This window comes from Cyprinus carpio, chromosome A2, assembly GCF_018340385.1.
Source record: "Cyprinus carpio isolate SPL01 chromosome A2, ASM1834038v1, whole genome shotgun sequence".
Lineage (NCBI taxonomy): Eukaryota > Metazoa > Chordata > Actinopteri > Cypriniformes > Cyprinidae > Cyprinus > Cyprinus carpio.
The window spans coordinates 18,104,424-18,160,944 of NC_056573.1; the positions used below are offsets into that span (position 1 = coordinate 18,104,424).

The following is a 56,521-nucleotide window of genomic DNA, read 5'->3' on the forward strand; positions in this document are numbered from 1 at the left end:
TTGAAAGGCATTGTGTTAAAGATCCATATTTGTTTACTCATTGAAATATCCAATGATTTTTTATGTTACAATCACGCTTTATGACAAAAGAATAAGAGTCATTGTTTGAATTTCAATTCATGTTCTGTTCAATCTGCAAGCTTATCGTAAATCATGGGAGACGGCTGCGTATGAACTCCCGGAAAGAAGCATGGAGATTCAGGTAGTTTGTTGCCAGATTTTTTTTTTCACTTCACAGTTTTTTGTACGGTGTTTTATGTGTTTCCTGCCGAGCCCACATTGGATGTGCACATGATCTGCATGATATGAGAATAAAATGAAAAAAAAAAAAAAAATGATGAATGTGGACACAATATACTGTTTAAACTGAATTCTGTAATGCCAGAGCTTTGGCGACAGGCCTTTGCAAATTTATGTTTTTTTTTTTTTTCAATATTGAAAAAAATGTTTTCCTTCAAAAAACAACACACACACACACACACACACACACACACACACACACACACACACTGTATAAGATAAAAATATAACACACATATATAAAATATATTATGTTATATATTATAATGTATTCAAATATTGAATAAAACTGACCATAAATCTTTTTAAATCTTTAAGCATATTGTCAAAGTGAAGGTAAACCAATGCTATTAGAAAGTTTTAAGGACACATGTATGATTTTAATTATATTATTGTCATACAGGACACTTACCATTAAATGATAAGGACTTCCCATAGAGGTTTTTGTACAGTGTTCTTGTGTTTCCTGTCACTGTGGGCTCCAGAGCACAGTAGTACAGAGCTGAATCTGTGACTGCAACAGAGGAGATCTCCAGATAAACCCGCTTCCCCTCCTTGTTCACGCTGGCATTCAGTCTTGGGAAAGGGGGTTCTGCATGTAGTACGCTGTTTGATTCATAAACAAGAAGCAGAAATTCAGGTCTGGATCCAGGATATTGTCGATACCACTGTAAATTACGTGCTTGGCTATCATATTTGCATGAAAGAATGACTGTCTCTCTCTCAGTGGCACGTTCTGTGGTCTGCAATGGTTCTATTGACTGGGCAAAAGATTTACCTGCAAATAGAGCATAAAAAATGCATAGAATGTTCAGCCATTGTCTACAGTAAAAAGTTATGAAAAAATTAAATTTTTTATAAAGTAATTTACATAAATACTATTTTTTTGTAGATGTATTTATTTAAGAATTTAAATTAAATTAAATGAAACCTACTTACCCTGTATGGCTAAAATTACAAGCAAGTAAAAAAGAGAAGTCATTTTTGCTTTGCTGAAGAACTGATTGAAGTCATATAAGAGATGTATGCCAACCCAGTATCTTGAAGCCCCACCCACATTATCTCTCTGTGATTTTGTTTACATAAAAAAAAGGTGCACATTAGAACCTTGAAGGTACATATTAGTGCCTAAGGTATACATATAAAAACTTTTAAAAGTATACTGACCCAGTAAGGACTTTTGTACCTTTTTTTTCTTCCGGAGAGTGTACATGTGAAAACCCATCTTGATTATTAATATGTAGTTTTTCATATGAGAAAAGGTAGAGGCTGGTAGATTTATCATCATAACATTTGGCATCATATCAAAATGGCAACTTTTGACAACAAACTTAAGGAGGTAAAGTACAAGTGATTAGATCACAGATTAGTTCATGCTTTAGTAATTAATGGTTTATCAATATTTTTTTTTTCATTCCAATCTCTGAAATGCATCTTTCATACTCATTTCACCTTCCAGTCTAGGAATAGGGGGATCTGCATATACTACATTTTACTTGGGTGACTCAACGACAAGGAGCAGAAATTCCAGTCCTGATCCACTCTTTATATAATTAAAAGACATGCAATATACTGCAATAAAAATAAATGTAAAAAAAAAAAAAAAAAAAAACAGACTTTTAAAAAAAAAAAAAAAAAAAAAAACTGCACATGCAAAAATTAGTCTTCACCTACAGTATAATTCTAAAGAGCTATGCACTAAAGTCATTGGTGACTAAATTCTGCAGATTTAAATAAGATATTAATTCAACAAAAAAAAAAAAATAAAATCTTTTCCTTGTCAAATTGAAATCAAAGTAACAAAATCAAAAACCCCAAAAATGAAATCTCACAGGAAAACCTCGTAATTTTGTATAATCTCTTCTTATGTATATGAATTTCATTGTCAGATTTATTTACCCGTTAACCTTTACTCACCCTTTTCACAGGGAGAGAAATAAACAATGATTTTTTTTTTAAGAACATAATTTTACTCTCTTTAATAATAATACATCGTCTTCTAAAAAATTATTCTCTACCTCATTTTAATCTAATAAAATAATGGCAGTTCATTTACTTTGATTGGTTAGCCATACAGTAGTTTCAACACTAAATAATGAATACAGTACATTAATAATAATAATAATGTCCTGAACAGTATAATTACTGTGTGAATCAGAATAGATGTGAAACTTGTAGATTCAATACAATGCATCTTTTTTATTTATTAAATATATCATTAATTAATTTAACTTTCTTACACAAGACATAATTAATTTTATGTACGGTGCTGCTGGGTTTCACTGTGGGCTTCAATGCACTGTAGTAAACTGCCAAATCTGTTACTTTTGCAGGGGAGATCTGCAGATCCACAGAGGTTTTCTTTTCATTTAATTTTATGGACATTCCAGGCTGCATGGTTTCAGACTCCCCGCTGTTTTATCAGAACAAGGGAATCTGGAACTGATCTTGGATCAGTATTTGTACTGGTATTGATGATACCAGTACAAAGAAAGGGCTGGGGAGTAGTTACAAGACAGTGTTATTTTATCCCCACTCTTCTCATGCACCTCAGTTTGGACAGGAGTGATGACATCTCCACAGCGGCCAGCTGAAAAAGAGAAATTAGTATTTGTAAGTGTAATATTTTTTGTTATGGTTTTGTATTTTGGTTGACCTCCGGCTTAGATGGTTTCAGAACACTGAAGCCCCTCCTACTGACCCCAAACAAATGTTTTAGGTCTAGAGTTGGGGGTCCAGTTTTCAAAAAAAAAAAAAAAAAAAAAAAAAAAAGCCTCTAAATTATTTACAGAACATATCAACATAAGAAATATTAAATTGAATATTATATTTTATTATACAACAGAATCAGACTTATCTCAAAACCCATCACCAAAACTAGAATAAAATTCACATAATGTAGCTAAATTTGGTGACAGATTCTAAATATTTGAAAGTATGGTTTTAATATCTAATGCTAATAACAATTATTTTAACCATTTTAACTGTTTGGATTTATGTTATATAAATGTATATATACATTTATAGTAAATGTATCTTTCTGAGTAATTACATGGATTTTTTTATGTATATTGGGGTTAATAATCCAGATATTATACAGCAATATCTGTATATATACATGTTCTGCATTTCAACACTTCTGTGTACACTTCACAATGCTGCTTTGTTAAATCTATGAATCTCTTGGTTTTGGCTGCTGTATCAGTTGCAGGTGTTCCCACATACAGTAATGGTTTTGGCAGATAATTTGATGATTTTGAGTTGAAAGTATGTGTGTTTTTGTAAAGCTTCTCAGAAACTTTGTATCACTGGGTCTTCTAAAAGAGCACAGTAATATAGAGCTGAATCTTTCAGAGTAGCTGCTTTAATAATCAGTTCAGTGGATGTTCTGCTTGTAGAAGATTCAAAATGAGGATCTGGTATATTACTCCCACTATTTTGTCGTGCACTTTTCCACAGTATGTACTGTGGCTCACTGTTAGGATACTGTCTATACCAATGAAGATCAACATATTCACTGCTTGTTTCATACGAGCAACTCAGTGTCACCCGGTCAGTTTCATCTCTAATAATAACAGCTTGATCTGGTTGAATGCGATCACCAAGAGCAACTGGAAAGGAAGTAAAAAGTGGTATGTGAAGACTTACATAAATATAGAATCTGTTTTTTAAATTTAGATATTATACATTCATATAAAAAATTTATATAAATTTACAAAAATAGCCTACCTGATGCAGCTATGAGAATTAATAACACTGATCTCCTCATCCTGAATTTACTGATCAGCTATGCCTCTGTTCACACTCCTTTAACATAAGGTGTTGCTATTTTTCTGAGCAGTCTAGTACCACTTGTCACATGTCAACATATGTGCATGCTTGTGATGTTGTTGAGTGTGGTAAAAAAAAGTGCTGCCTCCTTGTGGCATGTGTGCAGACTCTTTGGTCCCATAGTTTGATTTAAACCATTTTCTTCTCCGTTTAGCTCTGAGAAGGTTTTTGTATGGTGTACATGCATTTCCTCCTGCTAAAGTTGAAAAGCATCTAAACGATAGCATAGGGTTAGCATCAGATATGCACCGTTAATGTGTAAAGAAAGGAAATTCATCTATAGAACTGAAATTTTACCAATGAATGTCATTAAAACTAGTAGCAAACAGAAGCCCATTGTTTAAAATGATGTTTTCCTCACTGAGCTTTTGCAGAACTATCATAACAGCCTCTGTACAGACAACTGAAGCTCCCAGCCAGTGTTTTCAACAGCCAATCACAATGCAGTGATGTCTCTGGCAGGTGTCACAGATGCTATAGACTTCGAGGGGCTGTTACAAACTCATAAACTGATGTTCTTGTGATCTACAATAGTCTAAATAAATGTTATGTAAATTAATGCAGCTCACTGACTAAAAAATCCACTGTATGTACTGTATGTTTACCAGCTTGAGAACATTTTATAGTTTAAAGTGCTGTCTATACAGCAAAACAAAACATCAAAATCAACTGCAACGGTTTGTATTGTGTCACTGGCCTCTGTTCTTTTAGGTTAGGATCATTTCAAAAAGGTAAGACAAAAGACAGAAATTTTAATCTATGACAAAGTTTTAATTTTAATTTTCAGTTTAAAGGGAAATGAATTGTGTTAATCCAGAACAGTTTTAGATGTATTATTATTAAATATACATGTACATGCAAAAATAACAGACAAAAGAAAACTTGTGTACTTATATTCCCAGTTTATTATTAGAAAAAAAAGAAAGAAAAAAAAACACTACTTTTTGAGTAGATAATAGTGCTATATAAAATTTTCACTATAAATATTTCACAAATAATCCAGCCAGTCTACTGAGCCTAAAGGACGACTAGATGGCAGATTAATTCTATTAAAGTCAAAAAGATAGGTCATGATATTTTCCTTTTTTATAATGATATATATATTTTTCTTATTAGGGCTGTTACACTGTTTAGTTGTTACAGTATCTTAACTTGTTGAAGGAAGTTTACAGGGTAGGTGTCCAGGAGAACATGTTTTTATAGGCAAGTTTTTGTACAGTGCGTAAAGGTTTCCTGTCACTGTGGGTTACAGAGCACAGTAGTACAGAGCAGAATCTGTCACTTTGACAGAGGAGATGATCAGATCCACACGGTTTTTCTTTTCATTCAGTCTTGCAGAAACCCGAGAATCCAGATTCTCTGCGCTCTGGACCCGTCCAGAGGTTTGCAAAATTAATAAAAGATTTTCAGGAACTGATCTTGGATATTGGCGGTACCAATACAAACTAATTGCAGTTGAGTAGCTACAGGACAAAGTTATATTGGCACCCTCCTCATCAAAGACCTCAGTTTGGTCTGATGTAATGGGACTCTCAAACCTTCCACCTGAAAATTTGGATAAAGATAATTAGATATTGTAAAGATAGACTCTGAACTATAACAAATTTTATAATTTAATTTAATTTAATTAAGCCATTTAGGAAGTCATTTAGGAAGTTTACAGTGTAATTATATTCAAATATGGTATATTATTAAGACACCATAGTAAAAATAAAAAAATATACTTGACTTTTATGTAATATTAAGTTATACTCACTCCCAACAGCACAGAGCAGGATAATTGTGGTGAGTAGCATCATGCTGAAATAGTGCATCTATGATGGCACTTGAGATTTTTACAGCTGCTTGAAGCTCCTCCTGAGAGTGAAAACATATATCAACCATTAAACCTCAAGCTACAGTAAAATTTAATTTCCTGTCACCGTGGTCTGCAGAGCGCAAAAATACAGTGCAGAGTCTTTAGCTCTGGAAGAGGGGATTTCAGTTTTCCTGACAGGCACTCATCTGAAGTCCGTATTACTTTTCCAGAGCTTTCTGGAAATCCTTCATTAGAACATTTTAAAAACTATGTCCTCTGTAGTGGACACTAGGACTCAGTTGTAAAAAAAAAAAAAAAATGACGAAATTAAACGTATAGGCAAAAACAATGGGATTAATAATTTATCAATTTTTAACAAAAATTTAGCATTTAAATATTATATTTCTCAAACCAAAATCAGAAATAAATAATAACTGAACTTGTAACAGTTTTGTTGCAAAGCACAATATTAAGGTGAAATTAAATCTCGTGTTTGTTGAGTTAAAACCGAAATATTGTTGTATAAGCAAAGCAAGCATCATAGCAAAAAGGCTAACAAGAGTTATACCCACCAATTAACATTAGCCCTTCATTCATGACATGGATACCGTAATAATCATACAGAGAGAACATAGTTGCATACCGTTATCTTTTGCGCATTCATCCTATTCTTCTTTTCTTTTTTTCTAAATTGGGCGTCTGATGACTTTGACCTTTTCCTGTCCATCTCTGTGTTTATTTGGCATTCAACAATCAACAGATTTCCCATCACCCCAACACTGTCACTCACGACCAGAAGTCAAGACTAAACCAGTTTACCTCTGTGACCACATAAACGTTTTGTATTACCTATTTTTATTAGCCATTTCAAACAATTCAGACAAACAAAAATGTGCATGAACTATAGGCCTGTATTTATAATATTATGAATGAAATGTACGTCATTTGAAAGAAAGTCGAGGTGGGACTGACTTTAGCCCACTAATTCAATTAGAGTATTGCTCTATAAAGTGGACCTTGTCCGTTCCATTTGGGCGAGACCCAGAGGTGAACTGTCCCCAGCGCTGCGCCCCGCTCCCCTTTCCCCTTCTCACACAGCTTCTGCGCACGGCACCTTCTCAGCAAGAAAGGGCTCCAATTTGCCAATTCCCCGCACAGTGAAATAAAAGATAATAGAAAACCAAAATGCCGCCCCGGGTGGCTGCCCTGTTCGCCCGTACCAAAAACCACAACCCGCCCCAACATGTAAGATCATACCTAGCCCGTACCAAAAACCACTACTGGGTGTAACTGCATCTCCTGCTGCTGAGAATATTACTCAGGTGCCTGTCTTGTGATCAGCCTACCAAAAGATGAGAGCTACTTAATTCAAACAAGTATGTGAGAGTTACAGATCCTCGACTTTACTGATGACAGTTTTTGTCTTTGGTGCAATATGAGCACAGAAAGTGATTTCTGTAAAAATATCAATGAATGTTTAAGCAAAGACATGCTAAACTGTTTGGTTGATGCTAAAGTAATAGTGTGTTTGTACCTGCCAGAAATGTGTGACAGATGAAAAGTGATGTGGTCATTTTCAATATTCACAGTGATTATACCAAGTAGTTTTTGCACAGCTCCTTATAAATGCAAAGGGCATTACAGTTAGTGTCTGATTGGCTCATCCCATCATGAAGTACCACATCACAATGCAGTATCAATGCAGTACTGTTATCCAAACGCAGAACCAACAGGTGACGACAAGTGACTGGACTTTCTTTGAGTGAGTCATTAAATGATTCTTTCAACTGATTAGTTTAAAATGCTAATTCATTCAGGAATGAAACATGTCTTTACTGAATCATTCATTCTTTAGATTCATTCATTCAAAAGCTCAGATTTATTCAGGAATTAACCAAGTGAATGTTTTTATGAGTGAGTCTGTTTATATGACTGAATCATTCACTCAGTTGAATTGTTCAAAAACACAAACACCCCTAACTGTGTGTTGCTGGGAGACGCAGTTGAAACTATTTGAGTTGGCAGAGCAAAAGAGCAAAAACAACTGGCAATATTGTGTCTAAAATGTAAGTTACTTAATATAAATGTCCTGTTAATAATCCATACTAAAGAGCTGTGCTGCTAATGTATAAAGCTTACTAATTATTTAATCACTAAAATTAACCAGTTTACATCAGCTCTCGTTTACTGAAGGCTATATGCAGTTGTTTATTTATTTGCTGCAGGTGTTGCCATATCCTTCAATTTGACTCTGTGGTTTATGAAGACACAAATTTGGTTTGATATTCATTTGATAACTCGCTGTTCAAAGCAAATTTTCTGAGTGAGTTTTTGTAAAGCCTCTCAGGCACTTTGTAACACTGGGCTGTTACTCTTAGAGCACAGTAATAGAGAGCTGAATCTGACAGAGTTACACTTTTAATGGTCAGTGAAGTGGATTTCTGGGACGTAGTTGTTCCAAATCGTTTGGGGTCTGGTATATCCTCATATGTCTCTGATCGTCCACCTTTACGCAGTATATATTCTGGCTGTGTGTTAGAAAACTGCCTGTACCAATAAAGGAAAACATAGCTGCTGCTTGTGTCATATGAACATTCCAGTGTTACAGATTCTCCTTCTGTACTGGAAACACTGGTCCTCTGGTCCATTGGTCGAATCCAATCTTGACAGATAACACCTGGAAGGAAATGTTTTTAATAAGGTACAGTTTCACTATTAAGGTGTATATATTTAAAGATCTGAATAATCATACAAATGTATTAGACTTGTGGATTGTACCTGATGCTGTAAGTAAAAACAGCAGTAGATATTTTCCGATTTGTTGACTGAGCATTTGGAGTCTTTCCATGATCACATCAGATAAGTCTTAATGTGGTGCGTTTCTTGAGTGGTTGATCTTTAAATATCAGGGGGTGGATACAAAAACAGGAAGTACATTTGCTCTTGACTGCTTGTCACACAACATCTGCATTGCTCTGAGACTTGTACTGTAGGTCCTAAAAAGAGGAAATTTTTCAAGGGTTAACAGTTTCTAAGATTTCCAGTAGGTGGCGATCTTATATCTTAAAAGTAATGTAATTCAGCTGTGCATAATTTTATAAAAAATTGTACTTTTGTACATCAAAGCCATACATCTTGTCAGGGTACTGTATGAAACTATTTCTAAAACGTTCAGTAGTTTTTTAAGATATATGATTCAGTTTTTTTCCCTATGATTCAGATAAAATTATATTCATTATTTATTGACTGACTGAAAAATATGTATTTAAAATATGTTAAAAAATTTTTTAACAAATATTTTATGAAGATGTGCAATATATGGTACATTGAACTACAGTTTCACTGTTGGGAGTGTTTTTGTACAGTGTTGTTGTGTTTCCTGTCACTGTGGGCTCCAGGGAACAGTAATACAGAGCAGCATCTGTCAGCTTAGCAGAGGAGATCTCCAGAATCACATGCGTTTTCTCTTCATTCACTTTCCCAGAGAATCGAGGATCTCGATCCACAATTTCTGACCTTTGTGAAACCTTTCCGGTAGAGTGTAGAATAAGCATAAGAAATTCAGAAGCTGATCCAGGATACTGGCGATACCACTGCAGTGTAGACGCTGAGGAGCAGTTACAGGACAGTGTAACATTTTCCCTCTCTTTCTTATAAACCTCAGTCTGGACTGGTGTGATGACATTCCCAAAACTGCCACCTTCAAAATTGAAAATCACTGTTTGTCGGGAAAACAGTTGCATTAAACACTTTCAATACAAACAACTATTTGGTCCACAGGACTGATGTACTTTGGCAATTACATTTTAAAACCTTTTTGTAACGTATGATATGAAAAAACTTCTGAATGTTATGGCTTGCGAATCCAGTTGTCAAATGCAAATGCAATTGTCTGATCCTTTCTTGACAGTGATGTATTGTGTGATCTATCTTAGTTTTTGTACATTGTTCTTGTGTTTCCTGTCACTGTGGGCGTCAGTGCACAGTAGTACAGAGCAGAGTCTGATACAGCAGCAGAGGAGATGATCAGATCCACATGGGTTTTCTTGTCATTCAGTTTTCCAGAGAATCGAGGATCATGATCCACAATTTCTGACCTTTGTGAAACTTTCCCAGTAGAATATAGAATGACTAAAAGATATTGAGGAGCTTGCCCAGGATATTGGCGATACCACTGTAGAGTATATGCAGATGAAAAGTTACAAGACAGAGTTATATTTGCTCCTTCTGAATGGAACATCTCATTTTGGACTGGAGTGATGTCAGTTCCAAAAGTGCCACCTGCAAGAATCAAAATTCATGCAAAATAATGTAAAATGTATTGAAACATCATAAAACTTTAGTTGTTAGTTTAAAAAAAAAAAAATAACAATAATTCTGTATATTCAATCAGGAATACATACACACAAGACAACAAAGCAAAACTTGCAAGCAGAGTGTCATTTTGCACAATGCTGTATTCAGCACAAACTGTTGTTCAACTATCATTCATTCCTTGTCAGGTACAGGAGGAGGTCTCACATTTACTCCTCCCTTTCAAATCTGCATACTATAATAGATGAAATAGCATTTGAAGCCTAGATATGACAGATATGAACATACAGGTCAGAAATTTTACTGTAGTACCACTAATAGCCTGAGATTACAGTCATGGAAACGTTTGATGTTCTGTATTTTGCTCTCTTAATTTTAGTCGGTGTAGACCTACAGTATGTGCTGACCTAAAAAAGTTTTTTTTCCCATGGAAAACTAGATTTTTAGAAGTTCTTTTGTAGGAAGGTTTATTAAGGAATAACAAAAACAATGAATTATCATCTTCTTGTATATTTTCCCCCTAAGCACACATTTCCTTTTCTTCCAGCAGATGTTACAAATATCATATTGTGAAAGAAGTGTTGTGGCTTTACACAAGATATGATTGTGGTTACATTTTTATTTGATTTTTTTTTTAAGGCAAAAACTAAATGTGAGTTTTTGTAAAGCTTCTCAGGCATTTTGTATCACTGGGCTGCTAATCTTAGAGCACAATAATAGAGAGCCGAATCTGCCAGAGTTACACTCTTAATAGAGAGTTCAGTGGATGTTTGTGATGTAGTCATCTGAAACTGAGTATCTGGTATATATTCATAACTGCTCCGTAAACGGGCACCTTTCCACAGTAAAAATTCTGGTTCTCTGTTCGGATATTGTCTGTACCAGTACAGATCGACATCACTGCTGCTTGTATCATAAGTGCAGCTCAGTGTTACATGCTCTTCTTCTTTTCTATAAATATTAGTTTCCTCGTCTTTTGGTTGGATGCTGTCAGATAAAATACCTGCAAGAGAATTGGAGAGATTTCAAAACAGGTCAGCTGGCTTGTCCAAAAAATCATCACATTAAAAATGAAAATGACAATAATAAAAACAGTTTCTTCAACAAATGTGATGCGGTTACTGTAAAAGAGTAACATAAAAAAATAAAAAAATGTACATTACATTTGAGTCTGCTCAGATTACATGTTTTATACCTGGAGTGGATATTAGAATCAGAAGAAAGCATTTCTCCATGTTGGGAAGGTTTACAAACTTGCTTTATGAAATGAAGTAAAGGTAAATGTATGGTTGTAGTATCTTGTCGTGAAACTGCAGTGTGGGTGTGGTTTATTTACACCTCCTTCTGTTTTATTCCTCCAGATCCACATGGGTTTTCTTTGCGTTCAGTTGTACAGAGAATCGAGGATCTAGTTCTACAAATTTGGACTTTTGTGAAACTTTCCCTGTAGCATGGAATATGACTAAAAGGTATTCAGGGGCTGAACCGTGATATTGGCGATACCACTGTAGACTAACTGCTGAGGAGTAGTTACAGGACAGAGTTATATTGACCCCCTCTGTCCCAAACACCTCTGTTTGGACTGGTGTGATGACATTCCCAAAACTGACACCTGCAGATGAGATTATGAACATTTGACTATATTTTGACTACAAAGACATATAAATAAGTGGCCAAAACAGGGTTGAAATTGGATACTTACATGCAAGACAACAGAACAAAGCCCAAACAAACAGCATATTTTTTTCAGGGTGATGTTTTAGTTCATCTGCATTAAAAACTGTTACTGAAGTTAGATTCATTCATTGTCTAGCAGAGCTTGTTTCCAGCAAGCACCTCCACTTAAAAATACAGTCTTCGTATTTAAGTGTCTGCTGTAATAGTGAAATTTATGATTTCTTTTCTTAGTATTCATAAGGTTAATTTATTACCTTCTTTAAACAACACTATAGTTTAGTCTGTCGAGGTGCTAAAAACATCAGTGTGTCTGGTCGTCAACAACAACAGCAGCAGCAGCAGCAGCAGCAGCAGCAAAAACAACTACAAAAAACATTTAACAGACAGGCAAAATCAGTCAAATAAATGGGAACTTTATGCATGAATGCTGAATTGCAGTCACTTTTTCATAACAATAATTACCTAATGAAACAATTATACTTTATTTAATTCATCACAGTTAAAAGGGATCAATTTGGAAAATATACACACAACAACAAACCAAAACTCACAAGCAGAGCGTCATTTTGCACAATGCTGTATTCAGCACAAACTGCTGTTCAACAAATTATTCATTTTTTGGCACGTAAAGGAGGACGTCTCAGATTAACTCATCTCCTTAAAGTTGCAGTATATTATAGATAAAATAGCATTCGAAGTCTAGATATGATATGAACATGCAGGTCAGGAGTTTTACTGTAGTACCACTAATAGCCTGAGGTTTGTTGCAGTCTGAATGTATTAAAGAGACTGAAATATTTGTTGTTCTATATTTTTGTCTCTTACTTTTAGGCAGTGTAGACCTACTGCTTAAAAAATGCCCCCGCCCCCATCCCCCCCCCCCCCCCCCCCCCCCCCCCCCCCCCATTGAAAACAATATTTTCAGAGATTACTTTGTAGGAAGGTTTTTTATGGCATGACAAAAACAATGAATCTTCCTGTATATTTTCCACCTAAGCACACTTTTTTTGTTTCCCCTTCCAGCAGGTGTTACAGTATTGTGTTTGTGGAGTGTTGTGGTTTTACACAAGATATGATTGCGGCTTAATTTCTATTTTATCATATTTTTAAAGGCAAAAACTACATGTGAGTTTTTGTAAAGCTTCTCAGGTATTTTGTATCACTGGGCTCCTACTCTTAGAGCACAGTAATAGAGAGCTGAATCTGACAGAGTTACACTGTCAATAGTGAGTTCAGTGTGTGTTTGTGATGTAATCGACTGAAACCGAGTGTCTGGTATATTTCCAAGACTGCTCCATGTCCGGGCACCTTTATACAGTAAATATTCTGGTTCCTTATTAGGATACTGTCTGTACCAGTAGAGATAGACATAATCGCTGCCTGTATCATACGTGCAGCTCAGCGTTACACGCTCTTCTTCTATTTTGTAAATATTAGTTTCTTTGTCTTTCGGTTGAATGCTGTCAGATAAAATACCTGCAAGAGAATTGGAGAGATTTTACAACAGGTGTTGTAAAATGTTTCATAACATTTTTAAATTAAAATTACAATAATAAAAACACTTTTTTCAACAAATGTGATGCCATTATAGTTATAGAGTAATATTAAAAAATGTTTGCATAGCCAAAACATTTTATTGGAAATTATATTTGAGTCTGCTCAGATTACATGTTTTATACCTGGTGTGGATATTAGAATCAGAAGAAAGCACCTCTCCATCTCTCCACGATTTACTAACTTAATGCTCTAGGCTTTATAAACTGATGTTTAAAGGTAGTTGTATGATTGTAGTATCTTGATGTGAAGTTGCAGTGTGGGTGTGGCTTATTTAGACCTCCTTCTTTGTTTTCCCTTATTAAAAGCTGAGATGATTGTGCCTTCAGACTATGAATATCTTAAAAATGCTACCTATTGTTCAATAATTCAATTTTATCAGCAAGTGTGACTGCGAATATGTTTATTATGTTACTATGAGGGTAATTTAAAGCTAAACCAAACAGAGCCTTTTTGGTAGAGTTTGAATGTTCAATATTTGATAGTGAGGTTTGTGCTTGCAGCATTAAATTTGTCCTCTCTGAAATATTTTAATGTACACAGCACCCCCCAGTGGTGGTGTGACAAACATTTATTCTCCCATTGACAACATCCACGAGTATAAAGGATAAAAGATAAAACAAAGATAAAACACTGGTGAATCTGAAAAAATATATATAAAGGATGATAAATGTTGCCTTTTTTATTGATATGATATAGATAGACACCTGCAGATAAGAAGATAGAAATTTAAGTTCAATGAAGTTTGCACTTAAAATGAAGAAATCATTTAAATGAAAATTGCACATGCAACAACAAATAAATGACACTTTGGGGTTGAATATATTTACATGTTAGAGAACAGACAAAAAAAAAAAAAACAATTTCCAAGTTGTTGTTTTAGTTCATCTGCAGGACAGACTGTTACTGAAGTAACATTGATTCACTCTCTACTGTTACCTCCCCCTAAAGATACAGTCTTCATATTCAGATAATCTGCTGTAAGAATGATATTTATGTTTTTATAATATTTATAAGCAAATATTCCTAAAATAACACTTTAGTTTAGATGAAAAAGTGGCTCTAGAAAAATACTTATATATTTGACAGGCAAAATTAGCCAAATGAATGAAGTTATTAATCACTAGCATGACCACAGCTGTGACTTTTTCATATTAATAATTGCTGAATTAAATTGTATGCTTAATTTCATTCATCTCAGTTTTAACAGCTGTTACTGTATCCTGTTATTCATAAAGGTTTTGTGGCTCACATGAAATATAGCTGTGGTCTGATTTTCACTTGATCAAATACAGTTCAAAGCAGTTATTTTATGTGTGAGTTTTTGTAAAGCCTCTCAGGCATTTTGTATCACTGGGCTCCAACTCTTAGAGCACAATAATAGAGAGCTGAATCTGACAGAGTTACACTGTCAATAGAGAGTTCAGTGGATGATTCAGATGTAATTGACTGAAACTGACGTTCTGGTATATTCCAACTGTTGCTCCATGATCGAGCACCTTTATACAGTAAATATTGAGGTTCTCTGTTTGGATATTGTCTGTACCAGTAAAGCAAAATATTGTTGCTCCTTGTATCATATGTGCAGCTCAGTGTCACAGACTCTCCTTCTCTCCTGATTATATCATCCTTGTCATTTGGTTCAATGCTGTCAGCAAATGCACCTGCAAGAGAATATGATATTTCATGAAAGTTGAATTATACTCCATGATGTATATATGACATGATGTCAGCTTTTTAATTTAATATTAATTAATTAAATATCTACATAAATACGATTTTGCACTTTACCTGGTACTGTTATAAGAATCAGTAGAACACATCTCTCCATGGTGAGAAATTAACTCATAAACTAGGACTATTAATATATACTTGATGATTTTAAGTTGAAAGGTAAATGTATGAATGTAATGGAGAGTCATTTGTGCAGCTATAATGTCTGTAAATGTGGGTGTGGTTTATGATGTTTAGACCACCTTCTGTCTTTCCACATTTAACCTGAGATAGCTGTCAGTTAACAGGATTTCCTCTCAATCTGTTATGTAAAGCTCAGAGTGAGTCTCTCTGTGTCTGACATCTTTTATTATTCTACAGTCTGTATGCTGTGTATAGGGAAAATAGCATTAGCATTTTGAAAGTTACACATCATTCACTGACTGAATGTATTATTTTTGTTGTAACTTCACCCCCTAGTGGCAGATGACAAACAAATGCATGTCTCATAAAACTGATGCATTAAGAGACCAAAATTTTGCAAAAATGCTCCAACTAAACAACGGATGGTGATATGTTTTAAAATAAAAAAAAATTGTCACAACAGAAATTGCAGAAATATTTCCCCACTATACTGACTTAAACGACTTTTACGAAGACTAATGAAAAGCATGAATAAAGTGATTCACTAGCAATTTTAACGTCAACTTGTCCAAACATTTCATTTTAACAATCATGAATGCAACATAAACAATATATTTTAATCAGTAGTGTACATCTGTATTATGAATGCAAAACTGAGAATAATTCCTAATCAGAGCACAGTTATTTTAACTATTTATTTATTTTCTAAATAGATATGTAAGATGGTGTCATTGCAAATCTATAATATTTTTTCAAGTTTTTGTTTTTGGCTTCTTCTAGTACACAATGCTAAACAGTATATTGCATATATTATAATATATATATAACTTCATATATTCAGAAGACATGCAATGTATGGTACAGTACATTCACCTATAATGTCATTGGGAGTGTTTTTGTACAGTGTTGTTGTGTTTCCTGTCACTGTGGGCTCCAGGGCACAGTAATAGAGAGCAGCATCTGTCAGCTTAGCAGAGGAGATCTCCAGAATCACATGGGTTTTCTCTTCATTCACTTTCCCAAAGAATCGAGGATCTCGATCCACAATTTCTGACTTTTGTGAAACTTTTCCTGTAGCATGTAGTATTATCAAAAGAAATTGAGGAGCTGATCCGGGATACTGGCGATACCACTGCAGTGTAGACGCTGAGGAGTAGCTACAGGACAGAGTAACGTTTTCTCCTTCTTTCTTATAAACCTCAGTCTGGACTGGTGTGATGACATTCGCAAAACTGCCACCTTCAAAATCAAGAGTCAAAGAGTCAATTTATAGAAATGTAACGTACTGTACATAAAAAATGAACTAACACAAATTCTACACTTATTAATCTCAGCAAAATAATAAAAAAGACAAATAAATGGAATACTTACATATAAGAGAACAAATCAAACCAGTTAAGCAGGGCAACATGTTGATCATAACCAGAATGAAGTTTAAGTTCAGCACAAAATGTTCTTCAGCTAAACTTTCTGTTCTTTCCTTGTCAACAGATGATGTCTCAAGCAAACTCCTCCCCTTAAAACTATAAACTGAATGTTATAGTAAGTGCTTGACAGTGATGCAGTGTGTGATCTGTCTTACTCTTTGTACAGTGTTGTTTCTTTTCCTTTCACTTTTTTACCACAAAAAAATAGAAGACACAAAAACATATATTTTTAAATACTTTGATCACAAAGTTTTAGTAATCATACAAAACTTATTAAAACATTTGTTGTTCTGTACTTTGGTCACTTAATTTTAGTCATCGTATAGACCTACAGTACAACTAATAGAACTAAAGTTACCCCAAAATTTAAACTTGCTGAAAATTTACTCACCCTCACCCAAAGTTTATTTCTTTATTGGAACAGATTTGTAGAAATTTGAGAGTCCAAACAGCTGATAAAAACATCACAATAATCCACAAATAATCCACACCACTCAAGTCCATCAATTAACATATCGTGAAGCAAAAAGCTGCATGTTTGTAAGAAACACAGTGCTAAAAATAACACTACTCAATAATACAAAATACCCATTCAATGTTTTGGATCATTTTTGCTTGTAAACAGTGCTAAAAATTTCTCTCACGATTCAGAAAAGATGCCTTTTTTTATTGGACTCATATTTTAGAATGAAGCAACAGTTTGAAGTTAAAACCTTTTAATGATAAATCTGGCTATTAGAAATGCACAGCTTTTCCCCTCATATGACATTAATTGACAAACTGTATTCACATGGATTGCTTTTGTTTGGATTGTTTTTATCAGCTGTTTAGACTCTCATTCTGATGGCACCCATTCACTGCAGATCCATTGTTGAGCAAATGATGTAATGCTAAATTTCACCAAATCTGTTACAATGAAGAAACAAACTCATCGTGAATAGCATAAGGGTGAGTACATTTTAAGCAAATTTTCATTTTTGATTAAACTATTCATTTACAAATATGAAACAGTTTAATTGTTAGACACCCTTATTTACACTCTGGCAAATAGTGATTTTAGCATGGAAAACTTCATTTTCAGAGGCTCTTTTGTGGGAGGGTTTATTATGAAATGACAACAGCAATTATTGAAATTGTAATCTTCTTTTACAGTTTGCTCCTAAGCACAGCTCTTTTAATCCAACAGGTGTTAAAATATTGTGTTTGTGGTTTTGCACAAGATATGAATGTGGTTTAATTTTAATTTGATTCCATTTTTTTAAAGCCAAAAACTACATGTGAGTTTTTGTAAAGCTTCTCAGGCATTTTGTATCACTGGGCTCCTACTCTTAGAGCACAATAATAGAGAGCTGAATCTGACAGAGTTACACTGTCAATAGTGAGTTCAGTGGATGTTTGGGATGTAATCGACTGAAACCGAGTGTCTGGTATATACCCATATTGGCTCTGTGATCGAGCACCTTTATACAGTATAAAATCTGGTTCTCTGTTAGGATACTGTCTGTACCAGTAGAGATAGACATAATCACTGCTCGTTTCATACAAGCAACTCAGCGTTACACGCTCTTCTTCTTTTCTGTAAATATTAGTTTCCTTTGGTTGAATGCTGTCAGATAAAACACCTGCAAGATAATTGGACAGATTTGACAACAGGTCAGCTGGCTCTTTCACTTATCCAAAAATAAATAACATTTGTAAATAAAAATTACAATAACAAAACAGTTTCTTAAATGTAATATTGTTATTGTAATTGAGTAAAAAATATAAGCATGGCTTAAAACATTTTAATATACACTGAATTTGAGTCTGCTCAGATTTAATGTTTTATACCTGGTGCTGTTATGAGAATCAGTAGAAAGCATCTCTCCATGTTGGAATGGTTTACTAACTGTCTTTGTAAACTGAAGTTAAAATGTAAATGTATGGTGTATGTACTGTAAGCAGTAGCCTATTGTGAAGCTTCAATGTGGGTGTGGTTTATTTAGACCACCTTCTCTGTTTTTTCTTATTAAAAGCAGAGATGATAAGATTGTGCCTTCAGTCAGTGTATCCGTATCTTAACAATAACTATATTTCTTGTTGAATAAGTTTCTTCCTACATTAGTTGTTTTTATTTTAATCGTGTTTATTATGTTACTATAAAGCTGAACAAACTATAGGCTATTTAGTGGAGTAAGACTATTTAATAATTGAAAATGCAGTTTGTGCTTGTGGCATTATATTTGCAGTCTAGTGACACATTTTATTATGGTGTGTTGATTGATATCTGTTTTGATTATTGAATGAATGAGGCATTTACAGTATACAGCGCTTTATTGTGTAATGCTGTACACCCGCTTTACAATCATATGTAATTGGTATCTCCTCAACCACCACCAGTGTGCAGCATCCACGCTCACCACACACCAGCTACAGGTGGAGAGGAGAGAGAGATAGTGTAGAGATAGTTCAGTGGATGGGGATTATTAGGAGGCCATGATTGATGAGGGCCAGTTGAGGGAATTTGGCCAGGACACCAAGGATACACCACTACTCTTTTTATGAGAAGTGCCATGGGATTTTTAGTGACCACAGAGAGTCAGGAACTCGGTTTAATGTCTCATCTGAAGGATGGTGCTTTTTACAGTATAGTTACCCCAGAGCCGAGTCTCCGACCTCTCCTTTGCGAAGTTCTTCTCGAAGTTCCTCCTGCGCCTGAACGAACAAATACAAATCACAGTTTAAACAAGCTTTCTTAAGTGAAAGTAAACGGTTGAGAAAAAAATCGGATGTGTTTTATATTGGATGTGTTCATTGTCTCTTAAAGTGACCACACCTAATTTACTAGTTGTGACGTTAATCCAACAAAATGAAAGAAAGAAAATCACTCACTGCTCTTGACTGATTACTTTGCAGTTATAACAAGAATTAATGCACAGTCAAACCAACAATTATTCAGACACCAGTAATAATTTTTGATATTTTTTTTAACTAGCAGGCCTAGGTGCAGGACACTATAATTCATGTAAGTGAGTATAGCAAAATAAAGCGAACTGTGACATATACCCCAAAATTCTTCATACTGTGGATTACTAGTGAAATTGATGAAAAAAAAAAAATGGTCACACCACCGACTGAACAAAATTAAGCATTGCTTGGTAATTGGTCAACAAAGTATTGATAGCTGTGTAAATATTGTCATACTTACAGTTGTCTGAAGTTTTGGTTGATTGTAATCCATTGCTTCTATCAAAGTTATCTGACATTATCAAGATGAATTTGCTCTGACACAGTTTATCTCTGAGTTCTTGTCATATTTTATTATACCATTTTCTATAGCAAATAAACTGTGATAATGTGAGAAATTTTGAAGGTGTCTGAATAAATTTTGGTTTGACTGTATATTTTATTTTAGACTGAAGACTATGCAGTGCTATTTTACATTTAAGTATCACAAATAAATAAATATAAAAAAAAAAAAAATAAAAAACTAAACATTGTGTAAATAGCACAAATAATTAAATAGAACGAACATACAAATTAAACAATTTCAAACAGGAAACCCCTAAATGTGTCCAGGGCCACTCACGGCCACTCAGGGCCATAGCTGGGGTTTCCTGTTCGTTCTATTTATTTATTTGTGCTATTTACACAATGTTAAAGTTTTTTCATCACTATACTGGGGCGTTAGGACCCACACAGACCACAGGGTGAGCACCCCCTGCTGGCCTCACTAACACCTCTTCCAGCAGCAACCTAGTTTCCCCAGGAAGTCTCCCATCCAGGTATTGACCAGGCTCAACCCTGCTTAGCTTCAGTGGTCCACCAGTCTTGGGGTACAGGGTGATATGGCTGTGGCAATGGGTCAAGAGCATTTTGTGAGGAAAAACAAACCATTTAGGCCCTTTGAAATCTATCACAAAAGGATTGATTTCAGTGAATTTGTGTGTGAATTTCACAATCATATCTGAGTTATGTTTTACAGAAGGAATTCTATTTTACGGTAAGTACATGAAGCCTGTTTTTTTTTTTCATTAAGATTTTTAGCAATTGTGGCATTATTCATTTGCATGACATTTAAAGGTTGTCATTTTAAAGTTTAAAATTTAAAGTCTAGCATGAATGGCTCAAATAGTTCCTGTATCGAATGAAGGCTTCTGAAATATGAAATGTGCTGTGATTGGTTAGCTGGGGTAGTGCCTGTTGTGATTGGCAGCACTCGCCGCCTGGTCGGGAATGTCATGCCTCTTACCAAAGCCGCCTGCTGCCAGCTTCAGTGTAAATATTGCGTCAAAATCAAATCAATTTGAGTGCAATTTAAACCCGGATGACTGTAACCACTCTAAGTTCGTCTGCCTTGGGAAAGCAAGCGTGTCTCCGACATAGTGATAACATTTGTTTCCTTCTGCAGTGCAGCTCAACCAAGTCTCATCCCATTCGTCGATATTTGTGATATCACAAATCCCAGAAAATATGTGTTGTAGTCAAAACGAGTCTTTCGTTGTAGTTTTTGAAAAGTGATTTCTGTTAAATAAAATATCTCCTTTTGAAGTAGACTTTGAGCTTTGCAACTTCGCAGAGCTTTTTTATGATCAAACAGCAACATTACAGGCTAACTAAAGTTGAAAAAGTGAAAAAGCATAATAGGACGCCTTTAAGAACAGTTTCACCAAATTACACAAGTCTTAGTGGGCAAAGGGGTTGTCTTCTGTTGTTCCTTGCATATGTCAATTAATTTCAGATACAGTTACAGTAGGTGTCCTCTCTGAAATATTTTAATGTACACAGCACCCCCCAGTGGTGGTGTGACAAACATTTATTCTCCCATTGACAGCATCCATGAGTCTAATAAGGATAAAACAGGTGAATCTGAAAAATATAAAGGATGAAAAATGTTTACTTTATTTATTGATGTTTTGAAAACATCATGAAACATCTGAGAATATTATTATTCAATTATGAGAATTAAATCAATACATGTACAGAATTACTAACCAGCATAATACTAACCAGCCTACTAACCAGCCAGAAAATGTATATTTAAATATGAATTTTAATGTATCATCAAAATAAAACTGTTACCTTCATCAGTGTGGATACTATTTCTCATTTTAAGACTATAGAGTCAGTCATGTTTTTGTATGGTGTGTTGAATGTTTCCTGTGACTGTGGGCTGCAGGGCACAGTAGTAGAGAGCAGAGTCTGATACAGCAGCAGAGGAGATGATCAGATCCACACTGTTCTCTTCATTTCTATGTCTGATGGATATTCCAGAAACTGGAGGATTAGCATGAGTAACATATCCTGAATAATCCAGAATGAGGAACTGTGGTGGTGAACCTGCATATTGCCGATACCAGTGAAGACTATCAGCAGAACCAGTGTAGTTACAAGAGAGTTTCACACTCTCACTCTCAGTGGCAAATGCTGCATCTCTGTATGGTGTGATGACATCTTTAGCTCTGTTACCTATAACAAAAGCTTATTTAAGCATGTTTAAAATGAGATTTGTTGATGTAATGGTAATATTTTACCTTGAGTTAAAGTCAGCACTATAAGTACACAAGTGAACATGATGGTAGTTGCTGCTTGCATCAGTGATCTGTGATACTGATTATCACTTAATTATTCTGTTTCACAAGCCTGTGTTAAGCTCCGCCTTTTGACATAACCCTCTTATAAAGCACAGAAATCAACATATATGATGGATTGATGCCTAAATCTGCTTGCATTTGTTATCTTTCAAAGTAATGGCATTTCTTAAATTTTCAGTTACTTAACAGAGGTACAGTATGATGTGTTTTTGCACAGTTTTATTCAGTTTCCTATCATTGTGGGAGACAGAATTCAAGTTGAAATCAGTTAATTGAAAATTTCACATGCCACAGCAGAACAGCAAACAAGATAATGATATAAATCTGACACTTTGGGATAGAATATATTTACGTGCTAGTGAACAGACTAAAAACAAAAAAAGTTTTCAGGATGTTTATTTTAGTTCATCTGCAGGACAGACTGCTACTGAAGTAACATTGATTCACTCTCTACTGTAGCACAGCATGTCTCCAGCTATAGCACCTCCCCCTAAAGATACAGTTTTTATATTCAGATAATCTGCTGTAAGAGTGATATTTATGTTTTTATTCTATTTATAAGCAAACATTCTTCAAACAACAACTTAGTTTGGATGCAAAAGTTGCTCTAGAAAAATCTGACTCACATTGACAGACAAAATCAGCTAAATAAATGAGTTATTAAATCACTAGCATGAACAAAGCAGTCACTATTTCAAAGTAATAATTGTTGAATGAAACTTTTAATGCTTAATTTCAATTCTCTGTTAAGAAAAACCACTTACCACAATATTCTTTTATCAAAAGATTTTTTGCTCATCAAAAAAACAACAACTGTTTTATTATCACCACATCAAAAAAAACACAAAAAAGTTATTTTATTTTATATTTTAGTTTTTGTAAAGCCTCTCAGGCATTTTGTATCACTGGGCTCCAACTCTTAGAGCACAATAATAGAGAGCTGAATCTGACAGAGTTACACTGTCAATAGTGAGTTCAGTGGATGATTCAGATGTAATTGACTGAAACCGACGGTCTGGTATATCCTCACTGTTGCTCCATGATCGAGCACCTTTACGCAGTAAATACTGAGGTTCTCTATTTGGAAACTGTCTGTACCAGTAAAGCATAGCATAAGTGCTGCTTGTATCATATGTGCAGCTCAGTGTCACAGACTCTCCTTCACTCCTGATTATATTAGCCTTGTCTTTTGGTTCAATGCTGTCTGCAAATGCACCTGCAAGATAATTAATTACATTTCATAAAAGTTTAATTAAACTCCTTTATAACAGTATATGATGTCAGTATTGTAGTTCGACATCTATGAATTAAATATGTTTATAACTATTTTAGTCTAGTGCTAATAATTGAAGGGCACTTTACCTGGTACTGTTATAAGAATCAGTAGAACACATCTCTCCATTGTGAGAAATTTACTAATAAACTAGGTCTATAAATATGCTTTAATGATTATAAGGTGAAAAGTAAATGTATGAATGTAATGGAGAGTCATTTGTGCAGCTATAGTATCTGTAAATGTGGGTGTGGTTTCTGACTTTTACTGTAGACAACCTTCTGTTTTTCCACACTAGAAACTGAGATAACTGTCAGTTAATATAATTTCCTCTTGATCTTTTGCACGCGATCTGTTATATAGAGCTCAGAGTTGCTGTCTCTTTGTGCATTTAATATCTTTGATTACTCTGCTGTCTGTATGTGTTTAAGGAAAAGTACCATTAGTATTTTGGAAGTTACAGTTCTTCTTTGCAGACAAAAAACACAAATATTAAAACTCCACACTTATTAATCTCAAGTATAGAAAAGACAAATAAATGGAATACTTAAATATAACAGAACAAAACAAACCAGTTGAGCAGAGCAACATGTTGATTATAACCAAAAATAAGTTTTAGTTCAACACAAGCTGTTCTTCAACTAAAATTTGCATTCTTTCCTTGTCAAACAGATGATGTCTCAAGCATACTCATACCCTTAAAGCTATACTTAAAACAGCATTAAAAACCATAGACTGATCTACAGTATTGAGTGAAGAAAACATGAGTAATACACATGTGAAAGTATGTGTAACAACCATTTGGTTTGCAGGACTGATGTTAATTGGCAACTTAAGACTTAACACATAATTGTATTTTTTATAATTCACACTGGGTTACACCTGAGTGCCTAATTATGATTAATTAATTGATGTACCACACCCATCTAGGCTTGTGGCCAATGATTTGAACTTTCAATGCTATAAAATTTGTATGTTGCCATTCATTGTTTGACTCTGATGAAGACGCATGAGCGTCGAAACGTTAGTCGGTTTTTATTAATAAATTAAAAACGTTGCGTGCTCCGGTTCTGTTTCCTTGGTCCGAGTTAGACTTTGGGTTTCCTCCCTTACATAATTGTATTGTTTGGAGTCCTATTTGCAGATGATATGAGAGACACATCTGATTGTTATAGTAAGTGCTGTAATTAGTGATCTATCTTAGTTATTTTACAATGAAGTTTGTTTTCCGGTCACATGGCAAAGTCTGTCACTTTGACAGAGGAGATCTCCAGATCCACATGTGTTTTCTTGTCATTCAGTTCACCAGAGAATCGAGGATCTTGATCAACAATTTCTGACCTTTGTGAAACTTTCCCAGTAGAATATAGAATGACTTAAAGATATTGAGGAGCTTGTCTGGGATATTGCCGATACTACTGTAGAGTATATGCTGAAGAGTAGTTAAAAGACGGAATATCTCATTTTGGACTGGAGTGATGTCATTCACAAGAGTGCCACATGCAAGAGTAAAAATTCATGCAAGATCCATTAGCGTAGACCTACTACTGATAGAATTCATGTAATAGTTCACCTAAAAATTAAAAATTTGCAAACTCATCATGAATAGCATAAGGGTGAGTACATCTTCAGCAAATGTTCATTTTTGGGTAAAAAAAATTAAACATGTAGTTTACATAGTGATTTTAGCATGGAAAACTTTATCTTCAGATGTTCTCTTATGGGAAGTTTTATTATGGCGTGACAAAAAAAATTATTGAAATCTTCTTTTACAGTTTCCTCCTTAGCACAGTTATTTTCTTCCAGCAGGTGTTACAATATTGTGTTTGTGAAAGAAGTGTTGTGGTTTGCACAAGATATAACTGTGGTTTAATTCTTATTTGATTATTATTATTTATTTATTTTTTTAAGGCAAAAACTACATGTGAGTTTTTGTAAGGCTTCTCAGGCATTTTGTATCACTGGGCTCCTACACTTAGAGCACAATAATAGAGAGCCGAATCTGACAGCGTTACACTCTTAATAGTGAGTTCAGTGGATGTTTGGGATGTAATCGACTGAAACCGATCTGGTATATCCTTATCACTGCTCCATGTCCGGGCACCTTTATACAGTAAATATTCTGGTTCTCTGTTAGGATACTGTCTGTACCAGTAGAGATAGACATAATTGCTGCTGGTATCATATGTACAGCTCAGTGTTACACGCTCTTCTTCAGTTCTGTAATTAGTAGTTTCCTTTGGTTGAATGCTGTCAGATAAAACACCTGCAAGATAATTGAACAAACTGAACAGGTCAGCTGGCTTCTCCATGCATTCAAAAACACATTACATGTATAAATAAAATTACACTAGCAAACAGTTTCTTCAACAAATGTGGATGTGGTTATTTTAGTAGAGTACCGTTAAAAATATTAGCTTGGCCAAACATTTAAATATAAATAATATTTGAGTCTGCTCAGATTAAATGTTTTATACCTGGTGCAGTTATGAGAATCAGTAGAAAGCATCTCTCCATGTTGGGAAGGTTTACTAGCTTGCTATATGAACTGAAGTTTAAAGGTAAATGTATGATTGTAGTAGCCTATTGTGAAGCCATAGTGTGGGTGTGGTTTATTTAGACTACACACTTATTCATCTCAACTAGACAAAGTAATAGAAATGACAAATAAATGGAATGCATGTGTACTCTTAAAAATAAAGGTGCTTCACAATGCCATAGAAGCATCTTTTTGTATAAATGCTTCCATAAAGAACCTTTAAACCTGAGATAACTGTCAATCAACAGGATTTCCTCTTGATCTGTTGTATACTTGATGTATTATATGTACCTCAGAGTTATTGTCATTTTGTGTCAAAGATAATCAAGGATATCTTTAAATATTCTCCCTTCTTTATTCTGAGTGTAGTAAAAAAAAAGTAAATAGTCATTCACTCAGTTCAAACTGCATACAGTATATTTTTTTTTTATAACTGATACACATACTCAGCAGGGATATGATGTGTTTTTGCACTGAATTATTAAGTTTCATGTCACAGTGGGCGTCAGGGCACAGTAGTACATCACAGAGTCTGTCACAGCAGAGGAGATCTCCAGATCCACATGGGTTTTCTTTTCATTCAGTTTTCTAGAGAATCGAGGATCTAGTTCTACAATGTTAGACTTCTGTGAAACTTTCCCTGTAGCATGGAATATGACTAAAAGGTATTCAGGAGCTGAACCAGGATATTGGCGATAACACTGCAGACTCGCTGAGGAGTAGATACATGAGTTATATTGTCCCCCTCTGTCCAAAACACCTCAGTTTGGACTGGTGTGATGACATTCCCAAAACTGACATCTGCAGATAGGAAGATTCAATGATAAATCAACATTTAAAGGGGTCATATGACGTTGCTAGAAAAAAAACATTATTTGGTGTATTTGGTGTGATGCAATGTGTTTACGTGGTTTATGGTTAAAAACCACACTATTTACCACATACGGTACATTATTGTTGCTCCTCTATTCCCTGCCTTTCTGAAACGCATCGATTTTTACAAAGCTCCTCATTCTGAAAAGCACATTGTGCTCTGATTGGATCAAAACAAAACAACGGTCACTAATTAGAAGTAAAAAAGGAGGATTTGTAAAGAAGAATGTTGGAGGAATTCGATATAAGCCAAGTGGAGACTGGTTTTCCTTTGCTAAAGTAAGGAAACTTTGCTTCTTTTGATCCTGTAAACAAACATTGGTTTTCATTAGACTCACCGGTGCATATACAACGCTGACCCCAAACGTCATGCTCCCGGAACTGCTTCTGTGTACAACTGTTGGTACAAGCTAGATTCAAGTGATTATTATGTTTTGAATATGGATATTTTTCTTACAAAAACAAATCAAGTCACTACAGGAGGCCTTTGTTCACCCCCGGAGCCGTGTGAGACACTTTTTTTTATGGAAGGGCACTTTTTATTGAAATTACTTTGGACTGAAGCACTGCAACACCCGCTGAGTGCCATTAAACAGCTTGAAAGATCAAAGACAATTTTTTATATAACTCCGACTGGATTTGTCTGAAAGAAGAAAGTCATATACTGTACACCTAGGATGCCTTGAGGGTGAGTAATTTATGGCCTTAACTTCATTTTTGGGTGAACTAAGCCTTTAATGTGTCTGGTAAAGTCAAATGAATGAGCTGTTTTTAATTTATAAATCATCAGCATGAACACAGATGATCACAGCATGAACGGTCATAATAATTCATGAAGTAGACTTTTATCCTTAATTTCATTTATCTCAGTTAAGTTTTGGCAGGTGTTACCATATCCTGTTATTCACAGAGACTTTGTGGCTCACATAAAGTATAGGTGTGGTTTTATTTTCAGTTGATCAAATACAGTTCAAAGCAATTAGTTTGGGTGTGAGTTTTTGTAAAGCCTCTCAGGCATTTTGTATCACTGGGCTTCAACTCTCAGAGCACAGTAATAGAGAGCTGAATCTGACAGAGTTACACTGTCAGTAGTGAGTTCAGTGGATGATTCAGATGTAATTGACTGAAACCGACGGTCTGCTGTATTCCTATTGTTGCTCCAAGATCGAGCACCTTTATACAGTAAATATTGAGGGTCTTTGTTTGGATATTGTCTGTACCAGTAAAGCAAAATATTGTTGCTGCTTGTATCATATGTGCAGCTCAGTGTCACAGACTCTCCTTCTTTACTGATTATATTGTCCTTGTCTTTTGGTTCAATGCTGTCAGCAAATATACCTGCAAGAGAATGAATTATTCTTCATAAAAGTTGAATTTAGCAGTGCTATGAATTATAACATTTATCATGCTATGAAATATAGAATATCAGCCATCTAATTCAATTAATAATATCAATTAAATAAATATGTACATACATAACACTTTGAATCCTCTGTCTGTTCTAGTCTAATGAAATGCACTTTACCTGGTACTGTTATAAGAATCAGTAGAACACATCTCTCCATGGTGAGAAATTTATTAATAAACTAGGCTGATTAATATATGCTTAATTATTAAGTTGAAAGGGGATGCATGAATGTAATGGAGAGTCTATTGTGCAGCTAATATGTCTATAAATGTGGGTGTGGTTTCTGATATTTAGACCACCTTCTGTCTTTCCACTAGAAACTGTTATGACTGTCAGTTAATAGGATTTTCTTTTGCTCTTTTGAACTTGATCTATTATATAAAGCTCAGAGTTACTATCTCTTTGTTTGACATCTTTGATTATTCTGCCCTCTGTATTCTGTTTAAAGAAAATACCATTAGAATTCTGAATGTAAATACTGTAATTCACTCAGTTCAAACTGCATGTTGTTTTTGCTGCAACTTCACCCCCTAGTGTCAGATGACAAACATATACATGTATCAAAAAACTGGTGCATTCAAAATGGAGACTAAAATGTGCAAAATTGTTCCAACTACAGTACAGTGGACAGGAATTTATGAAAACTTTTCAGAATTTTTTTCCAAAATGTACACTATATTACACAGATTTTAAGAAGACAGTGAATAGAATCCATAATAGTTTGCATCAGAATAGTGTTATCTTCCATCACTAGCGATTCATCTTGTCAAATCATTTCATTTTTAACAATGAAGAATGGATGTGTATTTTGAATACAAAGCTCAGAGTAATTCATAAACAAATTGCAATTTGAGAGCACAATTATATATTCTGAATATATGCCTTCATATGCCTGATGGATAGACATCACTGCAAATTTGCAATTTCAGGTTTTTGTATGGTGTGTTGAATGTTTCCTGTGACTGTGGGCCTCAAAGCACAGTAGAAGAGAGCAGAGTCTGTTACTGCAACAGAGGAGATGATCAGATCCACACTGTTCTCTTCTTTTCTGTGGCTGATGGATATTCCAGAAACTGGAGGATTAGCATGAGTAACATATCCTGAATAATCCAGAATGAGGAACTGTGGTGATGAACCTGCATATTGCTGATACCAGTGAATACTATCAACAGAACCAGTGTAGTTACAAGAGAGTTTCACACTCTCAGTCTCAGTGGCAAATGCTGCATCACTGTATGGTGTGATGACATCTTTAGCTCTGTTACCTACAAAAAAACAAACAAACAAACAAAAAACTTAAATAAGGATTGTTGAGCATATTTAAAATGACAATATTGTAATGTAATGAGTACATGTAAGATTTTACCTTGAGTTAAAGACAGCAGTATAAGCACACAAGTGAACATGATGAACTGGCTTCTGCTCGCGTCACTGAATGAGTCTGTGTCCTACAGGCCTGTGTTAAGCTCCGCCTCTTAACATAACTCTTTTATAAATATCAGAAATTATTAACACAAAACCAGAAACACTTGTGGAATGATTTTGTCATGTTTGATTTAGTTAGACCGATCAATCAATGCTCCATACCTCAAGCTAAAACAATATAAGGTACATTGTTTAACTTATTAGTTAAAATAACATTTTATCTCATGAAAGAGCAAAATTCACTAGCTAGGAATCAATCTGATTACTTTGAAATCAGAAGCTAGTTTTTAAACAAAGAAAAAAAAAAACATTAAAGTTAATCATTAACAGCTCCTATATTACCAGCCCACCAGATGGCAATCTAATCTCATTGTAGGAATTCTATTGTTGCTGTTACTATTGTCACTTATTTTTTCTTAATTGTGTTACATTATGATTTTGGAGTTAGGTAACACATATATAGCTTACAAATCATGGAGCTTTTATTTACAGTTAATACCTAACCCCAGTATGTGTTGCTTTAGTAGTCTTGTGGAATGGTTGCTTTTCAGCACAATCAGTCTCAGCTTTAAAACCCATCCGCATACACAAAATCTAAGCAACCAAACAAAATTGGGACTGTAAATCAGAAACATTAGGTTGCATTTTATTTTTATTTATTTATTTTATTTCCCATATTTCTGCTGATTGACTGTGATGCAGTTGACTGTGATATGCTTTACCCTCTGTGTAGGAAAGGTTTTTGTACAGTGTTGTTTGTTTTCCTGTCACTGTGGGCTCCAGGGCACAGTAGTACAGAGCAGAGTCTGTCACTTTAGCAGAGGAGATTTCGAGATACGTGTGGGTTTTCTCTTTATTCAGTTTTCCAGAGAATCGAGGATCTAGTTCCACAACTTCAGACTTCTGTAAAACATTTCCAGTAGCATGTAGAATGACTAAAAGAAATTCAGGAGCCGATCTGGGATATTGACGATACCAATATAGACTCGTCGCTGAGGAGTAGTTACAGGAGAGAGATGTAATGTCCTTTTCTGTTCTGTATACTTCACTGTAGACCGGTGTGATGACATTCCCCAAAATATCACCTGCAGAAAGAAATATAAACATGTAGCTTGTTTAAAAAAATTAACATGTTAATCTAAAAAAGGAAAAACAGATAAGCAAATGATAAACAAAAATCATGCCAGTCTGAAACAGAATACATACCTGCAAGAGAAAAGAGCAAAATAAAAACAAAGAGTATCATTGTTCAGGACAATATACAAGTTAATCTGCAACACCTGTTACTGTTACTGAAGTAAGCATTTCCTTTTTCTTTTTTTTTTTTTTCTCCAATGAGAATGTCTCTATAGCCCCTCCCCTTAAAGCTGTAATTCATAAACTGCAATGCATGGAAAACCATTTCAAAATACAGTATAAAGAGTTTATTTGAAATAGAAATCTCCTGTTACATTATAAATGTCACTTCTGATCAATTTAATGCGTCTTTGCTGAATAAAACTATTAATTTAAAAATAAATCTCACTTTTCAATAGTTGTGTATATGTAAACAACACTTCAAAAATTACCTGTTATGAGAACAAGGAGTTAACAAAGTTTTTTTTTTTTTTTCTTTTTCTTTTTTACAAATGCTATGTTATGTTATGTTCATTGTTATTGTTCCTCAACAAGGTTGAGAAATCTGAAAGAGGTGGACCTAACAAACATTTTACTGTTTTTTTCTTCACCAGGTTTGACCGCATCCTGTTGTCTAAGACACATAGTTGTGGTGGATCACTGACACACTTATTATGTGTGTGTTTTTGTAAAGCATCTGTGGAGTTTGTATCACTGGGCTCCTACATTTAGAGCACAGTAATAGAGAGCTGAATCTGATAGATTCACATTTGTAATGGTGAGTGAAGTGAATGTAGGCGATATAGTTATCTTAAAGTGTCTGTCAGATACATTCCCTTCACCAGACAAGCGAGAACTTTTTTAAACAACAAATATTGAGGTTCTCTATTAGGATACTGTCTGTACCAGTAAAGCAAAACATTATTTTTCTTTCTTGATTGTATTGGTATATTCGTTTCTTGGTGCAATTTTGTCTGCAAATCCACCTGAAATTAAATTTTTTTTTATACATCATGATCTAGAATCTCTAATCAGGATAGTTTCAATAAAACATCCCTTACGAAAAAGAAGTTTATTCAAGTGTGCTATTAGTATACTTCATTTAAACTAAAAATAGGAAAGTATGCTTTTAGTTTACTTTTTATGTACTTCTCAGAAATATACTTAAAATGACATTTAAGTATACTCAACTTATACAAACAAAAAAGTTAAAATATATTTTAACTATACTTGTACTCCTAGAATCCGTGTTTTCATTGTTATACGATAGAGGGCGCTAGGTCATCTGATATGAAACAGCATCAAAACTGCACATTATGGAATAAAATGTCGGCCGATGAAGAGGTAATAATTACAGTCAAGCTTTGGGGTGGTGATCGACTCCATCTACATTTTGATTATCATTCTGAATCCAATTCATAAGTCTTTTTTCAGATTTTTGTTCAAAATGTTAATGAACTTTATGAATTTTGTTCAAGCTAATAATGAACGTGGATTTGCGTAGCTTGTCAGTTAACAACGGCTCTGTGAAGGAACAGCTGCTCTATGTGAAATCACACACCTGATGGAATTTACCGCTGATTAGAGAACCGGCTTTACTGACAAGATCCCCATTAATTATCGGCCGATATATATCGTGCACCCCTATTATAAATGTCCTTACAATATATATGTGTGTGTGTGTGTATGTGTGTGTGTGTGTGTGTGTGTGTGTGTGTGTGTGTGTGTTTGTGTACATATATAAACATCAGGGTGAGGTTTGCTTTGCATTAAAATGGAAAATTGATTGTTCAGCCTAGAACTGGGTTTAGTGTGATTTAGCATTATTTACCTGTAGCTACAATGAGAATCACAAATAGCATTTGCTTCTCCATGTAGTCCAGATGTAGTTTGTATTTCTATTACTGTTAGATTTAGAAAACTGTACCTGAATATTGCTTTATAGTGTGAATGAATGTTTTGTGATATCCAGTAATTAATTGATTATAGATCATTTTAATGACATCCTTAGAAATGTATACAAATGAGAAAAGAGATGGCATGAGACATGAGAACCATGTAATACATGCTAAATTGTATTCACATGCACTTATGCAACCTTTTTAACCTTCTAAATTCACAGCTGTTACCACATTCACTGTTTGTGGTTAATAAAAACATGATGTGTTTTGATACAGATTGATTAAAGACTCTTCAAAGCATTAATTTCATGTAAGTTTTTGTAAAGCTTCTCTGGTATTTTGTAACACTGGGCTACTAAAAGTGCACAGTAATAAAGAGCTGAATCTGACAGAGCTGCTTTTACAATAGTAAGTTCAGTGGATGACTGGGATGTAGTTGACTGAAAACCATCTGGTATATTTTCATCACTGCTCTGTGATCGAGCGCCTTTATACAGTATATATTCTGGTTCTCTGTTTGGATATTGTCTGTACCAGAAGAGCCAAATATCATTGCTGTTTGTTTCATATGTGCAGCTCAGTGTCACAGACTCTCCTTCTTCTCTGATAATATTAGTGTCTCCTTCTCTTGGTCCAACTCTATCAGCAAAAACGCCTGAAAAGTGAATCATATTTTAAAATACAATTATGTAATTTTTTTTGTTTGATAAAAATGAATGTTATATTTGATTGAATTATTTGATTCACAAAATAAAAATAGCTGTGATTAAAAGTATATTTACCTGAAACTGTGATGAGCATTATGAGTATCATCTGCCTCTCCTCCATCTTAACTGAAGTCCACTTTAAAGATCAGATTTTTAATTTCTAGTACTTATTAAATGTATTTATTATATAATTATTATTAACATACCGATTTATTAGTTCCAAATTATGCTGAATGTGGCTTTATAAAATGAATAAAAATATGACAGTAGCTGATGGTTGAATGAAAGCACTGAGACTGAGTCAAGTTCTGTTGTGCATGAATAATGTGGGTGTGGCTTAGTGAAATATGAAACGTTCTGTGCTTTCAAATGTGTCTCTTATAGACGTCAGGTGCTTGTTTTGTGTGAATAAAACAGCTTGTGAGATAATGTTGCCCCCTTCTGTTGAAGCTCAGAACAGCATGTTTTGTCCAGTTCACTGTGTGCTTTAAAATGGTAAATATGTTTGAGTTATTTTTATATACATATACAAACACAAACCCAAAAAAAAAAAAACACTGAAAATATACAGATTAAAAAAAAAAAAGAAAAATTAACAAATCACAAAAACAAAAAACTTATAAATTAATCACAATAGAATATAGATAACATATCAAATGTTGAAAGTGAGACATTTTGAAATGTCATGCCAAATATTGGCTCATTTTGGATTTCATGAGAGCTACACATTCCAAAAAAGTTGGGACAGGTAGCAATAAGAGGCCAGAAAAGTTATATGTGCATATAAGGAACAGCTGGAGGACCAATTTGCAACTTATTAGGTCAATTGGCAACATGATTGGGTATAAAAAGAGCCTCTCAGAGTGGCAGTGTCTTTCAGAAGTCAAGATGGGCAGAGGATCACCAATTCCCCCAATGCTGTGGCGAAAAATAGTGGAGACATAACAGAAAGGAGCTTCTCAGAGAAAAATTGCAAAGAGTTTGAAGTTATCATCATCTACAGTGCATAATATCATCCAAAGATTCAGAGAATCTGGAACAATCTCTGTGTGTAAGGGTCAAGGCCGGAAAACCATACAGGATGCCTGTGATCTTCGGGCCCTTAGACGGCACTGCATCACATACAGGAATGCTACTGTAATGGAAATCACAACATGGGCTCAGGAATGCTTCCAGAAAACATTTTCGGTGAACACAATCCACCGTGCCATCCGCCATTGCCGGCTAAAACTCTATAGGTCAAAAAAGAAGCCATATCTAAACATGATCCAGAAGTGCAGGCGTTTTCTCTGGGCCAAGGCTCATTTAAAATGGGACTGTGGCAAAGTGGAAAAACTGTTCTGTGGTCAGACGAATCAAAATTTAAAGTACTTTTTGGAAAACTGGGACGCCATGTCATCCCGACTAAAGAGGACAAGGACAACCCAAGTTGTTATCAGCGCTCAGTTCAGAAGCCTGCATCTCTGATGGTATGGGGTTGCATGAGTGTGTGTGGCATGGGCAGCTTACACATCTGGAAAGGCACCATCAATGCTGAAAGGTATATGCAAGTTCTAGAACAACATATGCTCCCATCCAGACGTCGTCTCTTTCAGGGAAGACCTTTTATTTTCCAACATGACAATGCCAGACCACATACTGCATCAATTACAACATCATGGCTGCGTAGAAGAAGGATCTGGGTACTGAAATGGTGAGTCTGCAGTCCAGATCTTTCACCCATAGAAAACATTTGGTGCATCATAAAGAGGAAGATGCGACAAAAAAGACCTAAGACAGTTAAGCAACTAGAAGCCTGTATTAGACAAGAATGGGGCAACATTCCTATTCCTAAACTTGAGCAACTTGTATCCTCAGTCCCCAGACATTTCCAGACTGTTATAAAAAGAAGGGATGTCACACAGTGGTAAACATGGCCTTGTCCCAACTTTTTTGAGATGTGTTGATGCCATGAAATTTAAAATCAACTTATTTTTCCCTTAAAATGATACATTTTCTCAGTTTAAACATTTAATATGTCATCTATGTTGTATTCTGAATAAAATATTAAAATTAGAAATTTCCACATCATTGCATTCTGTTTTTATTCACAATTTGTACAGTGTCCCAACTTTTTTGGAATCGGGTTTGTATTTACAATCATTTGATGGTTGTGCTTACACATGTTATGCATAAATGATTTATGTCCTCATAAGTGATAATCTTCCACTTTCTGCCACAGAACATTTTCATAGTATGACAGTTTTTTAAGGATCTTCTAATATAAGAACTTTATAAGAATATCTTTATCTATGTGATTTTTCACCGTACATAAAACCTCACCCCATCTCTCGCTTTCTTTCTGACAGTCTTATTTAAACAGCTTTTTGTACAGCATACAGTGGATTTCCTTCCTTTCACTGTGGGCTCCAGAGCACAATAGTACAGAGCGGAGTCAGTGACAGCAACAGAGGAGATATTCAGATCCACACTACTGTTGTGTATTCTGTGATGGATTGAGACTCCAGCAACTGGAGGATCAGCTTTTGTAACTGCCCCATAATAATCCAGTATGAGGAACTTTGGTGGTGAACCTGCATATTGCCGATACCAATGAAGACCTTGAACAGAACCAGTGTAGCTACAAGAGAGTGTCAGACTCTCACCCTCATCAGCAAACTGATAATCACTGTATGGTGTGATGACTTCTGCCGCTCTGGAACCTGCATTTAAAGTGTAAATTTAAAGTAAAATAAAAAAGAGAGAAAGAAAATAAATTGACATCCTCTTTCAAATCTATTAAAATGCAATTTTGTTATTGGCTTCTGAGAAACAGTAGCCAGGCTCTTTTGCTTAAAAAGAGAGCTAAATTAAAGTACAAAACTAAATGTGTTCTATAGACTGAAAAAAGAAACTGGTGTTGAACAACTTTTCACTCAGAAATTGCTTGTAAATTTCACATTTAATTACCAAGAAACTGCAAGTAACACATTAAATTAAATATTAGAAAAATATAGTATAATATTTTCTTTTAAAAGAATAGTAATACTCCAGTATTATTTGTTTTATTGACAACTTCAAATTATATATATATTTTTTTACAGTGAACTAATAAAATGTCCACATATGCAATAATACCCTACCTTGAGCTGATGATAGTAATGCAATTAAATAAATCAACATGTTGGCACAATAATCAGGTTTGAACAGGAGACACATAGAAACATCTGTTAATCAAATAAGGCTTGTGAAATGTTGACAGTCTTATTGCATTTCACAATGTATATGCTAAACTCCTCCTACTCAGACAACATTCAGCCCTCATCTCACACAATATATGACAGACAAGACTGTTATTTATAACACAATCCCACATTTTTAATAAAATAAATAAATAAAAGTATTACATTGATACAGATAAATTACAAGTTACAACATATTTCAGTGACATTTTAGGGGGATAATCTTGAAATGAGGATTCTATAGCAATAATTATTCAGATTTGCAGAAAGCATATTTATGTTGCTTACAATTCCGATTAATAGGATTTTCTTTTGCTCTTTTGAACTTGATCTATTATATAAAGCTCAGAGTTACTGTCTCTTTGTGTTTGACATCTTTGATTATTCTGCCCTCTGTATTCTTTGTTTAAAGAAAATACCATTAGAATTCTGAATGTAAATACTGTAATTCACTCAGTTCAAACTGCATGTGTTGTTTTTGCTGCAACTTCACCCCCTAGTGGCAGATGACAAACATATACATGTATCAAAAAACTGGTGCATTCAAAATGGAGACTAAAATGTGCAAAATTGTTCCAACTACAGTACAGTGGACAGGAATTTATGAAAACTTTTTTAGAATTGTTTTCCAAAATGTACACTATATTACACAGATTTTAAGAAGACAGTGAATAGAATCCATAATAGTTTGCATCAGAATAGTGTTATCTTCCATCACTAGCGATTCATCTTGTCAAATCATTTCATTTTTAACAATGAAGAATGGATGTGTATTTTGAATACAAAGCTCAGAGTAATTCATAAACAAATTGCAATTTGAGAGCACAATTATATATTCTGAATATATGCCTTCATATGCCTGATGGATAGACATCACTGCAAATTTGCAATTTCATGTTTTTGTATGGTGTGTTGAATGTTTCCTGTGACTGTGGGCCTCAAAGCACAGTAGAAGAGAGCAGAGTCTGTTACAGCAGCAGAGAAGATGATCAGATCCACACTGTTCTCTTCTTTTCTGTGGTTGATGGATATTCCAGAAACTGGAGGATTAGCATGAGTAACATATCCTGAATAATCCAGAATGAGGAACTGTGGTGATGAACCTGCATATTGCCGATACCAGTGAAGACTATCAACAGAACCAGTGTAGTTACAAGAGAGTTTCACACTCTCACTCTCAGTGGCAAATGCTGCATCACTGTATGGTGTGATGACATCTTTAGCTCTGTTACCTACAAAAAAAACAAACAAACAAACAAAAAACTTAAATAAAGATTGTTGAGCATATTTAAATATTTAAAAAAGCATTTTTTTTTTAGTTTGTTTAGTTAGATCGATCAATCAATGCTCCATACCTCAAGCTAAAACAATATAAGGTACATCGTTTAACCTCTTAGTTAAAATAACATTTTATCTCATGAAAGAGCAAAATTCACTAGCTAGGAATCAATCTGATTACTTTTGCAATCAGAAGCTAGTTTTTAAACAAAGAAGAAAAAAAAAACATTAAAGTTAATCATTAACAGCTCCTATATTACCAGCCCACCAGATGGCAATCTAATCTCATTGTAGGAATTCTATTGTTGCTGTTATTATTGTCACTTATTTTTTTCTTAATTAGGTTACATTAGGATTTTGGAGTTAGGTAACACATACATAGCTTACAAATCATGGAGCTTTTATTTACAGTTAATACCTAACCCCAGTATGTGTTGCTTTAGTAGTCTTGTGGAATGGTTGCTTTTCAGCACAATCAGTCTCAGCTTTAAAACCCATCCGCACATACAAAATCTAAGCAACCAAACAAAATTGGGACTGTACATCAGAAACATTAGGTTGCATTTTATTTTTATTTATTTATTTTATTTCCCATATTTCTGCAGATTGACTGTGATGCAGTTGAATGTGGTATATTTTACCCTCTGTGTAGGAAAGGTTTTTGTACAGTGTTGTTTGTTTTCCTGTCACTGTGGGCTCCAGGGCACAGTAGTACAGAGCAGAGTCTGTCACTTTAGCAGAGGAGATTTCAAGATACGTGCGGGTTTTCTCTTTATTCAGTTTTCCAGAGAATCGAGGATCTAGTTCCACAACTTCAGACTTCTGTAAAACATTTCCAGTAGCATGTAGAATGACTAAAAGAAATTCAGGAGCCGATTGGGGATATTGACGATACCAATATAGTCTCGCCGCTGAGGAGTAGTTACAGGAGAGAGATGTAATGTCCTTTTCTGTTCTGTATACTTCACTGTAGACCGGTGTGATGACATTCCCAAAAATATCACCTGCAGAAAGAAATATAAACATGTAGCTTGTTTAAAAAAAATTAACATGTTAATCTAAAAAGGGAAAAACAGATAAGCAAATGATAAACAAAAAGCATGCCAGTCTGAAACAGAATACATACCTGCAAGAGAAAAAAGCAAAATAAAAACAAAGAGTATCATTGTTCAGGACAATATACAAGTTAATCTGCAACACCTGTTACTGTTACTGAAGTAAGCATTTCATTTTTCTTTTTTTTCTCCAATGAGAATTTCTCTATAGCCCCTCCCCTTAAAGCTGTAATTCATAAACTGCAATGCATGGAAAACCATTTCAAAATATAAAGAGTTTATTTGAAATAGAAATCTTCTGTTACATTATAAATGTCACTTCTGATCAATTTAATGCGTCTTTGCTGAATAAAACTATTAATTTAAAAATAAATCTGACTTTTCAATAGTTGTGTATATGTAAACAACACTTTAAAAATTACCTGTTATGAGAACAAGGAGTTAACAAAGTTTTTTTTTTTTTTTTTTTTTTTTTTTACAAATTTTATGTTATGTTATGTTCATTGTTATTGTTAAGTTCCTCAACAAGGTTGAGAAATCTGAAAGAGGTGGACCTAACAAACATTTTACTGTTTTTTTCTTCAGCAGGTTTGACCGCATCCTGTTGTCTAAGACACATAGTTGTGGTGGATCACTGACACGCTTATTATGTGTGTGTTTTTGTAAAGCATCTGTGGAGTTTGTATCACTGGGCTCCTACATTTAGAGCACAGTAATAGAGAGCTGAATCTGATAGATTCACATTTGTAATGGTGAGTGAAGTGAATGTAGGCGATATAGTTATCTTAAAGTGTCTGTCAGATACATTCCCTTCACCAGACGAGCGAGAACTTTTAAACAACAAATATTGAGGTTCTCTATTAGGATACTGTCTGTACCAGTAAAGCAAAACATTATTTTTCTTTCTTGATTGTATTGGTATATTCGTCTCTTGGTGCAATTTTGTCTGCAAATCCACCTGAAATTAATTTTTTTTTTAATACATCATGATCTAGAATCTCTAATCAGGATAGTTTCAATAAAACATCCCTTACGAAAAAGAAGTTTATTCAAGTGTGCTATTAGTATACTTCATTTAAACTAAAAATAGGAAAGTATGCTTTTAGTTTACTTTTTATGTACTTCTCAGAAATATACTTAAAATGACATTTAAGTATACTCAACTTATACAAACAAAAAAGTTTAAATATATTTGAACTATACTTGTACTCCTAGAATCCGTGTTTTCATTGTTATACGATAGAGGGCGCTAGGTCATCTGATATGAAACAGCATCAAAACTGTAACATTGTGGAATAAAATGTCGGCCGATGAAGAGGTAATAATTACAGTCAAGCTTTGGGGTGGTGATCGACTCTACATTTTGATTATCATTCTGAAACCAATTCATAAGTCTTTTTTCAGATTTTTGTTCAAAATGTTAATGAACTTTATGAATTTTGTTCAAGCTGATAATGAACGTGAATTTGCGCAGCTTGTCTGTTAACAACGGCTCTGTGTAGGAACAGCTGCTCTATGTGAAATCACACACCTGATGGAATTTACCGCTGATTAGAGAACCGGCTTTACTGACAAGATCCCCATTAATTATCGGCCAATATATATTGTGCACCCCTATTATAAATGTCCTTACTATATATATATATATATATGTGTGTGTGTGTGTGTGTGTGTGTGTACATATATAAACATCAGAGTGAGGTTTGCTTTGCATTAAAATGGAATATTGATTGTTCAGCCTAGAATTGGGTTTAGTGTGATTTAGCATTATTTACCTGTATCTACAATGAGAATCACGAATAGCATTTGCTTCTCCATGTAGTCCAGATGTAGTTTGTATTTCTATTACTGTTAGATTTAGAAAACTGTACGTGAATATTGCTTTATAGTGTGAATGAATGTTTTGTGATATCCAGTACATTAAATTAATGCACTGAGTGAAGTTCCATTTGTGTATTAATATTATGGGTGTGGTTAGTGGCATGTGTAACGCACAATTTAAAAGCTGGTCTCTAACACCTCCTCTTAAAACTGCAGTCCTGAATTTATGATGCAGATCATCTCTTTTTATCTTAGATTGGTGATCTCTGATCCTGAATGTGTTTATGATGATACATTTTGGCATTTTAGCCAGTATACTGTTTCATCTAAGAATCGTTGTCAGAAAGTGCTGTTCATATTTTTATGTAACATCTTTATTGTTTCACTTTTTTGAAGGTTTTTATTGTTTGCTCCTTTTTATTATTTGGGCTAGTGTGACATTCAAAAAAGTGACATCTGAAGAACAATTAACATTTATAATCAATCATGTAAAATTGTTTTTTTTTTTCATGAGAATTTAATTGATTATAGATCATTTTAATGACATCCTTAGAAATGAATACAAATGAGAAAAGAGATGACATAAGACATAAGAACCATGCAATGCATGCTAAATTGTATTCACATGCACTTATGCAACCTTTTTAATCTTCTAAATTCACAGCTGTTACCACATTCACTGTTTTTGGTTTATAAAAACATGATGTGTTTTGATACTGATTGATTAAAGACTCTTCAAAGCATTAATTTCATGTAAGTTTTTGTAAAGCTTCTCTGGTATTTTGTAACACTGGGCTACTTCAAGTGCACAGTAATAAAGAGCTGAATCTGACAGAGCTGCTTTTAAAATAGTAAGTTCAGTGGATGACTGGGATGTAGTTGACTGAAAACCATCTGGTATATCCTCCTCACTGCTCTTTGATCGAGCGCCTTTATACAGTATATATTCTGGTTCTCTGTTTGGATATTGTCTGTACCAGTAGAGCCAAATATCATTGCTGTTTGTTTCATATGTGCAGCTCAGTTTCACAGACTCTCCTTCTTCTCTGATTATATTAGTGTCTCCTTCTCTTGGTCCAATTCTATCAGCAAAAACGCCTGAAAAGTGAATCATATTTTAAAATACAATCATGTAATTTTTTTTGTTTGATAAAAATGAATGTTATATTTGATTGAATTATTTGATTCACAAAAATAAAAATAGCTATGATTAAAAGTATATTTACCTGAAACTGTGATGAGCATTATGAGTATCATCTGCCTCTCCTCCATCTTAACTGAAGTCCACTTTAAAGATCAGATTTTTAATTTCTAGTACTTATTAAACTGATTTATTATATAATCATTATTAACATACTGATTTATTAGTTCCAAATTATTTATAAAATTTATAAAATGAATAAAAATATGAGAGTAGCTGGTGGTTGAATGAAAGCACTGAGACTGAGTCAAGTTCTGTTGTGCATGAATAATGTGGGTGTGGGTTAGTGAAATATGAAACATGTTCTGTGCTTTCAAATGTGTCTCTTATAGACGTCAGGTGCTTGTTTTGTGTGAATAATACAGCTTGTGAGATAATGTTGCCCCCTTCTGTTGGAGCTCAAAACAGCATGTTTTGTCCAGTTGCTTTACTGTTTTCTTTAAAATGGTAAATATGCTTGAGTTATTTTTATTGACATTTTTTATTGACATTTTATTGACATTTTATTGATTATTTTTATTGACATTTCAATTTATATTTACAATCATTTGATGGTTGTGCTTACACATGTTATGCATAAATGATTTATGTCCTCATAAAATCAAAAAACTTACAATCTCACACATTCAACAACATAACATTTTCACAGTATGACAGTTTCAAGGATCTACTAATATATATCTTTAGTATCTATGTGATTTTTCACCGTACATAAAACCTCACCCCATCTCTCGCTTTCTTTCTGACAGTCTTATTTAAACAGCTTTTTGTACAGCATACAGTGGATTTCCTTTCACTGTGGGCTCCAGAGCCAGGGGCGTTGCACAAGATCCTGGGCCCTATGCATAGGCAGTCCTGATGGGCCCCCATGCCCCCCCCCCCCCCAGTACTATTTAATTTTTTTAATCCCTACATGAACAAACTGCTGCAGATGGACTAAACCATTTGGCGCATTAGCAAGGGGGGTGGGATCATGAGACCGTCAGTCAATCAACCAAGTTATTCAGCCAATACACAAAATTTACATTTCATCTGAATTTAATTAGGAAATGAAAAAATCCAGGTAAAATAAAATATATTCCAGACTTTTCAAGGGCCCTCTCTTCCTTTTGGGCCCTGGTAATCAGTACTGGTTTTACCCCAAATCCGACGCCCCTGTCCAGAGCACAATAGTACAGAGCAGAGTCAGTGACAGCAGCAGAGGAGATCTTCAGATCCACACTACTGTTGTATTTTCTGTGATGGATTGAGACTCCAGCAACTGGAGGATCAGCTTTTGTAACTGCCCCATAATAATCCAGTATGAGGAATTTTGGTGGTGAACCTGCATATTGCTGATACCAGTGAAGACCTTGAACAGAACCAGTGTAGCTACAAGAGAGTGTCACACTCTCACCCTCATCAGCAAACTGATAATCACTGTATGGAGTGATGACTTCTGCCCCTCTGGCACCTGCATTTAAAGTGTAAATTTAAAATAAAATAAAAAAGAGAGAAAGAAAGAAAATAAATTGACATCCTCTTTCAAATCTATTCAAATACAATTTTGTTATTGGCTTCTGAGAAACAGTAGTCAGGCTCTTTTGCTTAAAAAGAGAATTAAATTAAAGTACAAAACTAAATGTGTTCTATAGACTGAAAAAAAAACTGGTGTTAAACAACTTTTCACTCAGAAATTGCTTGTAAATTTCACATTTAATTACAAAGAAACTGCAAGTAACACATTAAATTAAATATAAGAAAAATATAGTATAATATTTTCTTTTAAAATAATAGTAATACTCCAGTATTATTTGTTTTATTGACAACTTCAAAATCTTTTTTTTTTTTTTTTTTTTACAGTGAACTAATAAAATGTCCACATATGCAATAATACCCTACCTTGAGCTGATGATAGTAATGCAATTAAATAAATCAACATGTTGGCACAATAATCCGGTTTGAACAGGAAACACATAGAAACATCTGTTAATCAAATAAGGCTTGTGAAATGTTGACAGTCTTATTGCATTTCACAATGTATGTGCTAAACTCCTCCTACTCAGACAACATTCAACCCTCATCTCACACAATATATGACAGACAAGACTGTTATTTATAACACAATCCCACATTTTTAATAAAATCAATAAAGAATAGTATTACATAGATACAGATAAATTACAAGTTACAACATATTTCAGTGACATTTTAGGGGGATAATCTTGAAATGAGGATTCTATAGCAATAATTATTGAGATTTGCAGAAAGCATATTTATGTTGCTTACAATTCCATTTAAATTGCAGGATATTAAATGTTATACATTTGATTAAATTATGACATAAAAGCATGAAGAATGAGTTTTTATTATTTATTGGTTAGCTGGATATTTTATGTACATTGAATAGTAAAATATCAGTAGAAATATCCTTGCTTTTAATACTTTCCCAAAATACAGTGAGGTTTTTGTACAGTGCAGTTTGCTTTCCTGTCAGTGTGGGCTGCAGAGCACAGTAGTACAGAGCAGAGTCTGATACAGCAGCAGAGGAGATCTCCAGATCCACATGGCTTTCTGTTTTTCTGTGATTGATGGTTATTCCTGGAACGGGTGGATTAGCTAGAGTTGTTACCTCTGAATATTCCAGTATGAGGAACTGTGGTGGTGATCCTGCATAATGACGATACCAGTGAACACCACGAACAGAGCCGCTGTAGTTACAGGAGAGTGTCACATTGTCACCCTCAAGAGCAAATTCTTTGTCTCTTTTTGGAGTGATGACGTCTGAGGCTCTGGAATCTGCAAATCAAAGTGGTGTTAAATGTATTTTCAAACACTTCCATTTGAATAAAATGCTTTTATTTTTACAATATTATACCTTCGGTTGATGACAGCAGTATAATAATATAGATCAACATGTTCACTCACTGAACTAGTAAGAACAAGCTAAAAACAGAGCAGCTGTTTCATACAGTGTTGTGTGATGTTCATCTCTACTCAGCTGTATAGAGTCTGTGCTAAACTCCTCCTTCTGTCCTGAAATTAAATCTGAAGCACCTAAGAAAAGATGAAATGAGCATGCATACAATAGCTGTTTAAATATGTGTTCATTTCTTTTAATTCTTTGTGTTTTGATAATGCATTTGTGTTCTTCATTTTGCTGCTCATTGCCAATATTTTGACTATTTCGCTCATGTATGAGTTTCTATAATTTTTAACGAGACTTATAAACACAACATAATATGAGAAGAGATAACCTAACAAACAAGTTTACATGAGAAGTATATGCAATACATGCTATATTCACATGCTGTGACTTTTTATCCCCTAAATTAGAGCTGTTACCACATTCCCTGTTTGTGGTTTATAAAAACATGATGTGTTTTGATACTGATTGATTAAATACACTTCAAAGCATTACTTTCATGTAAGTTTTTGTAAAGCCTCTCTGGTATTTTGCATCACTGGGCTTCTACATTAAGTGCACAGTAATAAAGAGCTGAATCTGACAGAGCTGCTTTTAAAATAGTAAGTTCAGTGGATGACCAGGATGTAGTTGACTGAAAACCATCTGGTATATTCTCACTGCTCCGTGATCGAGCGCCTTTATTCAGTATATATTCTGGTTCTCTGTTTGGATATTGTCTGTACCAATAGAGCCAAATATCATTGCTGGTTGTTTCATATGTGCAGCTCAGTGTCACAGACTCTCCTTCTTCTCTGATTATATTAGTGTCTCCTTCTCTTGGTCGAATTTTATCAGCAAATCCACCTGAAATGAAATGCATAATATTACATATATAATGATTTTATACAGAATTAGTGTATATTGCAAGTTACTGTAGCTGTGAATAAAATACAGTTTATTTACCTGAAAATCTAATGAATTTGCTTTACCAAAATTACACAAAGCAAGTGAAAATATAAACTTTCACCAGGGTATTACTTTAATAACCATAAGTCGACATTCACTACATTCAGTGTTTGAAATGAAATGTTGATAGTACTTTTTAATCATCATTGGTGAACATCAGTGAAATGCTTGTGAAACATAACTTGTGAGATTATGTTGCCCCCTTCTGTTGGAGCTCAGAACAGCATGTGTCTATTTAGAAATAATGTGCTTTCTTGAATGGTAAATGTTTGAGCCACTTTTACTTTGTTTTCATTTGTCTGTGGACTATTTAGAAATATAAACAAAATGTTTTCTCAAGGTTCTACAGAAAACTACTTTAAACTATATATCAAAGCATGAGAAATGTTTTTTTTTTTTTAGCAAGTTACTGATATTTATTTATTTATTTATTTATTTATTTATTTATTTATTATTTTTAAGCTAACACAAACAAATGTCTACAGAAATATGCTGGATGATTAATAATTAACCCACTGGATGATTAACATAAGTCAGGTTTTTGTACAGTGTAGTTTGTTTTCCTGTCACTGTGGGCTCCAGAGCACAGTAGTACAGAGCAGAGTCTGTCACTTTAGCAGAGGAGATCTCCAGATCCACACGGGTTTTCTTTTCATTCAGTTTTCCAGAGAATCGAGGATCTGTTTCCACAATGTTAGACTTCTGTGAAACTTTCCCTGTCCCATGTAGGATTATCAAAAGAAATTCAGGAGCTGAACCGTGATATTGGCGATACCACTGCAGACTAATCGCTGAAGAGTAGTTACAGGACAGAGTTATATTGCGTCCCTCTGTCCAAAACACCTCAGTTTGGACTGGCGTGATGACATTCCCAAAACTGACACCTATGAATCAGATTTAGTCATATTAACTCCATTGTCATGAAATTAAAAAGCACAAGATACCAAAAAGAAAAAATACAATTAAATAGAATGGAAAATATGAAAATATATAATAATGTAAAAATGTAAACATAAAATTCTTACATGCAAGAGTGCAGAAGAAAAGTAAAAAGCTGAGCACCATTATGCAGTGGATTAGTTCCCCTGCCGCACAGACTGTTAGACAGCAAACCTTCACTGTCTAGCAGATGATGTCTCCAGATAGCACCTCCCCTAGAAACTGCACTCCCATTAAAACACAATGATCCTTTTGAATCTTTTGAATCTGTGACAATTCCTGAACTTGAATTTACTAATAGTCTACTGACTACTAACTAAATAAAATGTGAAATAAAATCTTTTATCTTTTAGAATTATGCAATAAAAACAAAAAACATCTTAACCATCAAATAAGTACAGCTGAAACCATTCAGAGGATAACACAAGGCATCTAACAAATGCTACAAGAGTCATTGGTATGTGTTCTGTACATTTTAACATGTCGTCCTCTACTGGTAAAACTTAAAACACTGACATTGGTCTGGTGTGTTTGTCTACATACACAGTAAATCATATAATATTTATTCTAAATCACCCTTATTTGTATTTGCACTAAACTGGCTAATGAAATGTTTGCATGCTTCCTAGACTCATATAAAATAAAATCTGAATAATTTTGCTTTTCCTTAATAAGAATGATCATATTACTGTTACTGTTCACATCACAAGCTGTACAGTAACTTGAGCCCATTTGAATGCTCACTGAGGTCGTATTTGAAACCAAGGGAGTGATTATAATTTTCTCCAGCCACAAAGATATAATTATCACAAAATAATCCTGACGCTCTGTTCTTAGGTTCTGTTAATCTCCTGTCCCCAGAAATTTCTTGCTGAGGAGTAACTATGAAAGACTTATAATGTCCCCTTCTGTCCGTAGCATATAAGTTGCAACTGGTGTGATGAAATTTTCAAAACTTAGAGCTGCAGATGAAATTATCAACATTTCTATCCTCATAAGACTTACAAATGACCAGATCAAGAAAATTATGAGGGTTGAAATGAAAGAGATCAAAGCAAAGGCATAAAACAAAGTATCATTTTCAAAATTATGGTTTTCAGATTCATCAGCATGACAGAGTGTTACTGAACTAAATATTCATTTATTGTCTAGCTGAAGGTGTCTGCAGATAGTACCTTCTCTTAAAGCTGCAGTCCTGAATTAATAAAGCAGATCATCTCTCTCTGATCACAGATCTGAGATCTCTGATTCTGAATGTGCTTGTGATGATAACTTACCACCTACAGTAATTCATATTTTTCATTAGCCTCAATAGAATTTAGACCATATTTAGTCAAATATGCTGATTAACCTAAGAAGCCTCTGTCAGAAAGTGTTGTTCATATTTTTATGTAATGTTTTATTGTAAAACTACACATGAAAAACAAAAAACATAAACATGAATAAAAAAAATCATAATCATGATTGTAAATAAGTTTTTTTTTTTGTGTGTGTGTGTGTGTGTGTGTGTGTTTTGTTTTGTTGTTGTTGTTTTACAAGGATTTAATTGATTTCAGATCATTTTAAATGATATCCTTAGGAATTTAAACAACATAAAATGAGAAGAATAAAAAATATAGAAGTGATAATGTGAAACCATGTGATGCATGCTATATTATATTCACATGCCCTTATACAACTTTTTTAACCACCCAAATTCACAGCTGTTACCACATTCCCTGTTTGTGGTTTATAAAAACATGATGTGTTTTGATACTGATTGCTTAATGACTCTTCAAAGCATTAATTTTGTGTGAGTTTTTGTAAAGACTCTCTGGTATTTTGCATCACTGGGCTTCTACATTAAGTGCACAGTAATAAAGAGCTGAATCTGACAGAGCTGCTTTTAAAATAGTAAGTTCAGTGGATGACCAGGATGTAGTTGACTGGAAACCATCTGGTATATTCTCACTGCTCCATGATCGAGCGCCTTTATACAGTATATATTCTGGTTCTCTGTTTGGATATTGTCTGTACCAGAAGAGCCAAATATTATTGCTGGTTGTTTCATATGTGCAGCTCAGTGTCACAGACTCTCCTTCTTCTCTGATTATATTAGTGTCTCCTTCTCTTGGTCCAATTCTATCAGCAAAACCGACTGAAATGCAGTGAATTATATTTTAAAATACCCTGATGTAATGAAGTTTTTTCCATTAAAAATGATATTAGATTCAATAAATTGGTTCAAAAAATATAACTTATTGTGATTAAAAGTATATTTACCTGAAACTGTGATGAGCATTATGAGTATCATCTGCCTCTCTTCCATCTTAACTGAAGTCTAAGGATCAGATTTTTGTTTCTAGTACTTATTAAATTGATTAATTAGATTATTGTTATTAACTTACTGATTTATTAGTTCCAAATTATGCTGAATGTGGCTTTATAAAATGAATAAAAATATGAGAGTAGCTGGTGGTTGAATGAAAGTACTGAGACTGAGTCAAGTTCTGTTGTGCATGAATAATGTGCGTGTGGGTTAGTGAAATATGAAACATGTTCTGTGCTTTCAAATGTGTCTCTTATAGACGTCAGGTGCTTGTTTTGTGTGAATAATACAGCTTGTGATATAATGTTGCCCCCTTCTGTTGGAGCTCAGAACAGCATGTTTTGTCCAGTTCACTGTGTGCTTTAAAATGTGCCATCTAAAATGGTCACTTTTATTGACATGTACTTCTGATTACAATCATCTAATTGTTGGGCTCACATATGTTTTATGTCCTCATAAAAGTGATAATCTTCCACTTTTAGCCACAGAACATTTTTATAGTATGACAGTTTCGTAAGGATCTACTAATATAAGAACTTTATAAGAAATATCTGTGTGATTTTTTAAAAACATAAAACCTCACCTAACCTCTCGCTTTCAGTCTTATTTAAACACCTTTTTGTACAGCATACAGTGGATTTCCTTCCTTTCACTGTGGGCTCCAGAGCACAGTATACAGAGCAGAGTCAGTGACAGCAGCAGAGGAGATCTTCAGATCCACACTACTGTTGTCTATTCTGTGATGGATTGAGACTCCAGCAACTGGAGGATCAGCTTTAGTAACTTCCCCATAGGAATCCAGTATGAGGAACTTTGGTGGTGTACCTGCATATTGCTGATACCAGTGAAGAACTCGAACAGAACCAGTGTACTAAGAGAGTGTCAGACTCTCACCCTCATCAGCAAACTGATAATCACTGTATGGTGTGATGACTTCTGCTGCTCTGGAACCTGCATTTAAAGCGTAAAGAAACATTACATCTGAAATGTATTTCCTCTTTTAAATATACATTCTCCATTTAAATGCAATAAAATGTATATACGTAATAATGCAATGTTGTTATTAGCTTGGTTAGCTAAAAATGCATTTCTGAGAAGTCAGAATTTTCAAACAAACTTCTTGTTTCCACTAGGGAATCATTATTTACAAATTACACAAAACCTGAATTTTGTCTTTAAAAAAATCAATGTTTTCATCCTAAAATGTTTTCTAAGAATGTTTAAGCATATGTGGCAATATCCTATCTTAAGCTGATGATAGTAATAAAATTAAATAGATAAACATTTTGGCACAATAATCAGGTGTGAACAGTAGGCACAAAGAAACATCAGATGATCTAAAAAGACTTGTGAAATGCTGACAGTCCTATTGTACAACATCTGTGCTAAACTCTTCCCACTCAGATTGACAACATTCAGCCCTCATCTCACACAATATACATTATGAAATGTTATTTATAACACACTCACACATACTGAATAGAAATAAGAATATGAATAAATATAGATAGAGAGATAAATGACAAGGTACAACACATTTCAGTGACATATTTTAGGGGTGTAATCTTAAACATAAACATGACAGAAATTTATTTAGCATGTTATAGACAGAAATGAGGGTTCTCTAACAATAATTATCCAGATTTGCAGAAAGCATGTTTATGTTTGTTACAATTTAGTTTAAAATTAAAATGATTTAAATTTAAAACTATAGTCCTGAATTTATGAATTTATGAAGCAGATCATCTGTCTCTGATCCTACAGTGGATGTGTTCATGGTAATTATTATGTGGGATTTCAATGGAAAATCCCTTCTGAGTTACTGTCTGTACCAGTAAAGCTTACAATAGTGTGTGTTACTTGATATCAGTAGGAGCTGTCCTTTTTTTTTGGAAATTTGTTTTACTCAAGCTGTGGTTTTCACATTTCTATCAAGGCTCCATAAGCATATGAAAACTGTTTTTGTACAGTGTTTTTGTACAATGCCATAGGGTTTCCTGTCACTGTGGGCTGCAGAGCACAGTAGTACAGAGCAGAGTCTGATACAGCAGCAGAGGAGATCTTCAGATCCACATGGCCTTCTGTTTTTCTGTGATTGATGGTTATTCCTGGAACGGGTGGATTAGCTGGAGTTGCTACCCCTGACTATTCCAGTATGAGGAACTGTGGTGGTGATCCTGCATAATGACGATACCAGTGAACACCACGAGCAGAACTGCTGTAGTTACAGGAGAGTGTCACATTGTCACCCTCAAGAGCAAATTCTCTGTCTCTTTTTGGAGTGATGACTTCTGAGGCTTTGGAACCTTCAAATAAATGTGGTGTTAAATGTATTTTTCAAACACTTCTGTCTGAATAAAATGCTTTTGCTTTTACTTTTACAATATTATACCTTCAGTTGATAACAGCAGCATAATAATGTTCACTCACTGAACTAGTAAGAACAAGCTAAAAACTGAGCAGCTGCTCCACACGGTTCATCTCTACTCAGCTGTGTAGAGTCTGTGCTAAACTCCTCCTTCTGTCCTGACATTAAATCTGAAGCACCTAAGAAAATATGAAACGAGTATGCATGTAGCTGTTTTGAAAATGCATTTGTGTTCTTCATTTTGCTGCTTATTGCCAATATTCTATGACTATTTTGCTCATATATGAGTTTCTATAATTTTTAATGAGACTTATAAACACAACATAATATGAGAAGAAATAACCTAACAAACAAGCTTACATGAGAAGAATATGCAATACATGCTAAATTATATTCACATGCTATGGGACTCTTTTTATTCCCTAAATTCACAGCTGTTACTACATTCCCTGTTTGTGGATTACAAAAACATGATGTGTTTTGATTCTGCTTTTTGATTACTGCATAAATTTGTAATATTTTACAGTAATCTCAGTCAGGTGTCTGTGTGGGGTATTGTAGAACAGTTTTCATGGCACAATAAAACTACTGTATTATCCTGGTGCTTATTCTTTTCATCTGCTTCACTGGATTTTCATGTTTGTCTAAATAGGCTATAACTTTTTAACCTCATGTCCACTTGTCTGATTTGACTAAAGTTATAAGCTCAAGTAGGTTTTTGTTCAAGCACTGAATACCCTGTCGTCACAGTGGGCTGCAGAGCACAGTAGTACAGAGCAGAGTCAGACACGCGTGGATTTTGAATTGTCAGAGGAACTGATCTTGAAGTAGAATCATGTCTGGAGTGAAATCGTCCCTTGAACTCAATGGCTTCATCTCCATCTCCAAATTTATGTCTCCGTAGAATATATTTTGGAGGAGAGTCATGGCTGTTTTGTCTGTACCAGAGTAGAGTAGGGTTTTGGCTTGTAGTATTGTATTTACAATCCAAAGTTACTGCATCATCCTCTTCATATGATTGAAAACTTTTGGGCTGATTAACAGAGTCTTGTCCTCTGCATTCTGTGAGGAGAGAAAATTATTTAATAAGTTGGTGTATAAATCTATTTGAAACTGACAGGAAAGAGAAAATACATGCATACAATATGGTACAATACCCAAGCAAGTTGCAAACAGGATTAGAAGAGTTTCCAAACAGCTTCTCATTGTAATCAAGATATAAAAGACACCCAGAAGTATGTTCTCTTGAATCTAACTGGAACTTGCTGAGATGCTCAAACTCCTTGTGAAGTCCTGATGGTAAGAGTGGAGCTTTATATATTTTGTTAAAACATCTCCCCCAAGTGGAGGAGAACAGACACACATCTGTCTAATGTCTGGTTTTCTTTTGAAACTAGTACTCCCTTAATTAAATTACACTGCAGTGAAAATAAAATCTTTATGCATTCTCACAAGTTCTAGCTGAAGAAATAATAATTATTTACAATTTGATTTTTGTTGCTATTGTTTATTATGCTATTGTGGAATTGTCCTTTGCCAGCATCCCCCCCTTTTTTGTATATAAGGGACATGCTCATCTGAAACCAAAGGTGAAAACCTTAAGCTCATATTCTGGTCAAGCTTTTATTCTGAGAGAGAGAGAGACAGAAAAAATGACGTGTATGTACTCTGAAATTGGAACATGTACTTGATTGGATTAATACATGCTCATTCTTTTCACTTTTCCGTAAATACTAGACATGCTCACATTCAGTAATTTCCATATCACCAAGAATTAGAGTATATGAATATTCAGTTATAGTGGATAATAATATTTGAATTTTCTTATGAACAGTCATTGTATCAGTGACTTAAAATATTAAATATATTAACAGAATCTTTGCAACCTACAAAACAGCACTGAGGTCCTGTTAATAAATTGAATGAAATAAGTTTTTTGTTTGTTAGGTAAATACCATCTTACCATCAAGGAATATGTCTTGACACTCAAACTATAATCACAAATATGTATAAAGTTAAAATGAGTGAATATTTTTTTTTTCGGTCTATATAAGTAGGGTGAGAAATATTTCTGTATATCTGTTTTTGTGAAGGGTCACTGTGGTTTTTGTATGGAGTCAGAGGATTTTCTTTCACTGTGGGCTGCACAGCACAGTAGTACAGAGCAGAATATGCTACTGCTGCAGGGAAGATCTCCAGCTCCATGCGTTTGATGTCTTTTCTGTTGGCCATTGTTAACCCAGGAACCCGAGGAGTAGCGTGTGTTATGAATCCAGACAATTCCATTATGAGGAACTGAGGTGCTGATCCAGGGTTTTGACGGTACCAATATAAATCATAAATGGTTCCAGTGTAGCTACAAGATAGGATAACTTTTTCATCTGCTTTAGCAATTACTGTATCATTCTTGGGAAATACAATGTCTTTAGCATTGCTAACACCTGAAAACAATTAAGAAAGCAGTGAGCATTTTTACAATCAGAATTCTGAATTGTATACAGTGAAACCACTTTAAAGTGAAAATGAGTTGAAATCTTACCTTGAAATGCTATTAGGAGAGATTATATTAATAAGACTACTGCAAATGTTGACATGAACATTTCATTATCAAAACAAAAAAAATATTCTCTAAAATCCTCACTTAAACAATAATCCCCAAACATTAAAATCTAAAATCAGCAATTAACACCCTAAAGTACCATTCATTTCACATCCAAATGACTCAAACATAGTAGTTTATAACGACTCTTCCTAAAAACAAAAAAAAAAGTCACTATCTAAACTAAAAAAACATTCACTACACATACAAATGTATAAATATAAATTATAAAAATATAAATCTATAAAGTAGGCTACATTGCAAAGAGTTGAATGGGCTGTAGTGACCATCATGTGCACATATCAGGTTGCACTTTTATGGATAGCAGAACAAACAAAGTTCATTAGAATGGGCTGTAGTGACAAACAATTTCATTAATCAAATCATTGCAAAGAGTTGAATGGGCTGTAGTGACCATCATGTGCATTAATCAAATGATTTGTTGTTGTGTTTTACTTGCCCCTACAGTTTCAATTCGTCTAGGTATACATCGTTTTCTGACTTGTTATTTTGTTTTCGGACTTGTTATTTTGTTTTCAAATTTGTCGTTGTGTTTTCTGACTTGTTATAATGTTTTCTGAATTGTTGTTGTGTTTTCTGAATTGTTATTTTGTTTTGTAGATTTGCATTTGCGTTTGTAATTTATTTTGTTTTCAGAATTGTGATTTGTTTTGCATCTCCCTGGCCACCGTACACTATCCTCTGCTCGGCATAACAGTTGATAAAGGGTGAACTTCAACTGCTCAAGATATATGCATATCTTAATATTTCAATCTAGAAAAAAGCAAATGCAAGTGGTGTTATAGTGATGAGTGACTGAATGATCTTCAGCAAATGAAGCAGTTACTAAAAAGAGCATTGTTTATGAAAATAAAGAAGGGATTTTTGTCAAAGAAATGTGTTCTTTAAAAGAGCTTTTCAAAATAATTACTGGAGTAAGTGCTTGTTGCCCTCTTCTGCATTGCACTAGTTATTACAAGGTGACAATTTTGTGTGAGTGTTGAGTGTGTTTCAGTCACTGTGGGCCTCAGAGCACAGTAGTACACAGCAGAGTCAGACACACGTACATCCTGGATTGTCAGTGGAACTGATTTTGAAGTTTTGTTGTGATTTACAATAAATCTGTCCTCAAAGTTTTTGTCATTTTGTACAGTTGTAGCAAATATCATCATCATGTATTTGGGGATTCCATTCATCTTTTGTTGGTACCAGAAGAGATATGGAGATAGATCACTGGTTTCATAACTACAGTTAATCGTCACAGATTTGCCTTCAACAGCAGTTTGAACTCTTGTATTCTGGTCAACACTGTCCAGAGAATCACATCCTGGAATAGAATTTCAAGCAAAATCATTTAATATTCTGCATGTTATAATAGGGCAGATTTAGAGACTCAAAAGAATCCTACTCACCCCAGAAATATGTTATAAAGATGATCAAATGTCTTTCCCAGTGAGTCATTATAATAACTGTACTGTGAAACTGACAGGAATGAACTGTTTAAATGCACTGGAGAGCACAGTTGTTTCAGCTTGTCTTTGATCAGCCTGTTTTAAATATCATCATACTGTATATACAGTGGCTGGGAGGAGCTTGTTCTGCAGAATCAGCACATGGAGTGTTTGTTCTCTTCCTTACAAATAGCTCATTTCTTTTTTTCTTCTTCTTTTTTCTTATTTATACACATTTGTGACTTGGATTTTTTTTTCTTTCATTATCTTAATAATCAATATCTGTAATGTTTGATATGATGATATGACACCACAGTTAGCCTTTAACAAAACATATTTTATCATCTATAAATAGCGTCTCCATTTTAGCCATTTATCTTCTATTTGAGTTTTTGTCTGTCGTTGTTTTTTTCTGAATATTTCTCTGTGATGGATCTTGCACTACTCTATTTTCTGCCAGTATTCTCTTTAAACATTGGTGGATTATTATCTTTAATATTGTGGCACAAAATCAGTTAAATATAAAAAATGCATACAGTCCACTCCTGGTTTTCTAATGGTATTATGTAAGAGAATTCAAGTATTGTATTTTTCAACATCACAAACACTTTTTTTTTAAGTTTCCAACATAACTCTCATCATATAATGCCACATAATCTAAATATAAATATATAGTTTTCCCTTCAGTCCTGTTTTCTTTACAGTCTCTATGGTTTTCTAAAAGTTTGATTACTGACTTTCAAAGCAGTCATTTTGTGAGTATAAAAACACTAATAATAAAGAAAGTAGACAATAATTTATAAATATCAATATAGTAATACAATATAGAAAAAGAAAATGCCAATAGACTGAAT

General features: G+C 34.3%; 14 gene segments (V, D, J or C); all 14 read right to left on the reverse strand.

Annotated features, from left to right (window-relative positions):
* Window positions 1–695: 695 nt before the first annotated feature.
* Window positions 696–1,341, reverse strand: LOC109100175. The segment is given in 2 exon segments: window positions 696–1,078; window positions 1,240–1,341. Coding segments are annotated over 2 exon segments (426 nt in total).
* A 3,993-nt stretch (window positions 1,342–5,334) lies between these two features.
* On the reverse strand, window positions 5,335–6,002 carry LOC122146986. The segment is given in 2 exon segments: window positions 5,335–5,676; window positions 5,888–6,002. Coding segments are annotated over 2 exon segments (357 nt in total).
* A 2,185-nt stretch (window positions 6,003–8,187) lies between these two features.
* LOC122147035 lies at window positions 8,188–8,794 on the reverse strand. The segment is given in 2 exon segments: window positions 8,188–8,606; window positions 8,708–8,794. Coding segments are annotated over 2 exon segments (489 nt in total).
* A 1,968-nt stretch (window positions 8,795–10,762) lies between these two features.
* Window positions 10,763–11,478, reverse strand: LOC109100186. The segment is given in 2 exon segments: window positions 10,763–11,246; window positions 11,439–11,478. Coding segments are annotated over 2 exon segments (357 nt in total).
* Window positions 11,479–18,041: 6,563 nt separating this feature from the next.
* On the reverse strand, window positions 18,042–18,659 carry LOC109100215. The segment is given in 2 exon segments: window positions 18,042–18,380; window positions 18,589–18,659. Coding segments are annotated over 2 exon segments (351 nt in total).
* A 3,166-nt stretch (window positions 18,660–21,825) lies between these two features.
* LOC109100224 lies at window positions 21,826–22,320 on the reverse strand. The segment is given in 2 exon segments: window positions 21,826–22,206; window positions 22,272–22,320. Coding segments are annotated over 2 exon segments (384 nt in total).
* Window positions 22,321–23,233: 913 nt separating this feature from the next.
* On the reverse strand, window positions 23,234–23,799 carry LOC122147037. The segment is given in 2 exon segments: window positions 23,234–23,547; window positions 23,694–23,799. Coding segments are annotated over 2 exon segments (354 nt in total).
* Window positions 23,800–27,977: 4,178 nt separating this feature from the next.
* Window positions 27,978–28,854, reverse strand: LOC109104431. The segment is given in 2 exon segments: window positions 27,978–28,354; window positions 28,542–28,854. Coding segments are annotated over 2 exon segments (354 nt in total).
* A 3-nt stretch (window positions 28,855–28,857) lies between these two features.
* LOC122148780 lies at window positions 28,858–29,926 on the reverse strand. The segment is given in 2 exon segments: window positions 28,858–29,689; window positions 29,791–29,926. Coding segments are annotated over 2 exon segments (399 nt in total).
* A 549-nt stretch (window positions 29,927–30,475) lies between these two features.
* On the reverse strand, window positions 30,476–31,159 carry LOC109100261. The segment is given in 2 exon segments: window positions 30,476–30,934; window positions 31,056–31,159. Coding segments are annotated over 2 exon segments (465 nt in total).
* Window positions 31,160–33,147: 1,988 nt separating this feature from the next.
* Window positions 33,148–33,974, reverse strand: LOC109100270. The segment is given in 2 exon segments: window positions 33,148–33,521; window positions 33,649–33,974. Coding segments are annotated over 2 exon segments (420 nt in total).
* Window positions 33,975–38,369: 4,395 nt separating this feature from the next.
* Window positions 38,370–39,278, reverse strand: LOC109068882. The segment is given in 2 exon segments: window positions 38,370–39,076; window positions 39,199–39,278. Coding segments are annotated over 2 exon segments (465 nt in total).
* A 2,316-nt stretch (window positions 39,279–41,594) lies between these two features.
* Window positions 41,595–42,438, reverse strand: LOC122148786. The segment is given in 2 exon segments: window positions 41,595–42,046; window positions 42,175–42,438. Coding segments are annotated over 2 exon segments (420 nt in total).
* Window positions 42,439–46,581: 4,143 nt separating this feature from the next.
* LOC122148790 lies at window positions 46,582–47,236 on the reverse strand (the record flags this gene model as incomplete). The annotated part of the segment is given in 2 exon segments: window positions 46,582–46,886; window positions 47,028–47,236. Coding segments are annotated over 2 exon segments (345 nt in total), but the record flags the coding sequence as incomplete, so codon positions are not given.
* Window positions 47,237–56,521: the final 9,285 nt, after the last annotated feature.